The following is a 72,089-nucleotide window of genomic DNA, read 5'->3' as shown; positions in this document are numbered from 1 at the left end:
AGAATATATTAATATCCCAACATCTACTGTTCTTCAGAAAACAGTCCATTTTAGGCACTGAGATGACATTAACACATTAGTTTCAAGCCCTGTGCATGATAAAGTTTCTGGAGAAAACTCTACTTGGGCACCAATTACCTAAGTCTACACCGAAGTCCTCAAGGGGCTCCTCCTCAGGAAATAGTCACACATGACCCCTTATATTAAATCGGAAATGCAGGATGATTTCTTTTTAAATGAGATATGGTTATCTTGCTTATGCTCTGCTTCTCTTCCCATGGTTTGCCTTACCTGCAGTCAACCATGGCCTGACATATTAATGGAAAATTCTACAAATAAGATTTAAATTAGGTGCTGTTGTAAGTTGTAATAAACTCTCATAAACTCTGTTCCACTATCTCCAGCGAGATCTATTTGCACAGTATACTCTGCTGTGCTGACTGGTTCTACGTCTACTTGATACAAGCTAGAGTCATTTGGGAAGAGGGAACCTCAATTGAGACTGGCCCATGAGCAAGTCTGGAGGGCACTTTCTTGACTGATGATTGATGTGGAAGGTGCCAGCTAACTGTAGGCAGTACCAACCCTAGGTTGGTGGGCCTGTGTACTATAAGAAAGCAGGCTGAACAGGCCATGAGGAGCAAGCCAGTAAGCAGCATACCTCCATACCATCTGTTTCAGTTCTGCTTTCAAGTTCCTGTCTTAAGTTACTGCCCTAATTTTCTTCATTGATGGACTGTGACGTGAAAGTGTAAGCCAAAATAAACTCTTTCCACCCCAAGTTGCTTTAGTCATATTTTATCACAGCAATAGAAACCTTGACTAAAGCAACTACCTATTCATAGTCATTTTGTAGCTGTCTTAGATGTCTCAGTATAGCACAAACAATTCCATGTAGTTTGCTATTTTGGGAATCTCGTGGAGATGGGGGGATAAAAGCTTCACAGATAATAGGGAGACCGAAGTACTCATTCTAATATCTAATCAAATACACAAAGTCAACTAACTACTTTCCCCAATACTGCTGATCTTAGCATAAGCAAAATGTATGGTATTCCTTTTACAATGGATAATAGCATTAAAAGTTTTTGTGCTCTGCCACCAACAAAAGGAATTATCCTTTGGTGTGCAGCATTCCATGCCACTATATTTTGATTAGTAAATTGTCTAATATGTAGAGAAATCCTATATTTTGTAACAATTCTGACATTCACACACACACACACACACATATAAAACAACAGTTAGCAGTCCAGTTAGATATCATACTCATAACCCACACAAACCAAGAAGCAAATTTATGTTTACAAGGAGCAAGATGGGGACAATTCATCCACTAGCCATAAAATAACTGCCTCATAACAAAGCTGATAATAATTAAATCAACTATAGAGAACCACTTTTAAATTCTAACTTATTATTATCGGCAGACTAGAAAGGGACTTCTAAGAGCCATTAAACTGATAATGTTAAATAATATATAATGAAAGGATTCATAAACTATAATTAAGAGTCAAATTTGAAAATTAGTAAGTAATTAAGGTCAGTTTTAAAATTCATTTTTATATAAGTAAATAAAATATAACAAAAGAATGTTTTCTATTGAAAGTGAGAAAAAATGAATGAGAAGTTTTAAGTTATGTACTATTTAGCACATATAACTCAATATTATTTCCCTTCCTAAAGGGATGATATATCACACTCACTTTAAAAGGAATGAAACTACTATGCCATGGTCGGCAGTACCTACCATATATGATGGTAATGTTTTTAGTATTCCTGGCTCAGGACGGTGTGTAAAAGGGCCTTCAAGTACTCCTCGCCTAAGCATATGCAGTAACAGCTTTGCGTACAGGTTCCGATTCTTCCTACCCATGAGTCCTGCACCTGTTCCTGAGGGCTCACACAGCTTTCTGATCCAAAGAGCACACCGCTGCCGTTCTGTAAGTACATAAGAACTATGTGAAACCTGATGTCAATGATAAAACATTAAATTATAAAGGTCTATATAAGTACCTACTATAATCTAGAACAGGGGTCAGCCAACTTCTGTAAAAAGCCCAATTGTCAATACTTCAAGCTTTCCGAGACATGTGATTACTGGCATAACTTACTCTAGCTCACCATCTTATCAAGAAAGTATTAATGAACCATATGCAAGCAAATGGTATGGCAACATTATAAATAAAATAAAATAAAAACTTTACAACAACAAAACATAGTTATGAGCTGGAAAAAAGACTGTACACTCCCAGTCTAGAGTTTAATTTATTAGTTAGCTGCAGTTAGGCAACACAAATATGAATACATATTTTCATAAAAATAAGATTCCTGGAATCTGTCTTTGGAAGTTAATAAAAATAAAATGTGTGAATACTATTAAACATATTTTAGATAAAATTTTGCAACAATAAAATAACTTTAGACATACTGGAAAGGCTGTCCCTAACTCCTAACTATATAAACACAGAAAGCTAAAGTGCCATGTCTGGCTACCAAGCGGTACATATTCACTCTAAAATTAAATCCAAACATTTTATCTATTAAAGCCAATAATTCCAAGGGATTTGTAGCTGATTTAAGGTTTTCTTTTACTATCTCTAAAGTAAATGAGTGAATAATTTCATGAAATAATTATCCTTTTTAAAAAAATCTACCTAAAAATGCAGCACATTTAATCCATATATAATGACCCATTGAGTGTATTATCTTGCTGTGACACAGGATTTTTAACTCTCACGAACACTACTCTGATATTTTTATCAGTCTAACTCAATTTGTGGATTACATATATTATACAAATCACTAATCTCTTGGCTTATAAAGGTCATATTCATTTATTGTTTTGCCTACAAAAAAAATCACTAAGTCTGGATTTACCACTTTGTAATCTCACTAACAGGCATGAGAGGTGGCATCTAAAAAATGTGTGTTTTTACTCTGAAAATTATATGATCACCAAACAAACTTTATAAATATCCAGTGTACTTTATACAAACAGAAAATACAGAAGTGGAATTGGTCAGCTTGAGCACATAGTTGAAAATATATTATCTTCATGTCTTCTAGCAAACTGACATCGACATTATATTCAATGCACACACTTTGGTACAACTTGATTAATGAAGAGCTTAAATTATCTACTAAATTATCTACTTAAAATGATAGAAAAATCTCACTGAAGCTTTAGCTGTAAGACTAGATTTCTTAAATGGGATGAGTTCCTACATGTTCATTATGAAGCAGTAAAAGAGGGCCATGAATGTTCCACATAGACAATGTATATAAACCTAAGGTTATATTTAAGCAATTCTAAATACCTCAAATCTATTTTTAAAAGAAGACAAAATATGAGAAGAGTTTGATTTGAGATACATTTATAATGGGAAATTCTCTTTTTTTACTTTTTTAAAACTTTTTATTGAAAAATATTTTATTCATTTTACATACCAATCACAGATCCCCCCTCTCTTCCCTCCTCCTGCTCCCCCCAGTGCTTCTGCCCCACCCTCACCCCCCCATTCCCTCCTCCAAAAAGGTAAGGCCTCCCATGGGGAGTCTGCAGAGCCTGGTACATTCAATTGAGGCAGGTCCAAGCCTCTCCCCCTGCATCATGGCTGTGCAAGGTGTCCCACCATAGTTAATGGGCTCTAAATAGCCAGCTCATGCACCAGGGATGGACCCTAATTCTACTGCCACAGAAGAATCTCAAATGGCCAAACGACATTTAAGGAATTGCTCAACATCCTTAGTCATCATGGAAATGCAAATCAAAGTGACTCTGAGATACCATCTTATACCTGTCAGAATGGCTAAAATCAAAAACCCTGGTGACAGCTTATGTTGGAGAAGATGTGGAACAAGGGGAACACTCCTCCACTGTTGGTGGGAGTGCAAACCTGCACAGCCACTTTGGAAATCAGTATGGCAGTTTCTCAGAAAATTGAGAATCAATCTACCTCAAGACCCAGCGATACCACCCTTGGGCATATACCCAAGGAATACTCAATCATACCACAAGGACACTTGCTCAACTATGTTCATAGCACCATTATTTGTAATAGCCAAAACCTGGAAACAACCTAGATGCCCTTCATCTGAAGAGTGGATAAAGAAAATGGGAAATTCTAATACAAAATTTTCTTAATTGGCAGATCCAAGACAAAAAAAAAGGAAAAAAGTTATGATTATCAAAGTTCTGGAATCAACATAGGTGTCCATCAATGGGAAAATGAATAAAGAAAATATGGTGTGTGTGTGTGTGTGTGTGTGTGTGTGTGTGTAGTGTGATTTTATTCAGACATAAGAACAAAATCATGTCATCTACAAGAAATGAAATGAACTACAGATCATCATGTTAAGCAAAACAAATCTGAATCAGGAAGACAAATATCACACATTTTCTCTACGTGGATATTAAAAAAAAAACATGGAAATAAGAAGGGTCACTATTACAGAAGAGGAAAGGGAAAAGCAAAAGTATAAGGAGAGACAAGAGAGGACAATCAAGGGAATTACCATGATCAAAGTAAATATAATGTTCATAATATGTATGAAAACATCATAACAAACCCCATTAGTTTGTGTGACTAATGTGTAGTAATTTTTAAAAGGTAGTGAATATCAGAAGAGGATGTGATATGCATGTATGATTACATACTATTAGAAGTCATCATGAGTCAGCCATGGATGTGAAGGAATGGGACTTGAAGCCATGAGATCTGAGAAACAACAAAGGAAGAAAGGAAAGGCTAAGGACCGACAAGCAAGAAAAGAGGCAGAAGGAGGCGGTTCACGGGAAGGCCAGAGCAGGCTGCGATGACTGAGCAAAGACTGCATCATCCCTGTGTCACACTCCTATCTCTCCGTGCAGCTCCTCTAGAAGTCTGTAGTTTTAAGTCAGCTCCTCACTTTGAATACAAAGTGCACTCAGACACTTGAGCCCCTAAACTATGCAGCTGCCCTCTGATGCCTTAAAATATCTGTAAATCTCTATGTTGAAACAAAGGTTCTCATTCCGAAAGTAGAAATAATAGGACAGAAATGAGAGGCATGAAAGCAACAAAAACTCATTCACAGTTGATCTTATCAGGTAGTCAATCAGATTAAAGGGTCAGAGGTTAACGATGGATTCATGAACTGGAAGTCACTTCCAAAGGAGGAGGAAAAAGTCAAAGTGAAGAAAGAGAAGCATCTAACTTTGAGATCATGCTTTAAGCTCATGGCATATAACACGGCATCTCAATAAAATCCTGGCAAAGCTTAGAGGACATTGTCACTAAATTTTTATTTATCCTGGAACAGCTCAAAGTAAACAATCCTACACCAATGATACACATTAGAATTAAGGTGTAGATGAACAGTTTTAGTAAATAAGAAACACAGAGCCAAATGCAGAGTTAAAAGCCCAAAAGGTCAGAGCAGTAGCTGAGAGTTGAGACTTAAAACCACCTTCTTACCCTTCCTGCCGCTGCTGTCCTTCCCCTCAGCAAGAGACCTACTTCCTGTGTATCTGTCATTTTATTGACTTTCTGTTCTGCTTTCTCATTGGTTGTAAACCCAACCACATGACCTCCTCGTCACTGTCTGTCTATACACACCTCCAGGTCTTCTATGGTTGGTATTGAGATTAAAGGCATGTGTCTCCACGCTGGCTGTATCCTTGAAATCACAGAGATCTATCTGTCATGTGATCTGGATTAAAGGTGTGTGCCACCATAACCCGGGTTCTGCTATGGCTTGATATTAGCTCTGACCCCCCAGGCAACTTTATTTATTAACATACAAATAAAATCACATTTCAGTACAAATAAAATATCACCATATTAAGGAATTTTTTTAAAAGGGAATTTTAACTTTATTTCCATTTTGACAGTTCACTTGTATGACAGTTAATCTTTATTGAAGATATTCAGAATCGCCATGGAAACCTATTTCTGAGTGTGTTTATGAGGGTGTTTCTAGAAAGATTTAACTGAGAAAGGGAGACCCAAGCTCTATGTGGGCAGCACCATTGCAAGGGCTGGAGGACCGAGACTGAAGTTGAGAAGCAACATTCACTGCTCTCTACTTCCTGACTGCAGATGCAATGTGACCGGAGCTCTCAAGCCCCAGGCACCACGCCTTCCCACCATGATGAACTGAACCCTCAAACTGTGAACCAAAACAAGTTCTTAAGTGGCATCTTCCAGGTACTTTGTCATTACAATAATAAAACAATATATATTAATAGCTAATATAACTGTTTTGATTAAATATTTTTAATTTTAAGGATCTAATTTCAGCTAGATATGGCAGCACATGCCTATAATCCAAGTACTAAAGCAGTATGTTGGAGGCTATCCTGGGCTGCATAGTGAACACCAGTCCAGCCAGGGCTACATAACAAGAATATCTCAAAACCAAGAAAGCATCTAATTTCAAACCCAATCTTACCTGACCTGTGGGGTAATTTTAGAACAAAGGGCTTCATATCTACCACAAAGTGATCAAATTCTGCATCCAGCTTCTCCCATTTTTCTTCTTCACTTTCCATTTCCACAATCCTTTCTGTGAAAGAAAGAGTTAAAATTAAGTATCAAATACCTGTATAAGGAAAGCTATGAAACCATGATAAAATACATTAAAGAAAACTTGTCAATTAAATACCAATCCTCCTTAATTGACTGCTAGACTCAGTGAAATTCCAATCAAAACTCAGACAAGCTAATTCTAAAATTTATATGAGAAGGTAAAATAATCAGAATAGTAGAACAATTTTGAAGAAGCTTGAAGTTGGAAGGCTCACATCATGTTATTTTAAGATGTACTAGAGTCGTCAAGACATTATGGTACTGCCTAGAGAACAAATAGACAGGAAAACAGAACAGAAGCACAACATGGACCAATAGAAATATAGAACCCTGATTTCCAACAAAGACATAGTCAAAGAGAAACGACAATTTTTATAACAAATAATGCTTAACAGTAATGTTATACTATGTATGTAAATTAAGTCCAAATGAATAGTGGACCTAAGGGTAAACTGTAAAAACTGAAAATAAATGAAAAGATCTCCATAACTTTATTAAGAAAAAAAGAATTATCTATGAAATAAAAACCTGATATACAATATTGGACTGTACCCCTCCAAAAAAAAAACTGCAAGCTTTGATCTGCAAAGACTTTATTAAGGGATTGAGATTAGGGGAAATGCTTGCAAATTCTGAATTCATAAATAACTTATATCAACAGCACATGAGTAGCTGAGGAAGTATGTAGCTCCGTGGTACAGTGTTGTGTGCTGTGAGGCCCTGGATCAACCTCCAGCACAGAAAAATAGTATTAATAAAGAAAATATAAATAACTCTCATCACTTAGCCATACGAATAAAAACCATCCAATAAAAATGACAAAAAATTGATCCCTTTGACAGCAATTAATTGTATATTTTAAAACAGAGTAGACGATGAAAACAAATAAATCGTTAAGTATCTGAAATGATGGTTGTACCAACCACCCTGCTGTCACTACACTGTATACATGGTTTTCAATACAGGACTACACCCTCCAAACACGTACAACTCCTACGTGTCAGTTAAAATTATACCTTAAACCATCAATCCCTTCACCAAAGAAGAAATACAAATAATGGCAATTATGCCCATAAAAAGATGCTGAACATTACTAGTCACTAAGGAAATGAAAACCAAAACCATGCTGCAATACCCCAACAACACATGAGAACAGCCAAAGTTAAGCCAAGAAATGCGAAGTGCTGGTGAGGGTGGAGAACACAGCAACTCTCGTGTTGCTGGCCAGAATGTGAAATGACATGGACATTCTGGAAAGGGTTTGGCAGTGTCTTTCAAAGCTAAACATGCATTCACCATATGACCAAGAAGTCCCAAATGAAATGCAAAATCTACATCCACACAAAAAGTGCAAATGTGGTACTTAGAGCAACTTTTTAAAAAATCAACAGTGGAAACAGCTCACAAGCTAACATTGCACTCAGCAACAAAGAATGAATATTGATACACAAAACACCATGACTAAACTACAGTGAAAGAAACCCTTTTCCAAAGCTTATGTGCTAGGTCCACTGATGGAGGTACCAGAAAAGGAAAAAAAAAATTCAGCAGAGAACAGTCAGTGGTTCAGAGACGCCATCAGTCAAGGACATTCTGAATAAAGAGGACATGCACCAGAAACTACCAGGGGTATTTAACTGTTCAGCACATGAACTGTAGAAGAGATTGTGAAGTCTGTACATGTATAAGAATTCACTCAATTATATATCAAAATCTTAAATGTCCTTTAATTCCCCCTAAACTTTTTAAAATATTAATTCCTCATATATACTGAATATATAATTGGAGTAAAACTGACAAAACCAGAAACAAACTATCTTATGTTAAAATATATCCAGGAGGTAGCTAGATGGCTCAGTTGCTAAAGAGCTTACTGCTTAAGCATGGGAACCTGAGTTCGGATCTCCAACACTCACATAAAAAATCCAGGCATGGTCACATGTGTTTGTAACCCTATTGCAGTGGAGGAAGAGACAGGTGGGTCCCAGGTGAAAGACCCTGTCTCAAAGGATAAGGTGGAAGGAAGTGGACATCTGCTCTACACTACACACACACACACACACACACACACACACACACACACACACACACCTCCAACCCTTACCTGTAGCACAAGCATGTAATGCCATTACTCAGAATGCTCAATTCCTACTTGGGTTACAGCATGATCTTGAGGCAAGCTTGGACAATTTATACAGACTTTGCTCCAAATAACAAGTAAAATAGAGGCAGCTGTGGTTTAGTAAGTGGTACAGTACTTGTCAAGCATGTCTGAGGCCTAGGTTCAATCTACCGAACCTCAAAATTTAATTTTATATATGTTAATGTGTGTGTGTGTGTGTGTACATCCAGCTCAAACCCCAAAACTGAAGGAAAAGAAAAAAAGAGAAAGAATATATCCATAATCAATATGTCCATTTAGTCTGTGAACTACCATATACTTACATAATATATAATACCCAATTTGTCACATATTTACAAACTATGGATTGGGGGGAACTCTGTTCTGCCTTAAAAGCTGTCTTGTTCCACAGCTTAACCTTACCCTTGCAAAACGAGTTTCCAGCATTTACAGTTTCTCACCAGCAACTTCTACAACCACCTGTCCTGTCTGAGTAAGTTACCCTACCTTGCATCGATGCCCGTCACCTCCCTCACAGCCATGAGAGGGAGCTATGGCCTCACTTTTGCACATAGGTGCATGTTCTTTCGATCTTTCATTTCCTCCACCCAACACAGCCTAGGAGGGCAAAGACTGGCTAAGATCCTCCATGCTGCTTCCCAACTACTGCTCCTCTCCCAATCACCCTCTGTGGGGCCGCCAATCGCCTGGCTACACAACTTGCTTTCCATTCCCTTTAGGAACACCTCTACCTGACAGTAGCACCGTCTCCTCAGATGCTCACCTGCATCTCTCTCCTTCCTCCCTCCCTCCACCTCCCAGCCCACCTCCTCTTGGAGCTCTTCTTTCCACTTGCCAATACTGCAAACCCCACTGATTCCGTAACCAAGGAGCGACTCAGGAAAGATGGTACAGCGTTGGAGTTAGATGGCTCTTTGAAGAGTTTACTTTTGATCAGTCCACAAAGGAATGCTTAGAACTTAACATACATCTTAAAGCCCCTTAACCAACTGCAACTATTCGCTCAATTTAAGAAAAAAAAAAAAAACTTAGTTCACGATAAATAGATGGATGGTACCAGCCCTATTAAAGTGGTACTCCTCCCGCCTCTCAACCCACCTCTGAAAGGATACATCCTTACCTTGCCTCTATTCCTACATCCCAAGCATCCTCCTATTGTTTATCAATCATCAGTTACATACCTCCCCTCCCCCCCGCCTTTTTTTTTTTTTTTTTTTTTTTTTTTTTTTTTTTTTTTTTTTTTTGGTTTTTCGAGACCTATCCTGGACTAGCTCTGTAGACCAGGCTGGCCTTGAACTCACAGAGATCCGCCTGCCTCTGCCTCCCAAGTTCTGGGATTAAAGGCGTGCGCCACCGCCGCTGCCGCCACCACCACCACCTGGCTTTATTTCAAATTCTCCATCTCCACTGGCTCCTTCCCCTCCTGTCACCACTCATTCTCGCCTTCCATTCACCAGTCTTCTTTTACTTTACTTCTCCAGCTTCACCCCCATGGGAATTACCTATTCCACTCTGTCACCTCCTGAACTCTTTCCGAGTCCCCCTGTGATCGATCCACTAGTTGTTAAATCCAAACAGCTATCTTCTGTCTTCAGGGTACTCACGGCACCTTACCCTCCTTACATCTCGCTACTCCTAGAAATGCCTCTTTGACGTCAATAACTCACTGCCTCCTGCCCTGCTGCCCCCCAGGTCATTTCTTCTCAGTCTCTCAATGGCTCATTTCTCCAGCCACCATTAAGTCCAGATTCTACAATGCTCTTTCCTTGGTCTTCTTTTGATCTGACTTTTCACCTTCTCTCTGGGCAATCACAATCAGTACTGGTAGTTTCCTCATGCCATTTACCTTAAATTGTATTGCTAACTCTACCCTCTCCTTGCAGTTCCAAACTCGTATTTACAACAGCTTCCTGGACCTACTCTGGAACATTACAAAGGTACATATGTCCCAAAGAAAACTCTTTACAATTGTCCCATATGCTTAGTGGTGTTGTCATCTAGTTTATCTTCCTTACTAGACATTTCAGGATTTCCATTGTCTAAGTTCTGCACAAAGGGCCCAGGGACAAACACCCAGAAGTCCCAGCTTCTCCCTTCTCCCTGCACTCTAGCATCTCCTACTACCACAATGACCCCATGACCTGCCCTCCAACGAGCCTTGTCTCTACCTGAGGAAAAAGTGAAGCTTAGCTTAACTACTTCAAAATCTCTCTACTGCCGACTACAGGATACTTTCCAAACCCTACGTTAGCCGGGCCAGTGCATTCCCATTTAGGCCTACGTTACCATCTACTCTTGCCTAACTACACAAACCCACCAATGGCCATTTTAATTTCCCCATTGTCACAATGAACTTCCCGCCATACACTCCAAGCCCTGACCTAATTCTGCTCCCAATGCACAGGTCTTTACAGACCCGAGGACAGATAATATGCAGCTCAGGTGTCACTGCTGAGTACAGCTAGTCCTGCTTACCCTAGGCTAATTGATGTTCTCTTCCTGCTGTGAAACGCTCCATCTGTGTCACTGCATTTACCAGACATTTGTAAATTTACATACTTCCTACATCCGGGAGAGGCTCTTGGAAAGCAGGGGTCTCAACTTACACCTTAGTAAGCACCTCACATATCATCAAGTACATGTTAGGAGCGAGAGAACTGATCACTGAATAAACAGATTAATGTTCAACTTCTGCATGACTAATCGCTTTTTTGACAATGTTTTGGCGGCAGGGAGTACAAGTTTCTGTGTGTGTGTGTGTGTGTGTGTGTGTGTGTGTGTGTGTGTACTCCCATGTGGAGTTTTTGCATATCTTCCTTGATTGCTATCCACATTAACTCTAGGACCTCTCATTAAACCTGGAGCTCATCAATTCAGCTAGGCTATCTGGCCAATGAGAACCAGGGATCTATCTGTCTCTAGGGTTACAGATGCCAACCACCACATTCAGCTTTTATTTGAGTGTTGGGGATCCAAACTCAGGTCCTCATCCTTCAACAGTGGACACTTTATGGACAGAGCCATATCCCCAACCCCAAACTACTGGTTTCTAATGTTTCTACTCTGAACACCAGATAGGTCTTACAGAACAGGTATATCACATGCTCCTAAGCTCCTACTTCCATTTGTCAAAAATGGCCATCCCACTCTCCGTGTTCCAGAGGAAGGAATGTGTTTTCAATTTTAAGACACAGTTCAAACAAACTTCATTCAGGGTTGGGGAGGTAGCGCTGTGGCAGAGAAGTTGTCTGGTATATGGGGGGGGCTCTGGTCTCAATCCTCCACACTGCATAAATAATTAACTAATCATGTAACTTGGTTTAAATTAATTTAATAACTAGTTGATTAGTCGGGGGGGGGGGGGCTATTGGGTTTATTTTGTTTTAAATTCTTACAATACATTTGGTACTTGGTGAAAGTACACTATGATAGCATACTGGATAGTAGATAATAAAGTTGAAAACATCTATTCAAATGGATAAATAAACCAACGAAAATTCCTAGGCCCAAAACTTTAAGCACAGCTCGGCCCTAAATGTACTTCTAGGCTTACACATCATGCCCTGTACTCAAAATTTTGCCTAAGCCTGTCGTTGGCTGTGGCCAAAGCAAAAAGGTTCCTCATAATCACTAATTCTCAATAAATCCTTTGACATTTGTGGAAATGTTAGTGTTTGATATTAGAGAAGACTAAAATTCAGCAGTTAAGTGACTCACCAAAATCATATAATTAAGCAAAGCCCAGATTAAAATTCTGAAATCCCTAGCTCTTACATAATCTGACCACTTGGCCGTTACATGTAAGTCAGAAATATCGCCAACTAATAAAAAAAAAAAAAAAAAGTAATTTGAATAGTAGAAAGGCAATCTGAATGCTCAGGACTTGTAATAATCAAGTCACACTCTAAGGAAAGCAAAAACAGGAGCTGGGTCAGTAAAGTGTTGGCTAAAGAAGCAGGAGGCCCTAGCTCAAATCCCAGGAACCACCAGAGAAGGCAGGTACAAGCGGCAGACGCCTGTAGTTTCAGCACCAGAAAGACAGAGACAGGTGGCTTCCTAGAGCTCACTCTCCAGTCAGCCAAGCCTAATCGGGGAGCCCAGCTCCTAGCAAGAGACTCTCTCTAAAACAAGTTGGACAGCTCCGGAAGACATCTGAGGTCTCGTTGACTCCTAGCTTTCAAACCTGTGTGCACGTACATACCCACGCAAAAATAAAGTCTAAGTGATAATTAGTCAAAGCTAAAACATCTTCTTTCCCTTGCCCCTTATTCATTCTCTAACAACAACAACAAAAAAATTAACGCTTCAATTTTTGAAGGGATTCCTGCTACACAAATTTTATTGTGCAAACAACTTATGTCTAGCTGTCAAAAAAGTCTTTATACTATTCATCAGAACTTCAAATTTAAGGTATTAAAACTGAAAAATAAGGGCGGGGCATGGTGGCACACGCCTTTGATCCCATCACTTAGGAGACAGAGGCAGGCTTATCTACAAGTTTGAGGCCAGCCTGGTCTACACAATGAGTTCCTGGGCAGCCACATCTATGTGTAGAGAGACTATGTCTCAAAAAGTTTTAACTTTTAAATTAAAAAGAAAGAAAGAAAAGAAAAATACATAACGCTCTCTCTTTGGTTTAGAATTAAATCGCTCATAGCATGTCTTTCACTAATACCAATACAATGTGACTACTACATGTACAACCTACTTCTAAAGTATAAAAAGAGGCTGGTGGCTCTTGTATTTATATTCTGTTGGTATATGGTGTCTTTTATTAAACTCACTAGCCTCACCTTTTATAAAATCTGCTTCTTTGTGGACAGCTATAAAATGCGCTAAGACTTGCTCAAAAGTGTTTGGCGGCCATAGAAGTCAGCAAAGCACACGCAAACCCCCAATATTAACAGCCTTAAAAAAGAGACAACGGACAACCGCTAAGCCAAGAACACACTTCCTATACATAACACGCACCTTGCAAACGCAATATATTCCTGAAAGTTGCGTAAAGTGCTTTTTTGTTCCATCAAATGAGATTTTAAACATATTGTAGATGCTTTTTTTTGCTCCATCAAATCATATTTTAAATGTATTGTGGAGAATAATACAGAAGACTTGAAATGCCAATGAATCAAGAGTTACGGGGACCCTTTTTTTTGGCGGGTTATACATCTGGATATCTTCCCAGATGTGGGTATTAAAATGTATCCCGGAGTGTCCTCCAGTGCACCTAACCAGATAGACAGGATTTCCGCTATCCTTTACCGGCCGGCTGGAAAGTGGGGCTTAGCGGCGTGAATGACCTGAGTGCTGCAGGCCATCGGCTGGACCTGAACACTGCACAAATTACCCTGCTCTCCATTTAGTTGGGGTAAGGGAATGGCCACAGTGGAATGGGGCTTACTGGCATTTCGCTTGCCTTGTCTATCTTACTTTCAGTTATCTTTAAAAAGTAAAGACAAGTCACAAAAATACCAGCCTACTGATGTGGGGGGAGAGGGCACACGCCCTGTCCTCCCAGCACTCGGGAGGCAGAGGCAGGTGGATCTCTGTGAATTCGACGCCAGCAAGGTCTACACAGCGGGGCCCCTGTCTCAAACACAAAACAAAAGGCAGCTGTCGTAAGCACTTGTTCACCGGATCTCTACAAACACTGTATGTCTCCCTAAAGGGCCGCGACTCGGTGCTGGGGGACCTTGCAAACCCGAGATCATCGGGACTTTCTGGGAGCCAGGCTGCAGGCGGGTCCTGCTCCTGACTGATGGCGGGGTGGAGGGTGGGGGACGCAGCTGTCCGGCTCTCGGCGGTCACTTCCTCCGCTGCTGTGAGCGGCGCCTGTGTAGCCCACCCAGGCCCGGGGCCGCTCTCCTACCTGCTCCAGGGCACAGATCTCTCCTCACACCCACAAGCCCCTACCTCAGGGCCCGGGGCCACGCCATGCCACCTGACCAAACTTGACTGAGAACTTTCCCCGGCCTTCGCTGGGCTGCTAACCCCGCCGGGGCGCGCGCCACACAGGCCGCAAGCGCGGGTCCCCGGCCTGCGGCGGCGCCCCTCCCCGAGCCAGCCAGCCCGCACGCGCGGGGGCTCCATCCCGCGCAAAATTCCACTCAGAACCTGGGAGCAGGGCGGGACGGGGATTACTGGCGAGGGAAAAAGGAGAGGGAGAGAACCTGGAGCCCCCACCAGCAAGCCGTCCACTCGGCCGCCGCCGCCCCGCCGCCACAGCCAAACGGTTTCAAATCCTTGCGGGCGGATGGGTCGCTGGCGTCCAGCATAACCGGGGGCGGGACTACCGAGCTCGCCTGTCCCGCCCCCTCGAGCCCCGGCTGGCACTCAACGCGGTTGCCATGGCGACGCGCGGGGCTACGTCTGTCACTGCCTCTCACATCCGAGGGGGCGGGAATTCCGCCCTCCGGGGTGCCGTTGTCATGCCAGGGGCGGAGACTTCCCCACTGAGCTATTCCCCCACCCTGAGGGAAATGGTCACCCCCAAGCCGTTCCGTTGCTGTGGTAACTGTCTAGTCCACTGCGCAGGCGCCGAGCTCGTGTTTTTTGCCTATCTGGTCCTTGGTGCTTTACAGGCTTAATCTCCTGTGATCCCTGTAGTGTGGACACTGCTGCTTCCGGGCTTCCAACTCCGTAGTTGGTGAACACTTGAGAGACTGAGGAGAAACCAAGAAAAACTCAAAAGCGACGGAACTGCTGGACAATGTTCACTAAAAAGCCTGTTTGTTGTTTGAACAGCCACCAACCGTTGAGTAAGTCCAAAGCAGGGAGAATTTACCCTTGTTAGCTCACACTCCAGAGGTGAATTATTCAGGACAAGGAGCAATATATTTTCATTCGTTATGTGGAAGTATCATAAGTCTGAAAACACTACCCCTGAAAGATGCTGAACTGAAATTAAAAGGCTTTCTGTCTACCGCTCTACAGAATCGTACCATCAACCTGGGCGGGGCGCGCGGGGGGGGGGGGGGGGAATGGGGGGATGTATTTTTGTGCTTCCCAGGAAGTGTCATGGGCCTCAGGGCAGTCTACACTGCTGTGTGCTGGTGTTCTTTGATCTTTCACGTTTCTGGGACCTCTGAACTATGTGCTGTAAAATACCAACAGAAACAAAATTTAAATTGTAAGAACACTGCCTTAAATTCAGTGTGCCACTGTTTTTTCATCTAAATTCACAACAGAATTCCTTCGGCAGAATCATTGCGATACACATAGTGTGGTGCCAAAGCTAACATAATCACAGCTTGAAACATCTTTTCAATTTTCCATAAGGGAAATAGAAGAGTCCCTTGTTTATAATTAGTATTTTCGGCTTCCAGAAGGAGACTCTTCAAGGTGCACTTTCAAATCCACCTCACTGGAGGTAAACACCAACAGTTCTTCATTGTTTCAGAGGCAAATTGTGCTAAAGAAAAGAAGGAATGAAGAATGCTTTCAAGAATATTTGGTTTCCAAGAGCATATTTGAACACACTAACAACTGAAGTATGACCCACAGATCATTTGCACCGAGAATTAGATTGTAAAACCCACATATGCAGAAATGTGACTAGTCAGAGACCATGGAATGTAAGAGGTGGAGCTTACAAAGGACCAAAGGATACGGACTTCCCAGTAGGAATAAGAAATTCAAGAGTCCAGCATGGTGACTATAGGCAAGAACTGTGTATCGAGCTTTTTGAAGGGCAATTTTTAAGTTATATTCATGTAAGGAAACTTAGCAGTGTACCGAGTTAACCTAGTTCAGTGTTGAGTTCTTTGGCCTTCGCCTTTTCCAGTTTGTCAATGCAAGCCATAGATTTTGACCCAGGAACATCGTCACCCCGGTAGTGGTAGATCTCATTGTATCTGTCATTGTAATTGGTCCTGATAGCTTCCACCGGCTTAGCTAGAGTGTTTGTCTTCTGAGTTAATCTGCATGATGGTAACAGAGGTGCTAGTCTTCCTGTGAACCAGCCATCCCAGCCTGGCCTTCTCTTTGATGATGCAGTAGGGGGTCCCCATCTTGTGACACAAAGCAGGCGGGAAGCCCACCACTCAAATGGGGTCTACACTTCGTGTAATCACCAAGAGCAGAGCTTTCTTATTGTCTACTGAGGTAGTGACTGTATGGACTCCTACTCAAAGGACCGGTGGTCTCTTCGTGGGGACGTCCCCTTTACCAGCAGCTTTCTTCTCAGCACGGGCTGCAGCCTTAGCTTCTTCTGCTTTGTCTATTCCCTGCACTGTTGGGCAAGCTTAAGCAGATGGTGACTGTGTGGTGGTCCAGGGTCTGGGTGAACTGGTTAATCACAGGAGGGACTTTGGGCTGCTTATAAATGATAGTTCTTTGCTGTTGTAGCTGGATGGAACAGGGCCATTTGACAATGTGGGTGATGTAGATGAATTTCTAAACAGTCTTATTAAATAAGAAATACAGAGCCAAATACAGAGGTAATAGCCGGAGAGATCAGAGTGAATAGCCACAACTAGCCTTAGCTTACCACCACGCAGTAACTTCTACAGAGAGAGCTTCTTCTTGTCTAAACTGTGCTTTTATTGCCTTCCTGTTCTGCCTTTTCATTGGCTCTAAACCCAGCCACATCACTTCCTTGTCACTGCCTGTCTATACAGACCTCCAGGTCTCTACTGGAATTAAAGGCGTGTGTCACTATGCTTGGCTGTGTCCTTGACCACACAGAGAGTCTGCCTGCCATGTGATCAGATTAAGGGCGTATGCTACCACCACCTGACTTCTGTTTATGGCTATGACCTCTGATCTCCACGCAAACTTTATTAACATACAAATAAAATATCACATTTCAGCACAAATGAAATATCACCACAAGGTGAGGTCTCTTTTGGTCTGGGTGTCTTGTCCAATGCTGAAGTTCTTGGGCCTTTTTTCATAGAAGTCACAACTTTTTTGGCCTCCTGCTTCTTCATGATGGAGGGACAGTGGCTATCTTCTTCCCCTTGGCCATTTTTACTTTGGGCATCATCTTTGGCTGGAGGAGAGAGTGTATATTATATTCTTGAAAATTCCGTTCAAGGTATATTGCTGTAAAGTTCTCCTTGTAAAATGGAAAAGTACATGAAATAATGTATATGTTAACTTGTTCAAGTTAACCAGTCCAGTCCATGTTGCATGCATATTTCAAAGCATTGTGTGGTACCAATAAATGCATATCATTTTTAGACTATAAAAAAATACACAGGCTGCAGAGATAATCTAGTGGCTAACTGAGTGCTTGCTTGTACATGAGGACGAGAGTTCAGATCCCCTAACAGGTGGGTGTGGTTCCCACCTATAATTCCAGCACTCAGAAGGCAGAAAACACATAGCAAAATGACTATGTATAGATGAGCTCTGGGTTCAAATGAGACAACGTGGAGAGTGACCAAAAAGGATTTCCGACATCAGCCTCAGGCACACGCAAACACACGCACGCACGCACGCACGCACGCACATGCAGTCACTTCACATACACATATTTTCAAAGGGGGCAAGAAGAAAAATGTAATCCAGTAAAGTTCAGAGGAAATGAGGGAAGGAATTTTACTCCCTTAATATCTACCCTCAAATCTCTCCAAAAATAACTCTTGGAAAATATTAATGTAGACCAGAATTATAATAGCACATTTTTCTTCAATGTGAATTTGTCTAGTCATTTGAAGGACCATGAGTAATAAACACACTGAAAAATACATGGCACAAAAACAAATGTTACTGACTCTGAATCACTGCAGTGCAGTAGATTACCAATTATTTCCATTGTTTATCAAAAATAATCAAGACTTAGACATAAACAGAAATGGAGTTTTATTCACTAAGCTAAGAATTTTCAATTGCATGTTTTTTTCAGATTTTGTATCCATGTTATTGTAGGTAAATTAGAAAGTACTGAGATCTTTAAAGAAGAAAATTAGTTATAGTTTTACCATTAAAAATTAACCAGGATTGGGGCTGGGGCAGTGGTAGCACACACCAGCCTGGTCTACAAAACAAGTTCCAGGACGGCCAGGGCTACATATAGAAATCCTGTTTTGAAAAGCCAAAAAAAAAAAACAGTAACCAGGATTCTAAACGGGGCCTTATTATCTGACCATATGGCTATAACATAATTTGCTTAATTTTCTCCTATAGTTACTAATTCTGATTCTCACAACATTTCTGTAATAAAAGGCTTTCTTGAAGTCTCAGTTACCCAGTTACCTCCATATGAGAGATTTATTTCATGTATGTGTAGGTACATGTATGTATATGTTTGTGTGCATGTGTACAGTATATGAAGAGGCCAGAAGTCAATGACGGGTACCCTCCTCACCTGAGTTTTTGAGACAGTCTCTCACTGAATCTGGAGCCTATAGATTTGATGAGATTGTCAGCCAGCCCCAGGGTGCTGTCTACTCCTGCCCACCCCCACCACCCCCAGTACCGGGGTTATAAGCTCCTGCACCTGGCTTTTCTGTGGATAGTGGGGATCGAACTCCAGTCCTTGTGTTTTCAGGGCATGCACTGTATTGACTTAGCCATCTTTCCAGCCTATATAAGAGATTTTCAGTGGACATAAGAAAGCATTAGGGCCTTTCCCCAAATTACTCCAGACTTACTTTGCAAATCTGTAAGGTGCACAGCAATCTAGGAGACAGTCAGAGTCACATTAACAGCTTTTTGGATCTGTGCAATTTGTGTCTTTTAAAAAAATGTATGACTTTTTAATTTGCATTTCTACTCTTTGAAAATGTTAATGCTTCTTATTAGCCCCTTTTAGTCTTCCATGGTAGACTCTCTTTTGCTCTTTGCTCATTTTTGAGGAATTTGACACGAGACAGTGGTGGTTTGAATGAGAATGACCCCATCGGCTCATATATTTGAATGTGTGGTTCCCAGGTGGTGGACTGTAGGAAGAACTAGGAGGTGTGTTCTTGTTGGAGGAGGGAGGTGTGTCACTGGGAGTGGTCTTTGAGGTTTCACAAGCCCACATTGCCAGGCTTAGCCTCTCTCTCTACCTGCTGCCTGTAGATCAGAACTGAAAGCTCTCAGCTACTACCCCAGTGGCATGAGACACACACCCGACCATGATGATGATGAGCTAACCCTCTGAAACTGTAAGCCAGCCCCAAATTAAATACTGTCTTTCAAAAGAGTTGCCTTGGTCATGGTGTCTCTTCACAGCAGTAAAACAATAACTAAGACAGATAGACTGACAAAGATTTTCCACATTTTTAAAAAAGAATTAACTAGCAATGGCTCTGTACACTTTTGTGCAAAGCTGATAGTTTGTACAGTCAAATTTTATTCATGATTTACCTTTTTTTACTTTTTTTATTGTGTGTGTGTGTGTGTGTGTGTGTGTGTGTGTGTGTGTGTGTACATGCCATTGCAGTCAAAGAACAATTTATGGGAGTCACTTGGTCTGAAGGGTCAAACTCAGGTCATTAGGCTTGGTAGCAGGCATCTTTGCCTACTGAGACATCTTGCTTATTCCACCACTTTCTATTATTAAAATATCATTCGACTGAAATCTTGAATGACTTAACTATCTAGATTGGAAGCAATTTATAAATACTAAGAATCATTCCTCTGTTGTCTTATATAAACATATTAGAGATAAATATCAGAACAGACCCATAACCAGTAAATTCCTTAAATTGGATGGGAAGTGATTCAGAACTTTCTATTTAGAGACCACAAAAGTATAAATTACACCACAAATCGATGCAATTTAAAGAGAGCAGAGAGGAAAAGGCTTATTTTCTTTTCTTCATTAATAAAAATTGAAAAGGTCACTGCCTTTAGTATGGTGACTCCGGATTCCTTAAGCCAGAACTAAGCAATATTCATCATTCCATTTCTACTTCAGCCGTCCAGCCCAACTTCTTAGAGAAACTCATGCTAAGGGTTATTAATTGAAAAAACCTGGCTCTAACCCTTCCCTTTCCCACACACACACCAAAAGTCTATATGTCACCCTGGCTAGTATCAGAATAAAGAAACAATCAGTTAGCAGGGTGTTCCAGTCTCCTCTATTCAATGATTTTTTTTTCATGCAAACCACTGTGACACTAAGCTATAAAATCCCAGCTTTTGAGCATGGTTATTTTCAGGAAGCCACTGGGGAAAATCAGAACTTAACTAGAAGTGTAGCCAAAGTACAAAGGCCAACGCTCTGGAGTCTAGGTATCTGGGTCCTGGAGCTCCTTCGTGATGTGTGGCAGAAATCCAAGTTACATAACTTCTTTAGCTTCCTTATAGAACAATTGGCAAAATGGAGATGGTGCATTTGGAAAATTGTCCAGAACATGACACGAGGACATTTCTATTTCTAGTCTTCCCCAAGTCTTTTGTGAACATTTTGAGACACAATATGATGGCTAATCTTGGCTGCTAACTTGACTGTATCTGCAGTCAATGAAAACCCATGCTGCTGGGCATGCCTGTGAAGGCTTTTCTTAATCCCAGCATTTGAAGCAGGAAGGCCCACCCTCAATCTGTAAGAAGGGAACTGCTTTTCACCTGCTTGCCCTCATTCTCACTGGCAAGTTCACCTATCCTGTTGCTGAGGCATTCCTTTGCCTGTATTAAAACCTATTTTTTCGGGAGTCCAGTGTAGACTGAAAACCAGCAGCTCTCCACGAATCCTCTAGGACTCCAGCACCAGAGAGGGACCACTGAGTCATCCAGCCTCATGTAATGAACAACTACCAAATTCTTGGTCTTTACATCATAAGACAGCCATTGTTGAACTACCCAGATACAGCCTGTAAGCTAGTCTAATAAATCCCATTATCTTCATCTTCATCATCAACATCATCATTATTGGAGAGAGATTTGTATATATGCACATATGTGTATATATATTATATATTCAGTTTATCAAATTCTTTAGACAACTAATACACCCAATAAATGCCACTAGGAGGCAGCAATAACACACAGAAAATCTTATTCTTAATTTTCTCTCTTTGTGTGTGTGTATGTGTGTGTGTGTGTGTGTGTGTGTGTGTGTGTGTGTGTGCGTGTGTTCATTTATATGTAGAGGTCAAAGGACAACTTTTGGGAGCTAGCTCTCTCCCTTCACCACATGGAGGTCCCAGGGATCAAACTCCAGTTGTCAGGCTTGGTAGCAAATGCTTTTGCATGCTGAGCCAAGAGATATTATAACTATATGAACTTAGCAAGGTCATATGAGCAAAGGTTAAAGATAATGAATAAACATATATCATGAGAATAAAAATGAAATTAAAAAACTGCACTTTGTGCCAGGACAATAGCCATGGTGACTTAAAGACAAGACTCTACCCACTGATGGCCTGCAGGGTGTAAAACTGAGAATTTACTTGAAGATCTTTCATTTAAAAAAAGAAGGTACCTGAAAATATGGAGCTACAGAGTACCCTGCTCCAAAATGACCTCCCTAGCACTGAGAGGTCAGCTCTAATTGTTAACATGACACGACCTAGAAGCACCTGGAAGAGTCTCCATGACTGATGTCTACATTGGGATGGCCTGTGAATATGCCTGTGGGGATTGTCTTATTTAAGTTAATCAGTGTGGGAAGACCCAGTCCTTTGTAGGTGGCACCATTCCCTAGGCAGGGGGTCCTGAACTGTGGAAGAGTAGAAGTATTAAACTGAGTACAAGCAAACAAGTGAACAAAGCTACATGGGTTCATTTCTCTCTTCTCTTGATTAGGGATGTCACATGTCATATGACCAGCTGTATCATGATCCTGTCACTATGACCTCCTCACATGATGGATGTGTATGGTGATATTTTATTTGTGCTCTAATAAATAAAGCTTGCCTGGAGATTAGAGGAAAAGCTGACCATTATAAGTAAACACAAAAGTCATGCATTAGCACATGCCTTTAATCCTATCAGTTGAGAGGCAGAGATCTGTCTGGATCTAATAGCAAGCCATTTAGCAGAAGTCTGGCAGTGGTAGGTAGCACATGCCCTTAATCCTGATCACATGACAGGCAGATCTCTGTGTGTTCAAGGATCCAGCCAGCATGGAGACACACGCCTTTAATCTCAATACCAACCATAGAGACCTGGAGGTCTGTATAGACAGGCAGTGATGAGGAGGTCATGTGGTTGGGTTTACAACCAATGAGAAGGCAGAAGAGAAAGTCAATAAAAAGACAGACACACAGGAAGTAGGTCTCTTTCTCAAGGGAAGGATGGCAGCAGCAGTGGGTGGTAAGAAGTCGGTCTTGGTCTCAGCTCTTAGCTACTGCTCTCTGACCTCTGGGGCTTTACTCTGCATTTGGTTCTGTGTTTCTTATTTAATAAAACTATTCAGAATTACATCTACAGACTGGTCCAAAAGAAGACCATGATCCAGCTGGTTCATATCACAGCAGGTTAACCCAGTAAAGGAATGTTAAATTCTGAAACTGTGTTGACCAGGATCCACAGCCTGTGGTGGTATCATCTGAGTTCCAACAGGCTTGGGCATCCCCTCACCTGTGGCCATGACATTTGCAACAAGTATGACTTTTCTCTTGGGCAGGCTCAACTTGGTACATGCTACTTTTCTCAGCAGAAAGCCTGTGTTCCTGGCATCTCCAACATCCCAAGAGACTTAAGCCTAGCTTACATCTTCACAGGTTCACACACTGACTCCCGAGGGCATCCCTGCAGGAAATATTATCCTACTACCCATTGCCTGACCATGTTGACTTGTCTCTGGAATCTTGGTGCAAGCTCTGTTTCTTTGTAGCTCTTTCATTCAACATGTGCTATGTGGGTGATACTAAGTTCTGCTACCACCTTGAGAAGTAGATAGGTCCCCTTGGGCCATGGATGCATGGCTCTGTGCACACCAGCAGGAGTACGAGGCCTCTGCTTATTCAAGTCACAGCAGGAGAACCCAATAAAGAAATAGCCCCTGTAGCAAGTAGAAGTGTGAGCAGACCAATGACAGATGGTGGGAGTGCTGGACAGAACTGGAGGGCCACCATCTGTTGCATCCATGGATTTATACTGGGATCTCTCAGCATGATTGTGATGATTGCATTGCTTCCAGCAACACTCATCTTAGGTGAAGGCATGTGGAAGGGAAGGAGAGTCTTGGGTGAGTTTGGCCAACGGATACAACAGAAAAAGAGAAGGGCAAAGGAGTATGGCATACCCAGAGGAGTGACGCCAAAGCCAGATGTTGGGCTGATAATGGGTAAGGAAAGATCTTTTAGCATCGTGTAAACAAAGTATCAAGGATTCCAGTCCAGTTCTGTGGACCTGGAAGTTAGTGCTTATCCCTTTGTTGTCATGGTTCTCAAACTCAAGAAAGCATAAGAATTACCCAGGAATTACATCAATCTAGATTTTGAAGTCATCCTCAGGATTGTGGGACATAGAAGTTTGTTTTTTCATGAGTAGATAGATGATACTGGCTTAGAGGTTTATGAACCCATCTATAAAAATGTCTTATATTGGAACAGGCTGCTCTGCTATTTGCTATGCTTGCTCCTTCGCAGCCAGGAACCAAGGATGTTTTGGGTATTTGGATCTCTTGACTTAAAACTAAAACCATGGTGCCATACAGAGTCACAGTGTAATGACTGAGGCAATTCAGTAACTTTATTTTGCTATTTCAGTTGGAGTCCTTGGACAAGCAGAAATACAAATGTGACATCAATTTTGATTCTGAAATTGACTTCAGCACGGCTTCACATCCCAAGCATCCGTTTTCCAGAAAGCCAAAGAACTGTGCTCTGTCGGAGAAGGGGAGAAGATGAACAAGAGAGATAATCATTTCTTAAATTTCTAAATAGCTCAGCCAAGTCAAATACATCCTACATGGGTGTTGAATAAATATAATTCTAGGAATAAAATCATTTAGTGTGAGATCTCAGTGATGGGAGAGAAAAAAATGAGCAAGGATAAGTCATTCATTTCCAAGAAGAAAAAGATGAAAGTTTATATAACTCTGACAAGATTAAAAGGGGAACACATCATATCCACGCCTTATTTATTCTCTGTGGCATCAAGAGTGCGGTTTCTGTCTGAAGACCATAAGGAAAATCAGACTGAAAACAGTACAGCAATGAAATCCTGATTTTTAAATTAACTCCTCCCAGTAGTTTCTCTACTGATTTGACTAAGTCCATTGCACTTTATCAATTTTATATTGAACATCTCACTATAGTTCTGTCTTTTATTGTATTTTATTTTTGTGTATGTGCACATGAGTGTGGAGACCAGACCTCAACGTTGGGTGTTTACCTCTATCACTGTCCACTACAGGGTCTCTCACTGAGCCTGGAGCTCACTGGTTGGCTGGCTAAACAGTGAGTTCCAGATATCTACTCTTTACCTCCTGGCTCTTCTATTCAGCCCCAGGGTCATAGGCTTGCTACCCAGCCCAGCTGGGTTCTGGGCATCAAACTCAGGCCCTCAAACTCGTGCAACAGCAGGCACTTTACCAACTGGACAAGCTCCCCAGCACAGGTTTTTCTATCTTTGGGGCAATGATAACTTATTCAGTCGAGTTCTAACTATTTGTAATTGTAATATCATGATTGAGCACTTATCCTATGCCATGCATAATATTTCTATTAATTAGGGCTGCATGATGGCTCAGTGGTAAGTGCTTGCTACATAAGTGTGGGAACCTGAGTTCAGATCCCAGCACCCATGTAAAAGGCTAGGCATGGCCACACACAAATGCCTGTAATGCCAGTTTTGTGAGGGCTGGAGACAGATTATCAGGATTTGCTGACCCCCAACCTAGCTCCAGATTGAGTGAGAGACCCTGTCTAAAAGGAATAAGGCAGAGAAGGATAGAATAGAGCCCCTGGCATCTTTCACTAGCCTCCACATCTAAGCACAAGCATATGTACCTTCACACATATAAAACATGCACATGCGTACACACACATACTTTCTCTTTCTCTCTCTCTCCTCTCTCTCTCTCTCTCTCTCTCTCTCTCTCTCTCTCTCTCTCTCTCTCTCTCTCTCTCTCTCATACATAGACACACAAAAATAAAAAACTTCTATCAATTGAACCAACCTTATGAGGTACATCTTATTAATCACTTATGCCTTCCTTCTCTCTCTGGGTGATAAATTCTCAGCTCCTCCACCCCAGTTACATCTATTCTCAACTGTCTTCTCAGCTGTCAATACACGGTTATCAGTATATTTGGAGCATTTATAAACCTAGAGTCAACGGTAACTTCAGCCTCTCTTGGCTTTTCATTCCTAGCAATAACGACTACATAAGTTCTATATCTGAAACCTAGGTTATCATTTAGTTCTCCACGCTGACCAGTGTCCACTTCTGAGTCTCACACACAGACTAGCATCTTTCTCAAAATACTTTGTTCTAATTAAACTTTGCTCTAAAGAATTCTTTTTAAATTACACATTTCTGAAGGCAAGAAAAATAATATTGGATCTGTAGACTAATTGCTATCATCATTACTTCTCTAAAATATGGAATAAAGAAGTAATAAATGACTGTATCATTCAATATTTGACTCTGTTCATTTTCACACTAAACTTGGAATCACAGAATATGGTTTAATTCACCTCAACAGTCAGCAAGGAAAACTACAACCTCGAGGTTTAATGAAAAACACTGGAAAGCAAAATGTGTATGTAAGCCAAGAAACTATAAGCAGCTCTCCGCGTTATCTGATTTTTCCCCATCACGCATCTTTTAAGAAAACCCAGTAGCCAAATCAGTTTAGCTTCTCAGAGTCACTCTATAGCATAAACACCGGTGATAGCAAGAGCCAAGTGGAAGTTCCAAGTCAACAGCAGCCCATGGAAACCTTACCCTTGAAACATTTGGGGATTTCGAGGGTGCCATCAATGCAGTTTGCCTCCTCAGTGTAGCTACATTTCTTCTCCTTATTTTTGCAGAAGAAAGAAACCTTGTCACCATGCTTCATTCCGTCCTTAAATTGATCCTGGATCTTCACTCTCATTCCTTGATACAACACTGTGGCTTTCTTAATAGATATTTTGCAAGATGCTGAAAGGGAAGATGTCTGTAGTCAAGACTCTTTGTTAAAGAGAATAGTGATTACTTACGTTCAGGAAGATGGCTGAGTGGGTGAAGGCACCTGCCACCAAGACTCATGACCTGAGTTTAATCCATAAGACCCACGTAGTGAAAGGAGAAAACTAACTTTAGCAAGTTGTCCTCTGACCTCCACACAGGCACTATGATGTGTGTGAGCCCACATACATACACACACGTGCACAAAATAACAGATACGTAATACCATTTTTTTTAAAGAAAGACTGTAAACTTGTGACTCAGTAGATGAACACAACTGAGATAAACAAGCCAAGATAAGAGGGTTCTAAAAAATGTGTGGTGTACAATGTCAGTTTGATTGATGATAGATGTTCCCTGTCACCGTTTCTGCCCTTCAGTAATGGCATAAGGTCAAAGACATGGCAGCTTCCTGGCTTCCATGGAAGAGAACGGGATGTAAGCCTGAGCCGGTCTACACTCAGATTTCATTTATGGAGCTGATACATCCATCAGTCAGCTGCTACAGGTGAAAGCTGCTGACAGCTCACAAATGGCTCCTGATCAAGAGTTTGTTTCAGGGCCAGCAAGAGGCTCAGTGGATAAAGGCACTTACCACCAAGCTTGATGAGCGGAGCTCAGTGCCCTTGACCACATAGCAGAAGAGAAGAATCAACTCAGAATGTTGTAGACTGACCACATGTGGGTCATGGTACGTGTGCATGCACACAGGAACAGACATACACAATAGAAAAAATGTAAAAAAAAAATTGTTTTCAACCTCTTTGTTTTACATATATGTGTATATGTATTCCTAAATATATAAATACAACCTGCTCAGTCCATATGATGTTACTTGTATGTATATAACTTCAGAGCTGACCACTCGGTATTGGATAGCCGACTGGGGTGGGGGGTGGGGCTCTTCCCTGGGGAAGAAGGACTCTTCCCCTCACTTTCAGCACTCCTTAGTTGCCTGTAGTTCTTAGTCTAGTGTTGAGTCCCTGGGAGATTTCCCACTTCTGTGACTTGCTGTCATCCTTGTTCAGGTCTTGTTCAGGCTGTTGACACCATATCTTAAATAAATATTTTTTTTAAAAAAGAAGGAACTCGGTCAAAATGAAAGGTCCTGTCCCAGATCCACACCATCAGAAACTCTGAGGATGGAGCCCAGAAATCTGTGTAAAAACTAGTCATTCAGGGCTGTAGAGATGGTTCAGTCAGTAAAGTGGTTATTGTAGAAGTGTAAGGACCTGAGTTCAGAACCCCATCAAGTACCTACATGAAAACTAGGGTGAGAGGGGAGGTCTGGAGAAGCAGACAGACAATATGCTGGAGCTCTCTGCCAGCCACCCAGACTCCAGGTTCAGTGAGCAATACTGTCTCAAAAAGTGGGATATGACTGATTGAGGAAGAAACCTAACATTGACCTCTCTCTCTCTCTCTCTCCTCTCTCTCTCTTCTCTCTCTCTCTCTCTCTCTCTCTCTCTCTCTCTCTCTCTCTCTCTCTCTCTCTCACACACACACACACACACACACACACACACACACACATCCCTAGGGGACTCTGATGCACAACAAAGCTTGAAAACCAATGCTTACCTTAGCTTCCCTGGCCTAATATCTTCTGAGATACTGGCTTCATAAATCAATTGCACTTGAAGACCTGTCCAGATTCTGCTTCTAAGAGATTCCAAACTATAACACTAGCTAGTCATCATTTTGGTTTTGTGCCTACTTTCCTTTTCTGTTTAAACAGTCCAGCTTAGGCAGGAGATAGAGGGCTATGTGGTTGTTCTTTGCATAGTCATTGCCTTATGCAAATCATGGCATGGACTGGATTAAGGACAGATGCCCAACTCAAAAAAAAAATGGCATCTCAGGGAAAGAATGCCAACTGGTGATGGATGCTTTACCTGTTGTAGAATCAAGCCAAGTTCAAACAAGAGAGGGGCACTGAGGCAGGAGAGGACACTGGCATGTTGTATCTCAGTTCCTCATTTGCATATTGCTTTTTTTAATATAACAAGCCACCATTTCCTTGAACTAGCTTAAATGTGTGATTGATCTTTGTGACAAAGAGAACCTTGACAAAATAAGAGTCCTTAGGACTTTTATATGTCAATGGCTGTGAAGCAAGTCTGAGTAACAAGTAGGATATAAATAGAACAAGAAAATGGCAGAAAAGAGTGATCCACTGGATGAATTCAGTACTTTGTAGGACCTCACCCACATTTCCATACCTTTACAGCTTGGCAGAGCAGACCAATTTCCCATCTTGGTGCACTCCACTTCTTCTGGGCCATCCAGTGTATATGTATCATGGCAACCAAATGTGGCTTTATCCTTATAATAAAGCACCTGCTTTGCAGGATAATTCACGAACCCATTGTCTGGCCTCGAGGGGAAGGGGCATTTTACTTCTACAAAGTATATTCAATAAGACATGTTAGTAACTAACAGTGTTGTCTGGCGGCTGCAGAATGGCTACATTCTTCCTTCCATTGCACCATGGAATCACTGGATAGTCCTGTGAGGGAAATGCAGTTCCTAGGTGCTCAGTGCTTAATTCTGTCCCAATTCTCTTATACTTATGGAACCCTGAATATTAAAGAAGAAAGAAAGAAAAGGAAAGAGAAGAAAGAAATACGTTTTGAAAGTAAATAACGACGCTCTGCTATCTCTTTGGGTTTTGAGTTTTCATCATTTGTGTTATTTGTCACAAATTTCTATGGTCTAAAAAGTGGGAATGAAAGAAGAGGGAGAAAGTCTTTTTTTTTCTAATCAATAAACCAGATTAAAAAGATGCTGCAATGATTCTTAAATTTAGATAGATTATAAAGTCATAGCCATCAATCAGACTATAGCCCAGTTTTTAAAACCTCTATCCCTTAATCCAGGCATCTTTTCCCCAGCCTCACTGGTGTCCAGCTGTCACCAAACACAAGTCCATTCATGCCTCTGGCTTTACAAGTGATGTGACCCTATAAAGCATGCCTTTCCTTTGTCTTCCACTCATGATACAAAGCCTATGTCAAGGGTCTTGACCTATGGAAATACCACTCGGTCAGTCTTAGACTATTAATTGCACAGTTCACTGCAAGTCAGAAGATGAACTCATTCATCTGTTATCCCTGGTACAAAACACACTGCCCGACACATGGTAGGTGCTCAATAGAAATACAGTGTGGTGGTGCACACCTATAATCTCAGCATTGGGCTGGGGGTGGAGGCAGGAGGATCAGGAGTTTGAGACCAGTCTCAGCTACAGAGTGAGTTTGAGATCAACCTGGGGCTATTGTTGTATAGAACTTTCTGCTGGATTGAAACTTTCCCTTCCTAAAGTGGGAGAGAGATGTTCATAAGATCCAAGAAGCAAAAGGAATGCACACAGCCCCTCTAAAGGTGGTGGAAACAGGAGCGAATGCTGGCCGAGAGAAAACTCTCCTGCTACTGGCACAGCTGTAAGCTGGGCAGAGAGGACCAGGGATGCAGTTATCACCCATGCATGCTGAACTTTCCAGTGATGCAGTTACATTTGAGCTATTCATGGAGTAGTCATGTAACCCCTCACTTTTGCTCCGATAAGTACCCCAATAAACTCCCTAGTTCCCTATGCTAGACATGGGTGGTGTCATTTCTTTGGTCTATCATTGGTGACTGATCTGGGCTGAATAAATATTGTCCATGTCTCTCTAGGAAAAGTGACACAAGAGATACATGAGACTCTTTCTTAAAATGAAACAAAAAAAAATAATTTTAAAAGTTCATCAAGGAAGAGAATTTGGAATATTCAACATTTTCAAACATGTGCTCCTATGCCACTCTAGTTATTTTGACTTAACCACTTACCCTTGCATTCTGGCAATTTAGTCCAGTTTCCATGGGCTGTGCAGGTAATTGTGTCATTTCCAAACATGGCATGTTGTGGCAAGCACTCAAAGACTTCTGTGTCCCCATAGAGCGAGGTGTTCCCAGCTAATGACTTGTGAGCCTTAAGGGTTGCAGACTTAGGAACTGGTGGTGGTGGGCAGGCCATAGCTGCAAAGAGAGATCTCTATGAAAATTATTGAGGTTTGTAATGCACTTTGAAGGGAGGTGGATATTTGAGTTTGAAGTCAGCCTGGTTTACATAGTGAGACATTGTCTCAAATAAATAAATGAATAAATAAACTCTGGACTGGCAAGATGTCTCTGTGTATAAAAACAAATAACTTGATGCTACATTTGATGATTGGAATTTAGTCCACAGGACCCACATAGTGAAAGAGAAAACTGACTTTCACAAATGGTCTCTGAACCTTTACCCATAGGCCAAATAAATAAATAGAACTTAAAAATTAAAACACACTCTTTTCAGAATGAAAGAGAATATAAAAATGAAGCTAAGGAAACATAAACTTTGATAATAGGGTAAAAACAGCCCTTTGTTGATGACGAGTAAGAAAAAGTCAAATCAAATGTGCCAACCAGTCAGATACTGTGCCAAAGAAGAATGAGGAGGAGGAGGAGGAGGAGGAGGAGGAGGAGGAGGAGGAGGAGGAGGAGGAAGAAGAGGAAGAGGAGGCAGAGACTGCAGCAGCAATATTTTTGTTTTGGCATAGTTAATTTGACTTTTGCAGCCAGTATTCTATACATCTTTGACCTAAAGGCTACCTTGAAAGATGTTTCTGGAAATCAGGATGTATGTAAGACATTGCTGAGAGACTATTGTGAAGTACTTGGTGCCATGTTATTTGTGACATCTGAGTTCTGCCCCTAGTACAATTTGCTTGTTTTTATTAAACACCTGCTGCTTTGATGTTTAATGACTGAACACATGGAGGCTGACACATTCAGATGCAAGGACACAAGACAAGGCAGTGGTTTATCATCCTGCCTTAATAAATATAGAGTTTTAACAAATTCAGGGAAAGCTACACCAACATAAAGACACTGCTGAAGAAAATGTTATTTAACATGACCTATCTCAGTCCTCCCATCTCAAAGAGTGCTCCATGGATTAGTAGTCAGGGAATTGCCGGGCAGCCTGAGAAAGGCTGGGATGCCTGAATCAGCATCTACATGTTAGCAAGATGCCTGGTGACTGGTATGCACATTCAAGCATGAGAGTTGTTCATTCAGATTAGATTGAATTTAAAATAGCTTTTCTGCTCTTAACTGGGGGGGGGGAGATGAAATTTCATAACTGGTATAAAGATGCTTAGAAAGGGAAGCTATTTATATGAACCATGGTGACTCTTACTGTTGATAAAGAACTCAATGTATCTTTAAATCATTGTTGTGGTTTGATTTTAATTTGGTTAGGATTTATTTAGAGTCACTTTCCTACTTTCATTTGCCAGGATGGGTGTCACTGAAAAGTTAAAGGATCACATCCTCTGCTATGATGCCTGGGCCTCTTAGTCAAAGATTAGACTTTGAATCTCAAGCTAGGATACCCAAGAAGACTTGTCTCTATAGAAACAGGTCCAGAGCTGCCCCTGACTGCTTAATTGAGCATAACTTGAGTAAGCCATCTGGTCCTTACTCTTAAGATACAAGGTGCTTGGTGGCTTACTGTGAAGGGACCATCCTTATCCCTATCAGTGGACTCATTGCCTTGGAGCAGAGCTCCCTCCTTTAGCCTTCTAGGCTCAAGATCCAGTATCTGGATCCTCAGTTCACAGAGGGGCAGAAATCATTGCATTAGTAAATAAAGAAGTGTGCACTAACGAGGAAGAGATGTTCAGAACCACTGCTGGCAGAAGTTCTCTTTGCCAGGATTGCTGGTGTACCTGAGGACTAGAGAACTTGCTTAGCCCACATGGGTTGGCTCCCCAGCATGACATAAAGAAAAAAAACTAAGCCCTTCTAACCAAACTATAACAGGCCCTGACAGATCAATGCCAGACCTTGCCTTTGCTTTGTAGTTAACAAACGCAGTGGGTGCTGATCCACCAGGTAGCAGATTCATATGAATTCCTAACTAAAATGCTTCTAGCCTGCCACTTAACAGTAGGTTGTTGCCTCTTCTAGAATACAATGATACCAAGCTGAGCATCTCCATGAGACACCAAGCATCCATCTCACTGAACCAGGACTGAGGGTCTCTGGGAACAAGGAATTTCTGGACTGTGGAGCTGGCAGTACTAAAAGCAGGACATTTCTGGACAAACCAACTTGTCCCTTAACTCTCAGGTGGGGCCTAGAGACTCACGAACGCAGACAGGAAGCTCTGGGCTCCATTTTCCTTCCTCGTTGCACTTAGATGAGCTAGTTCCATTCAGATAAAACCTGAAAAGAGGGAAATGTAATGTATTAACCAGTAAAGTATCTCCCGGGCATCACAACCATGCTAGGGATTGAATTCAAGGGCTTATATGTAGAAAATACAAGTTTTACTGTGGTGATATATTGTGAAACCTAATAAGCTTGCCTGAGGATCAGAGGACAGAGCCAGCTACTAGATTAGACATAGAGGTCAGGCAGTTGTGGCACACACCCTTAATCTTATCACTCGGGAGGAGGGATCCATCTGGATCTCTGTGAGTTCAAGGCCACACTGGAAACAGGGCCAGGCTGTGTTGGCACACATCTTTAGTCCCAGTATTGGGAAGCATACATGCCTCTAATCCCAGGAAGTGATGTCTGGGCAGAGAAATGTATATAAGGCGTTAGGAAACAGGAACTCACTCTCTTTAGGCTGAGGATTTCATAGAGGTAAGAACTAGTGGCTGGCTGCTCTGCTTCTCTGATCTTTCAGTTTCCACCCTGATATCTGGCTCTGGGTTTTTTTTTTTTTTTTTTTTTATTAAAAGACCATCTAAAATTCGAATAACATTTTACCACTGAGACACCCAGCCTTAATTAACCCTATTCACTTGTTTTGAGGCAGAGTCTCACTATATTGCCAAGCAAGAACACTCAAGGAACCCCCCACCTCAGTTCCCCACTGGCTGCCACTATAGTCTTGAGCTACTATACTCCTCAATATATTGACCTCTTTCCCATCTTATGGTGCTGTTTATCTAAGGGTCTCTGTTCTTAGGACTCATGGAGTGGTCCAGCCCAAACTTCAGACAAAAAGAGAAAAATCACTGCAGGTTTCTGTAGTTGGTGAGTGTGGAGGTCATACCCCTAAATCCTCATTCCAACCAGTCGGCCAAGTTATTGGTTCCCTACATAAGGCTGAGAACCAGCTCTTTTACAGGATGATGCAATGAAATGAGCTGTAATGTTCATTATCTCAGGACTGCTGGCATGAATATGTTTAAACAATGCATGACATCATTTGCCAATCCAAGTACAGCACTATCATTTCATGAGTATTTATGATCAGCCCCACCACAAACTTGGCATTTCTGTGCAAAGTCCTATGTTTTTCCTTCACAAATGGTATTTCCAAGTCTCCATTCCCAAACAAGGATCTTCAAAAAAAATTGTCAAAGTGTACAGAAGTGTGGTGGTTTGAAAGAAAATGTCCCCGAAAAGGAGTGGCACTATTAGGAGGTTAGGCCTTGTTGGAGTGGATGTGGCCTATCTGTAGGAAGTGTTTCACTATGAGGGCAGGCTTTGAGGTCTCCTGTGCTCAAGATACTGCCCAGTGTCTCAGTTTACTTCCTGTTGCCTCTGAGATGTAGAACTCTCAGCTACCTCTTGAGTATCATGGCTGCCTGCACACTGCCATGTTCCACCATGATGATAATGGACTGAACCTCTGAACTGTAAGCCATCTGATTAAATGTTTTCCCTTTATAAGAGTTGCCGTGGTCATGATATCTCTTTACAGCAATAGAAACCCTAACTAGGACAAGCAGCATGTTCTCAACAGTGTCACATTGGTGTCGTTTCTTATAAAACAGATGAATTGTATGACAAACCACATATGAAGTTGTGGCACTACATTAAATGAGCATGTGGGCTGGAGAGATGGCTACATGGTTAGGAGCAAGGTGCCCTTGCAGACGACCAGAATTGGAAGTCTAGCAGCTATGTTGGACAGCTCACCTGTAATTCCAGACCTCTTCGGATAACCCCAGCATGTAACTCCCTTTTGTGACCTCTGTGGGGACCCACACTCATGTGTGCATATCCACACACAGACACAGAATTATAACTATGTGGTGGTTTGAATGAGAGTGGCCCCCATAGGCTCATACATCTGAATGTTTAGTCATCAGGGAGTGCACTGTTTGAAAGGATTAGGGGAAGTGCCCTTGTTGGATGAAGTGTGTCACTGGGGGTGGACTTGAGGTTTCAAAAACCCAAACCACAGCCTGGCAGTGGTGGCGCATGCCTTTAATTCCAGCACTTGGGAAGCAGAGGCAGGGAGATCTCTGTGAGTTTGAGGCCAGCCTGGTCTACAGAGCAAGTTCCAGGACAGATAGGGCAATGCAGAGAAACCCTGTTTTGAAAAACAAAACAAAAAAATCCCAAACCAGACCTAGTATCTTTCTGTCTCTGTCTCTGTTTCTGTCTCTGTCTGTCTCTGTTTCTGCCTCTCTCTGTCTCCCTGTCTCTCTCTGTATCTCTGTCTGTCTCTCTCTGTCTCTCTGTCTCTGTTTCTCTCTGTCTGTCTGTCTTTCTCCTGCCTGCAGATCTAGATATAAAACTCTCAGCTCCTTCTCCAAAACCATGTCTGCCTGCACGCTACCACACTTCCCACAGTAATGTACTAAACCTCTGAAACTGTAAGCCAGCCCCAATTAAATGCTGTCCTTTATAAGAGTTGCCATAGTCATGGTGTCTCTTCACAGCAATAGGACATTGACTAAGACAAAAATCTTAAAAAAAAAAAAATTAAGTTCTGTATCATTGCATCTGAACCTTCTTCATAGAAATCCCTTCTAAAGACCAACTACCACATTAGTCAATCAGTCTCCCAGCTAAAATCCAAATTGCTTCCTATTATATTTTAATCATATGCTAAGATCTTGCCCAGAGATGAGAAGGGGTTATCAGTCGGATTCACTCGTCTCACTGTGTCTCTTCAGATAAGGCATCAGTGAGGAGCACAGAAGCTGGAGTGCTGATTTCCTCTTGCGTTCCATTTCTTACACCACCCTCAGCATCATCACAGTGTTTGTTAAGAGCAGGACTAACATGTATTTGTTTTCAGCAAGTCCCACCCAGAGGCTAAACATAAAATACAGAGCAATTGTGATGTTTAGCTAAAGAATCCAAAATGTTCTCTGTCTGCCAGCTGCTTCACCTTACTAGAGTTCTTACCCAGGGTTACAGGTAAAGTTGATGGTGTTCGGATATTCAAAAGATGTGTAGCGTACAATTCCATTTTCTAAGATTCCAGCAAAAGGACACACTCTGCCTGCGATTTAAAGAGAAAAACTGGTAAATTTCTGTTGAAGTATAAATATGTAAACTCAATTCCATCCTTGATCCAATAGCTACTACTAACTATTCTAAGAAAGCAATCAAAATGAAACGAATAATACATGTCTTGAAATAGTCTTTATAACAGAATTTGAGCAGTCTAAATGGTCATTGTGGTGGGATTGTTTTAATTAGAGAAATTAAACCACCACTTGAACTATTATGCAGTCAATAAAACACAAGATTATAAAGGTTATGATGACAGTCAATTTTTATAATATGCTGACAAAAATAGAAAAACAAAATTATATATATTCTCTACAGTGATGCAAAAAGCATGTGGAAAATACATTGAAAACGACATTAATGATCAGAATTATTGCTGATTTAAAGTGATTTTTCATTAAAATCATGCTAAAGGGCTAGGAGTGTAGTTTGGTGGCATACATTCTTAGCCTATACAAGTCTCTAGATTTAATTCCTAGTGCCTCCAACAATACCACATAGACTTATAAAAATAAAGAATAAACTTGAATCACTTGCAGGAATGTATATAATTATGATAAAGTTCATATCTATATAATCAAAATAATCAGAGCCCTGATTATTCCACCTATCTATTTTTACTACTGTACAAGATTGCCAGAAATTCAATCTGGTTGATTGCTTAATATTTTACCATAAAAATTAGGCTAAGTGCTGGGCATAGTGGTTCACATCTGTAATCCCAGCACTCAGGAGGCAGAGGCAGCAGGATCAGAAGTTCAAGTTCATCCTCAGCTACCTAGTAAGTTTGAGAATAGATTGGAATACATGACTCCATGTTAAAAAAAAAAAGGCTACCATGATCATAAACCATGTTCTGAGGGATAAATGAAGACAGCCATTTATCATAAAATAATGTGTTCTGAAATTTATGTTAACAATGTGTAACATGTTTATATTTTATTGTAAATATATGTATACAATTATACTCAGCTCAGTAAATACTAAATATGCTTCCATTCTGAGGCAAAGTCCAAAGATATGATCATTTCCCAAATTCTGTTTACCCATGAGTCTCTTTGGCAATAGTTCATCTGTCAATATTTCTTTATTTGTCTTTCAACTTGTGTTATGCTTTCCTCTCCACTAATCAGTCAATCCAGCTCTCTCTGCTCTCTCTCTCTCTCTCTCTCTCTCTCTCTCTCTCTCTCTCTCTCCTCCCTAGGTGTCCTCTTTTCTAAATAGTGGTGTGTGTATGTGTGTGTGTGTGTGTGTGTGTGTGACACCCCCCACCAGCCCTGAGAACACTGAGATTTTCCCACCAAATATCCAGAACCCAAATGAGGGGAGAGAACTGGAGAGAAGTTTCAGACTTACGTGTACATTTCAGGGTGTTGATGGGCCACATTCCCGTGAGAGGACAGGTAAATCGTCTCATCCCTCCCCGGGACACATAGCCTGGTTTGCAGGAGTAGACAATCTGCTCCCCTGGTTCATAGAATGTTTTTAATGGAACAACCACGGCAAATGGTAAGTCATCTGGCTTGGGACAGGCTGAAACAGAACACAAGACAGATGGTTTTTAAAAAAAAATCTCAATTCACATGTTTAAGGTCATCCAGCATACAAGGAAAGCACACTACAAATTATAGGTCTGCCCAGTTCCGTACCAAATACTTCCTATGCAAGATCTCATCGGACCTCAATGACGATTTGAAGGAGGCCTTTCTGTCCTCTACATGTTACAGGTCAGTGTGCTGGCTATCCTGCCAAGGAGCTTTAAGTGAGACTGGACAATAAGTACCAGTGCCATCTCTCCAGCATGCACTCTGACTTGAGAGCCATTGTTATTTGTCTCTGACACAAATCCATGAGTTAGAGATACTATTCTCTTAAAGGCAAGAGGTACTCACTCCGTCCCGCAATAGCAATGTGGCACAGCAAAGTCGAGAACAAGACGAGCACCGGGAAAATCATCGTGGGTAGATCTCGCCAGTGCCACCAAAGCAGCGTCCTCTGCTGAAGGGAGACACACAAATACAGAAGTGCTTAAATATTAAACCACTTTGGGGATGTGCTTTTATTTCTGTAAACAGAAGCTAAAGTGCTGTGCTTTGGAAAGAACTGAGAGAATTCCATTTTTTTAATCATTTACTCCATTCCCCTGAGTCTATTGTGAAATCTTTGGTGGGTGCTTTCTTCAGTATAGCACATTTTTTTTCTTAGTAGCACAAATAGTTCATTAATGCCTCTGTAAGGATCATGATGATTACTGTCTGAGCTTCTTATTCTCCATTTTTTTTCCTTGCTTTGTGTTTTGGTATGTTATAGACAGATCACCAGAAGACTGAAGCTCCTATTTCACTCTGTGTCCTTGATACATGAAGTTATGACAATCCTCTTCTCTCTGTTCCTGGGGCCAGAGGGACTGGCCCAGCTTCTAAGAGCACTAACTGTGCTTGCAGAGGACCCAGGTTCTGTTCCCAGCACTCACTCTTACCAGGTGGCTCACAACCGTGTGTAACTCCAGTTCTGGGGAATCTTATGTCATCTTATGGCCTTCGAAGATAGGTACCTATACACACAAGGTGCACATAAACTCATACAGGCACACATATAACACACTTGAATAAAGATTTAAAGAAGTAAAATGATATTCCACTTGGTACACAGAGGAACCTACAGAATATCTTCAAGGACTCATCTTCCACTTTAATGGACCTCAAACTTAATTCAACATCTGTCACAAAAATGACTAGTTTCTTCCTAATTCACCTTTTAGCTGCTATTCATAGTAAGATCTTCCTGATCACTCAAACTGTGACAGTAGAGAGATGTCCTTGACCCTCTATCTTCTTTTTTTTTTTTTTTTTTTTGGTTTTTCGAGACAGGGTTTCTCTGTGTAGCTTTGTGCCTTTCCTGGAACTCACTCGGTAGCCCAGGCTGGCCTTGAACTCACAGAGATCCTCCTGCCTCTGCCTCCCGAGTGCTGGGATTAAAGGCGTGCGCCACCACCGCCTGGCGACCCTCTATCTTCTATCATGTCAAATCAGCATTCATTCATCCACATCATATATCTGTCTAGGCATGTTTCTTTGTAAAGGCTGGAAGTTGATACAAAATCACAAGTTAGAACTCAGTTGAGGAGGAGAAGAGAAATAGATTATCACTGAATGATGCTGCTTGGGAGAGCTCTGAGAAATCACACATTCATAGCTCTCTGATACATTGTTCACCCCAAGAGACACAGGTACACATATGGACAATGACTGGGCTGTATATAACAGTAGAATCATGACCCACAATCTCTGTGGCAGCCAGTCTAAGAAGCCATCCAATGTACACCTCTGTAGCAATTGGTTCTACTAGAGAAACCCATAACCCAGGTGTTCTCAACCTGTGGTTCATGACCCCTTTGGGGGTCAAATGACCCTTTCACAGGAGTCACCTAAGACCATCAGAAAACACAGTTGTTTACATTACTATTCATAACAGCAGCAAAATTACAGTTATGAAGTGGCAATGGAAATAATTTTATGGCTGGGTGGGGGTCACCACAACATGATGAACCATATTAAAGGGTGGCAGCATTAGGAAGGCTGAGAACCACTGCCCTAACCAATTATGTCGGATGTCCACATCATCCAGTTGGCCTGCCTCTATCCATGCTATGCCAACAACCAATCAAGGCTTCTTCCCTCTTTTATATTATAAAGCCTTCCCACTCCTCGGTCTCATCTTGAGTCTCTGCCAAATACTGTTACCCCAAATACTAATGTTACCAGCTGATTGTTCTGCTTCATCAAGCTCAGAAAAAATAACAACTGCCGTTCATTAGCCAGGTGGTCTTGTTCTATATCCATACACTCAAAGGTCCCCATAGATCACTTGAGAAATGCTCCCATCGGACAGTGATTCTCAAACCAAGCTCCTACGGAACACTGTGTTCTAATGACAAGGAGAATGCCATAGATTAGCAGTGGCCCTCCCTCCCCGTGTTGTCCTAAAGAGAGGGGTTCTTGCTGGCAGCATAACTTCCAGGTTCTGCTTTATTATGGAAAATCCCTATGATGGGTGAAACAAGAGAAAACTAATGAAGCCAAGAAGGGCCAAGTTGTTCTACATAATGAAGATGGAGAATGAGGAAAAGCCAATAATGGGATGAGCATGGAGGGGGATGAGAAGAGTTTGAGGCTGGCATGCAAATCTTGCTGACAAAGTTGTAAACCAAGTGATCACCTTTCAGAGGTGCAGTGATAGGAGAATGGGCTTAAGGGTGTCAGTTAATAGATGAATTTTCTTGCATGAGAGAATATTCTAGAAGGATAGAAATATCTCTCCATTTTATTTTAGGTAGCTATACTTGAGTATATGCAATTCTCAAGCCCATTGAACTAAACATTTAAGACCTGTGCGTTTACATGATTACAAACCAGTGCAATTCTTCCTTTCTAAAAAGAAAAGAAAAGAAATACAGAGAGAGAGTCTAGAGAGAGGGGTCAGAGGTTAAGAGCACTGGCTACTCTTCCAAAGAATGTGAGTTGAATTCCCAGCACCCTCCTGGTGGCCCATAACTAACTCCAGTTCCAGGGATCTGATGCCCTCTTCTGGCCTCCATAGGTACTGCAAACATATGGTACACAGACATACATGCAGGGAAACACCTATATACATAAAATTAATTTTTTAAATTAACTTTAAAACTGCATAGAGAGTTTTTGCCTAACAGGAAGATGCCAAATAACAATTTGTATATGCTTGTATAATAAGAATATTGGAATCTGAAAAATATGATTTTGAAATAATCATAAAAATATTCAATTCTGCCAAGAAACATTGATAGATGGTGGAACTAAGGGATATAAGTAGAATGAGGAATGAAACATTAACAGAGTTATAAAAGTGTCTCTCAGAAAGTAACTCATGCAAAGGGGGTAAAAGAGGCATTTGTCTGGGAAGAACCTAGCAGACACCATCTTAACCAAGTAATCAAAATTAAAGTGGCCATTAGTGGGACTAATTGGCCTGGTGTTCTCCCCATCTTCTCTTGGGTGCAATGAGAAGATAGCATCTCCTCTGCACTCTCCCTGCTAACCTAGAAAGCCCTGAGCTGCATCACAAGAAAGCCTGGTGCACAGCCATGTGGATGGACACTGTGCCTGATGACTGTCGGGTAAATCCTTCAAACAGGCACAGACTATGAAGGGCAGAGAGAAGACAGGAGATGGGGGAGTGTAAGGCAAGCATACAGTGTGACCCTTTTGCTGTAAAAGCCTGAGGGGACATTTGATGGTGTTTGAATGGCAATCTCTGGGTTCGGAGAAGCCTTTTGTCCTATCCCTGCGACTTTCCCATATGGTTGAAATGAAAGTTATTTTAAAGCACTTACGATTTTTTATTATTAAGGCTTTATTTTTAAGACTTCAAAAAGAACCACCTTTTGTGGTTCCCCTGAAAGTCTGATGGATTCTGGGCAAGGCTCAGTCAGGGTCTTTAGTTGTTCACCCAACAGTGAGCCCACCAGACTCCAGTGGAGTCCCAAACCCATGGTCACACGGCCTTGGTGAAAATCAGTGGGTCATAAAGAAAATAAACACACGTGAGTATGGGGAAAGGACGTATGGGGGAGGTGGTGACAGGAAGGGAGGGAGATGAGAGGGTGCCGACTGCGAGTAATCAGAACGCATGATGTACTTTTATGAAATTGTCCAAGAATAAGCTTAATCAATACAAACAATCTTCAATGAATCCTGTTTGAGATATTATGGGGTTCTTTGCTTGCTTGCTTGCTTGCTTGCTTGCTTGCTTGCTTGCTTGCTTGTTGATTTGAGTTCTGAGGATGGAACTCTGGGCTTTGTGTATGCTAAGCATCCACCTACCACTGAGCCACATGCTAAGATAACTAATTTTATTCTTTCAGGTTATTTATTTTATTCTCTATGAGTGCTTTACCCACACATATGTATGTGCATCACATGCATGTCTGGTGCTTGTAGAGGTCAGTAGAGGGCATCAGATCTCCAAAAACTTGAGTTATGGATGGTTATGGACCACCGGGTGGGTGCTGGGAACTAAACTTTGGTTTTCTGCATGAGCAGCAAGTGCACTTAACCACTGAGCTATCTCTCCAATCCCACAAAATACTATTCTTAATCCATATTGTGATATGAGGCTTCAAATGTTATTTGTATCAAAATGTTTTGTATCAAAACATGCAGTGAGTGGGATTTCCCCAGTGGTTTGTCCTGCCTCAGTTTCTCTCAAGATGCTCTGTTCCTGTGTGCCAGCTACTGAACTGAGAGAAATGTTGATGTGGGAATAGTGTATTTGAGAGTGACAGGTACTTTCTCAGGGAGCTAAGGTCTCAGAAATTCAAGCCATCAAAACCTTTCCACGCTGGTAGCTTTGGGGTTCTTGCCTTATGAGTTGGATGAATAAAAGTCACAGACCACAAAAGGTAAGTTATAGAGAGAAAAGTTCATTACAGATTCATAGGTAGATGCTTAAGAAGAAAAGAGGATGAGGGAAGAGAGAACAGGGGACATCTACAGCGGGATTGGTCCCAGGAAACAGGGTACCAATCAGCCCTGCTGTCTTGGCCTCCTTCCTAAGGCTTCAGTGAAAGATCTATATAAACTAGACCCCCTTTCTGGTGTCTCCTTCCTCTGGCTACCATGGAACCAGAGACACTTGGGCTGACACACTAATGTCATCTCTGGACTTTCAACTCCTGAAAGTCCCGAGGACATTCCCAGCTTTTGGATAAGCCACTGGTCACTTTTCTCCAGGGCCCTAAACCACCTAGCCAGTTCCAACCTCCTATTCTTATCAACACGAAATAACAGTAACAAGGAAACGAAGAAACAATTAGATCAAACTTAGACTAGCAGGAGTCGCATGTGCTATTGGTTATTTTTAATTCCTGGCTGGTAAAAAATATCGCCTCTTTCTACAATTAAATGTTAAGATCATCTGTGCAATTAATAAATGGTGGTGATTCTTAGTCCTGGATGTTTTTAATCACTTGAATATGGCTGAGAACTACAAACTGTTCTCAGAGCTCTTCCAAAAATACTTGTGGGGTAATGAAAAGCCACTGAAGGGAGAGAGATGGGGTGGTACCATGCAATGGTTTCCATTACCCAGTTTGGGATGCTTGCGTTGTTCTGTGTTAAGTTCAGCGCCATATTGATTGTGTTCCTCTCCATATATTTCGGCTCAAATTCCAAACACTAGCCCATGCTAGCTGAGCATCTGGCAGGTAATGGATAGTAATGACATTTTAAAGGCATACTGAGATTTAACACTGAAATTTAATTTAGCAAAGTAGATGGAGAAACTGTTAAGAAAAAAATTCAAGTTGTTTTGGCAAATGAGGAGTTTGTTTTGCATTGTTGGGGTTTACACTCAGTAGTAGATGTTAGCAACTCTTGGGTTTAATTTTTGTGTTGTTGTATTTGAGACAGGGTCTCACTATGAAGCCTTGGCTGTCCTAGAATTTGCTATCAAGACCAGACTGGCCTCAAACTCATAGAGATCCACTTGCCCCCTGAGTGCTGGGATTAAAGGCATGGCCACCACATCCGGCGGATTTTTAATTTTATTTATTATGCATATGTGTTTGTGTGTGTATGCTGGAGGGGGCTGTGCATGTGCCATGGTGTATATATGGAGGCTAGAGGTGAACTTGGTGAGTCAGTTTCCCTTTCTATCTTTACAGAAGCCCTGGATATCCAACTCAGGTCACCAGTCTCATTTAGCAAATGCCTTTCCCTGCTGAGCCCTTGAATTTAGTGTTATATATTTCATGTTACAGTTTACCAGTTGTAAATAGGCATACACAGATATACAGATACACTTCTGTTGAAGAGTACATAGCAACATCTTTTGAGAAGCACAGGAAACCTTGTATTTGAAATCCTGAATGATTTTGATTCCTTTCCTGTCCTCATTTGTACATCAAGCTATAGAGCCCTGGGACTCAGAGTCCAAAGTCTCACTGAACCATTGCTTCATATGTTCAAAAACCTCTTATTTACTTAACAAGCAGAGACTTTGACCACATCATTAGATATTTAGCAACAGCTTGGACTTAAAACAAAACTATTCTCAATGTTGTCTCTGATCCCAGTCACTATCCAGCAACAAGGTCTCAGCGGAAAATGCAAGTACCTTTGCTCCTACAATAATAAAACCAAGACCAGGGAATTTGCAAAGGGATAAGGAAGCATGTTCCAGGGCCTCATGGGAAAAATTATAGATGTCTGGAAAAGTGTAGCCAGAGGCTTGAGAGAGAACTCAGTCAATAAAACAGTTGCCTTGCAAGCATAAGGCCCTGAGTTCAGTACCCGGAATTCACGTAAAAAGGTCCAGGACGAATGTGGTGCTTGTATGAGGCGGAGACAAGAGGATCTCTGGGGCCTCATCAGTAAGAGGATCTCATCAGTAAGTTCTGGGTCAGCAACAGACTGTGTATCAAAAACAAGGTTCAGGAGCCTAAGAAACCACACTAGTGTTCTCCAAACACATGTGCACATATGCACCTGCACATATATGAACACACACATGTGGCTGCAATAGTTTCCTGTGTTCACTGTGATCCTCTATAAATAAATAAAATTTGCCTGGAAAAATCTAATGCAGCTGTGTTCTCCCGTCTCTATGTATCTAGGGCAACCACTCTTAACCTTAGTTGTATGTTAGTCTCGCAATTCTTTTTTAAAAATATCAAGAGCAGCCGGGCAGTGGTGGCGCACGCCGTTAATCCCAGCACTTGGGAGGCAGAGGCAGGTGGATCTCTGTGAGTTCGAGGACAGCCTTGTCTACAGAGCAACTTCCAGGGCATCCAGAGCTACACATAGAAGCCTTGTCTCAAAACAAAACACACACACACTATATATATATAAAACCGAGACTTGGGGGCTTAGTCTAGAACCATTGAGATTAATAATAGGCCCTTTTTAAAAATGATCCATTTCCAGCAGGGGTCATGAGCCACAGTCCCAGCATGTCAGTGTTTACCTATGTCATGTTCAAGTCAGTGATGGACATAGCTCTGGAAGCTGCCAAAACTAATGAGCACAGTGTGGTGTACACCTTCATCTGCAAACAGCATGGTGTACCCCAACAGCTGCAAACAGCATAGTGTACCCCAACAGCTGCAAACAGCGTGGTGTACCCCAACATCTGCAAGTAGGTGAAGTACCCCAATACCTCCAAACAGCTGAATGTTACTAATGCAGAATATTTCAGGTGTTTAATAGTAGAGAACGAGAATGAGGCTGGCTGGGGGTGGAGAGGGAGCTAGATCAAAGGCTCTTGTTCAAGAGTTTGAACTCATCTTGAAGTTAGTGTGAGGGGTAGGTACAAGGTCAAGTTTATATTTTGGAAAGAAAATCAACAGCTGTGCACAGGACTCATGGGAGGAACAGAATAATGTAGGGAGAGAAGGAACTCAAAAAAAAAAAAAAAGACTGCAACATGTCACTAAGTAAATCCATCACTATGTAAAGTCATCAGCCATGACTCTCTAGCAGGGGTGTCCAACCTTCTGACACTTGCATTGACATTGCCATTTACAAAGTTCACGGTGGAGAACCACACACTCAAGTTACACACACCACACACACACACACACACACACACACACACACACACAATCACAAAAGGAAAAGCTTACGATTTTTCCATTAGTCTATATTCCTAAGTATCTCTGCAGTGGGGAATTTTCTGTTTTAACACTTGGCAGTTGGGGAATTTCCACCCCAACATCATCTGCAAAAAGGGATGTTTTTGCTTTTTCCTTTCCTGCATATTTTATCTTTATATCCATAGACCTGAGGTGCTCCCAGCCTCACTCAGAGGAGCTTCTTTTTGCAAGAGACAGAAGTCAATGGAGAGATGCTTATTTTGTCTGAATGCTAAAAATAAGATCCTGAGTCCTCAACCAGAAAGGGGACACCTATATCAACTCCCCTCCATATCAAAGCTCAGGGAACAGTCAGGAAGAGGAGGAGGCAGAAAGAAACCTCAGAGGATGGGGAGGAGTTCTGTGAAATGCCATCCTCTGGACAGGACTCTTGTGCAGCAGTTTCTCCAAGATGGAAACATTGCATCCCCTAGGGAAGCTCATAAAGAAAGGAAGAAAACTGCTCAATAGTTTCAGAAGTCCGGAAACTGGCCAGATTCACTAGGCCCCTCCTTCCATAAGATTATAAACAGAAAAGACTATTGAGAGAAGACTCTCAGACAAGGCTAATTGCCTGGAAGAAGAAGAGACCGTCCAGACCGCCTAGAAGAAACAAGGACGAACTGAGCCACCTGGAAAGGATACTCCGACTTGTTGAGCTACCTGCAGTTTGTGCACTGTGTATCAGGTTTCTAGCTTTTGTAAACTCTCTTTAAGTCATTTCTGTTCCTGTAAATAACTCCTCACTTATATTTCTGCATAACCCCTGATTAGTTCACCAAGTTGGACTGTGGTGGTATCCATACTTTGGTCTATCATGAGCTCTCTATCTGGGGTAAGTAGACACATGTGCTGTGCCTCCCCAGAAAAAAAGTCTGGTCACACAATACGTGGCTACTGCAATCACAAACTCACAGCAGCTTTGGTTACTAATACAAGACTTGCAGATGATCAAGCCATCCAAAATCCCAACATAAAGGGAGAGGTGCTTCCAAGGCCCCACTCGTTTCCGAGGGGCCTATTGGCAGGTAGTAACTACTGGGGAAGGGAGAATCATTCTTATTTGAGGGTGTGACCACTGGTAGATTTCCTGTGGATGACCCCACACCCATGCAAATATGGACAGTACTAATTGTATTTAGTGGGTTATAAAAAACAAACAACAAAAAACAATATGAACTTGGGAGTGGGACAGGTTATTGGGGCAATATGGTGTCAACTCAAAAAGCAAAAACAACAACAAACAAACAAAACTGTTGTGAAATATTTGATTACACTGTGTGAAGATGTGTCACTGTGACTGGTTTAGTGAAAAGCTAAGCAGTCAATAGTGAGGTGGGAAGGGTAAGGTGGGACTTCCGAGGAGAGAGAGAAACTTGAGATGAATCTAGTCATGCAAGAGAGATGTCAGCTAGACACTGAAGAAGTCAGTGATACAGAGGAGAGGCAACCAAGCCACATTATAAGAGCTAGTTGGGGGAAAGCCTAAGCTAAGGCTGAGGTTTCATAATTAATAATAAGTTCCCATGCCATTATTTGGGGGCTAGCAGCCAACAAAAAAAGTACTACTACATATAACACTCAACATGGGGCCAAGTATATCCATATAAGGCCTGAGAAAGCTGAAGAAAAAAAAAAACAAACACAGAGTCTGATGCAGCTTCTTGATAACCTCAGTCTCTCGGGTAGGCTCAGTGCAGCTCTTTTAAGAGGCCCTGCTATGCGGCAGAGCACTTAAATGACAGGCTACAAGCTATAAACTAGACAGAAACACCTGCCACAGTTCAAACATAGCAGCTTCCCAGAGATGGTTTGGTGTGGCTGGAATGGTTAGGCAGACCTGAAGGGGGTGGAGCCAACTTCCAGCACCACGCGCTAAGCTGGCCCTATGGCAGAGTGCCTAGAAGTTTCAGATTTGGTTAACATGGTCAGAGAAGGCTACAGACACACAAAAAGTCAGGTCCAGGCTGAGAAAGCCTCTAAATAGATACAGTATGCTTAAAACTATGCTCAGATGCTGAAGAAAGAAAAAAAAATGGGTATAGAGGGCCACAAAAAATAATTTAAAAATAATAGAATCTTTAAAGAAAGAGTAAAGTAATATAAAAAGAATAAGCCACTTAAGGATGGAAAATAGACAGGGCATCTGGATCCTATATGGTATTTTGTTCACTTTGAATTTTTTGAATGCTAATGAGTGAAGAACAAATGCTGCTGAGAGACATTGGATTATGGAAAAAACTGCTAAATTAAACCAGCCTATATCTTTTAAGGATGTCTTAACCGTAGAATGGAAGTAAAAAAAAATGTTGTTAGGGGAGAGGTTTGTTTCCACAGGAAACAAAAAGCTATGTAGTTCTTAAAAAATAATAAAGATCATATTTGACTGGAGGAGACCTCCTAAAAATCTTGGCTGCAGACATGAAGAAAGAACCAGAAAAAAAGCTGCAAGACAGGTGACATGTATGCTGAGTCCTCTACTATGGGAACAGCTGGCCCTGAGACTGGATGAGACGTGATAAATCTTGTTAGCTACAGACTCCTCATGACTTATTATTACATGCCATCCTTTCATATGACATGGATGGAGATTTATATTACAGTTTGGTTATACAGTCCAAACAGACTTATGGAAGTTGGTAGATGCCTTTTACCTGCTCAAACGTACAACAGAAAATCATTTTTAGCTGACTTGTACACACCATATATTCCATTCTTGTGTTAATGCAGATATATATACATATATACATATATATATACATATACATATATATATATATATATTACCTTTCAAAGTTTGTGTATTTTCAGAACAAAAGAACCAGACACCAATAAAGAAGATAAGTAGTCCAGGTGATCCAGCCTCTCAAAATGCCTCTCTTACTGTTTTCTCAAAAATCTACATCTAGGAACAACGTCAAAGCCGCTAGCTGAGATGGTATAGCTTCACAGACTACTCCAGCCAGGACTTCAGATGAGCTCTACACTTTTCCATCACACGGACTAAATAAAAAAAATAATACAGCTAGCTCTGCCAGGGCTTGACCATTATCCCAATTTTCTCAGGGTCCCCAAAGATGCCATCACCCCCAGACAACATGATGTAATTTTAAGAGCATGACACCCATATTCCCAAGAGGTGGGTTGGGTGGTTTTTAGTTCTTTGGTGGGTTATGGATGTTTGTTATATTTGGGAGAGTTGGTTGCAAATTGTTAATGATCATGGTCAAGGAAAAAACTAAACAAAGGAGGTTAGATTCAGGGATCTCTTTCTGAAAAGAAAATAGGACAAATATAGAAATGATAGAATAAAGGGTAGGTTATTGAATCTACTTTTAAACTAAAAAGTAACTATTAATCTCAAATATTTTACATTGGTATGGATTTTGTATATTGCTACAATTTAAGATTATTTTTGTTATAACATACTCTCTATATATTTCTACTCTTATTTAAGGTATTCTGTATAATTGATACAAATTTAAGGTTATTTTTGTTTTAACATACTCTATATATTTCTACTCTTGTTTAAGATATTGTACCTATGAAGCTCATTTTAAAATGAAATGTAAAGTTCTAGTCCTTGGAAGCTATTATTATAAACTATTTAGGATAATTAAGAAATGTAGGCTAGTTGTTAGTTATCTATAACAATCAAACTTATAGTCATGTTTGGTCTGTTTTCAAGGTCAAACAGATATATTTTAGATAGACAGGTGGTCTTCAAACACTTCAGGGACTACTAGCATTTAAGATGTTTTAATAACATAAGGCTTTTCATGACAGTGAGATACATCTACTCCTGCTAACACCAATCTACTTCAGCAAAGATGATGGACATTGAAGATTCTCTCTATGGAGTTTGCTTTAATTTGTGGCAAAGTTAGCCACTGGCCAAGAAACTTTCCTTGTCTTGACTGCTGACGGTATGCTGTTCAATTTGGACAAGCAGGACACAAAAGAAGGCGGCTGCTGAACTTTGCCAAGACAAGGTAGGACAGTCCTTCAAAATACCTGCTTCACAGAAAAGTCTGTCAGATATTCTAGGCCTGTGGATGGATGCCCCAACATTGCAGAGGAACCTTGGGTGACTGTCCGGACAGCCAGATGTCTCTGTCATTTCTATAGTTTGGGAAGTTGTTTGCTCTGTACTTTCTGCTTACTCAGGGAATATTTTGTCCTTCTTGGGTCTCTAACAGGGTTGAAGACTAAAGAGTTATGCCATTTTCTTTGTTACCAAATTCAAAAAAGAAACTTACAAAAGAGATGTAAAGAAACTTACAAAAGAGACATAAAAGTTTAAGTTTTATCTAAGAAAATGTTTTAGGGTCTGAAAAGATATTTTTAGGATGGTAATACAAGTTATGATAGAAAGTGGTTTAGATATAAAACTTTGGACTCACCAATACAGGATAGATAATAGAGTACTTTCTCCAAATTTGCCAAATTGTAAATGTAATTATTACCTGATAACTGTTCTTATTATATATAGTTTTACTATGTTAGAGTTAAAACTCTTTCCTTTTTATTTAGACATAAAGGAGGAAATGTTGTGAGACATTTGATTACACTGTGTGAAGATGTATCACTGTGATTGATTTAATGAAAAACTAGTCAGCAGAGGTTAGGCAGGACTTCCAGGGAGAGAAAGGAACTCGGTATGAATCTAGGCATGCCAGAGAGACACCAGCTAGACACTGAAGAAATCAGGAATACAGTACATAGGAAAGGTAACTGAGCTACTTGACTGTAGCAGGAATCTTAAAAGTTCTTATTAATAAAATCAAACCCGAGGCCGGTTATTGGGGTGAATACTGGAAGGTCAGAGAGACAGAACAAGCCACAGCTATCTCACCTCACCAGTTCCTCAGCTGGTCCTGTTTCCTCAGACTGGAAGCCTCTGAGTCCTCATCCAGAATGAATCTCAGCTGAACTGTGTTGCTCCAAAGCCCGAAAGCTTAACCAGCCAAAATGCTTCTAGTTTCTGGTCCTCACGCCTTATATATCTTTCTACTTTCTACCACCACTCCCTGGGATTAAAGGCTGGCTTTCTGGGATTAAAGGCGTGTGTCACCATGCTTGGCTATTTCCAATGTGGCCTTGAACTCACAGAGATCCAGAGGGATTTCTATCTCTGGAATGCTAGGATTAAAGGTGTGAGTGCCACCATTTTCTAGCCTTTGTATCTAGTGGCTGTCTGTTCTCTGACCCCAGATAAGTTTATTAAGGTACACAATATTTTGGGGAACACAATACCACCACATCTCCTCTTTTTTTGTCTAAAATTAAAAAAACTTATAACTAATACAAGAAAAACTATCCAATAAGCATATACAATATATACAGCCAAAATTACATTAATGATGTCTAGTCCATTAACATTTGACAGATTCAGATAAAAAACTCCATTATATATATTAACAATGTCCAGTCCAGTAACATCTGATAAACTCAGACCAAAAAATTTTCATTACTTATCTTATTTAAAACAAGTAGTTCCTTTTTAAAAGTAGATTCCATAATCTCCCTTTTTATCTTATCATATCCATATTTTTTCTTCTTTCTTTTCATAATAGATTCAGTAGTCTACCTTTTGTCATTTTTATATCTTCCCCTTTTTCTTCAGTGTAGATTCAGTGATCTACCTATCTATCCTATTTTTTCTTTAGTTAGACATTACCATAGAACTTGTAGTCATATTAGATATGCTTTAAAAATCGAGCAGAGATGTTTTAGACAGGTCATCTTCAAACCCTTCAGAGATCTACAGAATATGGCATTTAAAATGTTTTAATAACTTAAAAAATTTTTCTTTTTTGAGACATGTCGGCTCCTGGCAGTACTAATCTACTTCAGAGAAAATATGGACATTAAAAAACTGCATATGGAGTCAACTTTCATTGTGGCAAAAGTTAGCCACTTGACAACAAAGTATCCTCGAATCAACAGGACAAAATGGACAGACAGAACACAAAACAAGGGACTACTGATTCTTGCCAAAACAAGTGTGGTTATGGCTTTATCAAAAGGCATCTTCTGAGGCCAGGACAATATGGCCCCATCCCTGAAGTGGCCTTCGCATCCGGAAAAGGTACAGTGCCCTTTTCTTCGAAGGCAGCTTAACAGGCAGAGGGCCGATGGATTCTGTTGTACAATGGAACAGCAGCTGAAAGCTCACGCCTCTCGAAAGTAGACTGGCATTTAATAGAGGGATGTGGAGAAGAAGGGGATGCTGAGATGAAGCCATATATACACAGCCAAGAAGAATGGACAGCTGAATTTAAAAACTGCCAACAATTTCCAGAATTTAAAATCCTGAATCATGACAGGACACTAGTGGAATTCAGGTGTTTCTGGTACGTGAACTGCTCTCACCCAATGTGAGGTTGAACTGTTGACCTTGTGTACATCCTACATCACAAATGAGTCTGTCAGATACACTAAGCCTATAGACTGAAGATGATGCCCCAACACTGCGGAGAAACCTCAGGTGACTGCCCAGGCAGCTGGCTGTTTCTGTCAACTCACAAATTTTTTGGAAGTTGCTTGCATGCACTTCCTGTTTTTATTTTTGTTAGCTAATATTATTCCCTTCTTGGGTCTCTGAGGGAGTTGAAGATTAGTTAGTTATGGTTGAAGATTAGTTAGTTATAGTTGAAAATTAATTAGGATAGAAAGTACATTAGATACATCTTGGAATTACCAAAATAGGATAGATAATGGAATTATTTTCTCTGATTTGTCAAATACCTGTTTAGGTATTTATTACTTGTATATATTGTATATAGTTATTGTACTTTTGTATATAGTTTTTCTTTTGTTAGTTATAACCTTTTGCTTTTTTTCTTTTTATTAAAATAGAAAAGGGGAAATGTGGTGGTAATCTAATTGTACTGAAATATTATTTTGATTGTATGTTAATAAATAAAGTTGTCCGGGGGTCAGAGCTATTAGAGCCATAGCAAGAGTGTGGCAGTGGTGGCACACGCCTTTAATCCCATAGATCTCTGTGTGTTCAGGGATATAGCCAGCATTGGAGACATATGCCTTTAAGACCTAGGGGGCTGTACATTCAGACAGTGACGAGGCAGTCATGTGTTTGGGTTTACAACCAATGAGAAGGCAGAACAACATACTATAAAAAAAACGAACAGACAGGAAGTAGGTCTCTTTTGGGAAGCTGGGACACCGCAGGAGGAAGGGTGAGATTTTAGCTCTGAGCTCTGACCTCTCGGCTTTCTCCTTTACATTGTTTCTGTGTTTCTTATTTAATAAGACAGTTAGTTACATCTACACTTGACAGAACATAGATTAATAGAAACCAGTTAATTTAAGTTATAAGAACTAGTTGGAGGAAAGTCCAAGCTAAGGTTAAGCTTTGATAATTAATAATAAGTACCTGTGTCATTATTTGGGAGCTGGTGGCTGACAAGAAAGTACTCCTACACAAAACAATTCTTGCCTTAAAGGGAATAAGATATAGTTTATTCTGGAAACATTTTGAGTGACCATGGCCTAGGAACATAGATTGAGGTTACCCCAAACTTCATGTTCCAATGTGGAAGCAGTTCCATGAATTTTTATAGTTTTACAGAATTAGAAAAGCCATACATCAAGGCATGTTTAAAACACACTGATGGGTACATCATAGAGGTACTTACAAAATGGAGGAAGCTTTTCTATAGCCTTCAGATGGTTTTGATGACATTCTTAGTTTGGCAGTTGGTAGAAGCTAGTGGTGTGCTAAGTTAATAGATTTCTAAAGGTTTTTTTTTTAATCTTTAGACACAGGATGTTAGTTAGACACAGTGGTGGGCAACGAATGGCTGTTTGGGTAGTAAAACCACCCCAGAGAAGGTAATTGGCTTCCAACCCTGAAAAATCCAACCTCTGCCCGTCACTGCCATTCCAGTCAGTCAATCAGCCTTGGCAATGCAGCTTCTTTGCAGGAATTGTCACTGACAATGCAAAGTGTTAGATGGGGAGTGGAGGGTAAATATGATCATATTTCATGCATGACATTCTCAAGAATAAAGAAAAAAATTTTGAGACAGGGTCTCATTATATAACCCTGGCTGGCTTGGAACTCACTGTGTAGACTATGCTGGTCTTGAACTCACAGAGATCCACCCACCTTTGCCTCCTGAGTACTGAGGTTAAAAGCATGTGGCACATTAGGCAATATTCATTCCCTATGCTCCCTTTCATCAGTGGTTTCCAGAATGCATATAGAGTCCTCAAGGAACAACTGGCTCACAGTCAGTGCTTGCTAAAATGTAGCCCTCATCTGCAGTCTTATTAATATAAATGCCTCCCATGCCTTATACAAAAATACCTGAAATGCTTACACAGATCACACACTCAAAAAGATCTAAAGGAGGCTCAGGGAACTGGTATTTGTTGCTAGACAGCACAAAAGAGCAAAAGATGAAAAGAAAGAACTACGCTTCATTCTCTGTTGCTGAGAGATGGTGGGAACTAGCTCCCACAGTTGGATATGGAAGATTTTTAAATATATTACCAGTGTGTGTATAAGTGCAGGCACACAGCGTATATGTCAAGGTCAAAGGACAAATCTCAGGACATCCGGGGATGAAACCCAGGTCACTAGGCTTGCAGAACAAGAACCTTTACCTTCTGAGCCATCTCGCCAGCCTTGATGGGTATCTTGACTCCCTTTTATTTTATTATCATATTCTGGGACAGAAGTTAGCTAGTCACGTTTTATCTGCAGTCATGAAGCAGTGAACAGGAAGTGGGAACAAGCTATACATCCTCAAGCCCCGCCTCGAGTAACCTACTTCCACCAGTAAGACCGCACCTCCTAAAATGCTCCACAACTTTCCCAAAGAGCACCATCAGCTGGCTACCAGCTATTCTAACACATGAGCCTAGAGGGGATGTGCAAGCCACAGTGGACCCCAAACAGTACTATAGGAGAGAATTCAAGCCAAAATGGATTATTGTAAACTGGCTACTTTGAGAAGCTATAGGTATAGTATTACCTTTAGTAAGGGAATTAGTGTCTTTTTTTTTTCTCAGAGCTGAATGGAACCCAGGGCCCTACCCTTGTTAGGGAAGTGCTCTACCACTGACCTAAATCCCCACCAGTAAGAGAATTTTTTTTTTAAGGTTTATTATGTATGCATTGTTCTGCCTCCATGTATGCCTGTGTGCCAGAAGAGGGCACCAGATCTCATTATAAATGGTTGTGAGCCACCACGTGGTTGCTGGGAACTGAACTCAGGACCTCTTGGAAGAGCAGCCAGTGCTCTTAACCTCTGAGTAGACTCTCCACACTTGTGCCTACATCACTAGAGACACCTAAACACTGGAGAAGGCATGGTCAAAATCTGCCGACCAACCCTGATACTTGGTTCACAAGGGCTTCTAACACATCTGTCTCTCCTGGGCCTCTCTCCCACACTCTCCATTCTCTGTCTCAGAAAAGGGATGGTACTGAAGCCTGGAGTTTTAACCTTTTCTTTTGAGATTTATTTACTAGCAATAGATTGATCTCTCTGAGTTTTCTTCATGTGCTCATAAGAAGAACATGTTAATAAATTTCTATTTCTCCTCCATTGTTCTATCCAAAAAGTTCCACCTAAGAATGATAAAGGGTAGAGAGAAAATTCTTTTTCTTCCCCTACATGACTAAGGCAAATCCTGTGGTCACGTCTCTTGAGGTCCCAGCTTCCTCTGTGTTCTAAGCCTGAGTTAAAAGATCAGGATTACACCCATAAGGTTCCTTGATCTCTTCAAACTCTGATGATTATGATGATGATAATGATGGTTTAGTTTTTTTTTTTTTTCAAGACAGGGTTTCTCTGTATAGCCTTGGCTGTCCTAGAACTCACTCTGTAGATCAGGCTGACCTCAAACTCACAGAGATTCACCTGCATCTGCCTCCGAGTGCTGGGATTAAAGGTGTGCACCACCACCACTGCCCAGCTCAATCTTAGATTTTTTTAAGTAAGTCAAAATAGTTCATTATTTAGTGCATGACTTCAGCACAGAGTGCAGACAGAAAAGTCTCATGTACTGGGTGAGTAAGGGAAGGGAAATTTCCTATACCTCACACTCTCCTTTCTTCCACACAAAGATACTAATACTTGAGATTTTTTTTTTGACAAGTATAGAAATCTTACACCCTCATTTTATATGTTTAAAACTGATCCGAGTGTCACTGGAGGGCACAGAGTCCCTTTTACAGGTTCTCGATCTCATAGATAGATTTTTTTTAAGACACAGAAGAGAATCAAACAATGATATATTGGAGTTAGGGACAGGAAAGAACAGATAGGATACAGATAGCAATCTCAGCAGCCCCTGTGGCGGGAGACAGAAGGAGGAAGGAGAAGGTTAGGCCGAGTTGTCCATTAGCAGGGTGGGTGCACACAGTACAGTCTCATTACGGGGATAGTTATTCCTCCCACCTCTTCATCTTGTCCTCAGACACGGCACTTTTCTTTCCATCTTTTGATTCTAAGCTGGTCTTTATGGTTGGAAGACAAGAGTTCCTTCTTAACACTAGAGGAGTCTCATCATGAGGGGGATCCCTGCCCAGACAGGGATGGCACCTGCTGTCATGTACATAAAGGGTACTACTGACCTAAGACCATTCCATTTGTAAAGGATATCATTAACCACTGGCCATGTCATAGTGCCTGACTATGACATGGCCAATGTGTCTCCAATGGCTGTGGAGGCCCCTTTCTGTGGTGATAGTTTGTATATGCTCTAGCAAATAAAACTTGTCTGAAGCTCAGAGGTCAGAGCCAGCCACAGAGTTAGCCATGGAGGCCAGACAGTGGTGGCACACACCTTTATTCCTAGCACTAAAAGAAGCAGAGGCAGACAGATTTCTGTGAATTCAAGGCCACCCTGGGCTACAGGAGATTAATCCAGTCTAAAAGAGAAACAGAGCCAAAGTGGTGATGGATCACACCTTTCATCCCAGCATTAGGGAGGTTGAAGCAGGAAGTGATGTGGCTGGGTGAAGAAAGGAATATAAGGCAGGAGGAGAGAGGATCTCGGGGCATTCAGTCTGAGGATTTGTAGAGACAGGATCTCGCCCCGCTTTCGGCTAAGGATTTCACAGAGGTAAGAACTAGTGGCTAGCTGCTCGGCTTCTCTGATCTTTAAGCTTTCACCCTGATGTCTGACTCTGGGTTTTTATTAATAAGATCAATTAGAATTGGTCCTACACCTTTCATTCTCTTTACCCTTTCCTAAAATCCCCTCTCAGGAGCAATAAGCAAAGGAGAAAAGAAAAATTGTGAAGTAGCCATACTTTAAATTTTAGCTACATGATACTGGTAACTAATAATAACATCATCCTTATCAAGGACCATGAAAATCCCATCTATAGGAGGGTGATTAGTTTTGTGGTTTGGGCAAACACAGATTCAAGCAACCTTCACGGTGTGTTCTGAGGTCTCAAAATGGCTGCCATGTTTATAGCTTTAAGTCACAATGGGCTTGGAATTTACAGCTTTCAGTATGCAGGAACTACAGCCATTGCTCACAAAAGCCAACCATTCTTGTAAGACAGGGTTGTGTGCATTCTCAGTCTCTGGATATTTCAAGGAAGAGGTCCAGGACCTCTTGGCAACAGTTTAGGCTGGAGAGTTGGTCCAGTCAGTAAAATTCTTGTTATACAGGTATGAGGAGCTGCATTTCATCTCCACAACCCACAATAATAATAGTAATAATAATAATAATATAATAATAATAATAACAATAATAATCTGGGTTTGGCAGTACAGCACTGGAAGGCAGAGACAGGAGGATTTCTCGGGCTTGCTGACCAGTTACTCTAACCTTGTAGGTAAGTCCTAAGCAACCTGTTTTTTTTTTTTTTTTTTTTTGGTTTTTCGAGACAGGGTTTCTCTGTGTAGCTTTGCGCCTTTCCTGGAACTCACTTGGTAGTCCAGGCTGGCCTCGAACTCACAGAGATCCACCTGCCTCTGCCTCCCAAGTGCTGGGATTAAAGGCGTGCGCCACCACTGCCCGGCGCAACCTGTTTTTTAAAAATGAGGTAGATGGCACCTGAGGAATGACACCTGAGGTTGTCCTCTGGCCTACACACACACACACACACACACACACACACACACTCATACACACACACACAAATGTACACATGAGATCAATTTGTAGAAATGGAATCAGTAGATGAAGAGTGTGTACATTTTGATCTATCTTCTCACATTGCCTTCTCTTGGAATTTGGCAGAGATTCTGCGATTGCCTTTAGTTGAGCCTATGACAACTTCACACCCATCACTGAAGTCTAAGAAAAACACAGGCTAGTTAACACGTGGTGGCTTGTGCATGGTTCCCTCAGTGAACACCAGATGGCAGAACAGCCCCTGACATGCATGCTGTGAAGACTTTCTGGGGAACTCAAGACTCACAGCCTCACTGGGTTAGATCCAGTTGGTGAAGCCAGCCAAGGACTTGAACGTCAACACTCTTCCTTGGTCGCTGCTTCGAGTCAATCGTCAATAGCAAAGGGCAGTGCCAGTTCCCTCATTTACCGGAAGAGGTGCCGAAAAGATTCCCTGGTCTTGTTCCATGCATCTTCCCTGTTAGCATTTCTTCAACTGAGTGGAGAATGTGTGAAGAGTGCAGAGAACACAAGTTAGCTGTAACAGCCCCGTGGAGTTGCTTCTATGTGTGAAAGCAGCTTATTTGGCTCATGTTGCTGCAACAAGGAAATGCATGAACATATGCATGTCACATAAGAATATTTCTTCAAGCAAATAGAAATGAATAATTAAAGCCGATGTATTTACTATGGCAAGGCTTCGATTTGGCAGAAAACCAGCAAACCAATTTCACAGCAGAAAGATGGTGATTTTTCCCCCAAGAGAGTGTGCCACTTGAAGAGAAGAGATACAATTAGAGTTATACCTGTCTTGCAACTTATGAATAGACTTTTACCCACACCCTACCTATCACTAATGGAAAATGGACTCGGGGACATGTAAATAGTCACTTGTAAAGTCTGTGTCAGTTGGCAGTGGAGGGGGGCAGTTTTTAAACAATGCACCATTTGCTTAGAAGGTAGATAGGTAAGAAGTTAATGAAGTGCCTGAATCAAAAGTCACTAGCGGGCTTGGAGAGATGGCTCAGTGGTTAAGAGCACTGGCTGCTCTTCTAGATGTCCTGAGTTCAATTCCCAGCACCCACATAGTGGCTTGCAACCAGTGTAATGAGATCTGGAGTCATATTCTGACCTGCAGGAACACATGCAGGCAGAACACTGTATACATAATCAATAAAAAAAAAAAGAAAGAAAGAAAAAGTCACTAGCTATAGAGTGTATCTATTACCTTTCCTGAGCAAGTGACAGGTATTGTATAATGTGCCCAAGATGAGAGGCAAGTCATTCTAGGGGCAAAACCATCTACCTGCTTTAGTTCTTTGGGACAGGAACACTCTAGAAACTGAACAGAAAAGGGCCCTGCCACAAAGCAATGAATTAAGGTTTATGACGACCTAATAAGTGCTAGGTTGTCCTCAATTACAACAAAGTTATCAGGATACAGTGGCCCACACCTTTAATCTTAGCACTGGGGAGGCAGAAGCAGGCAGTTCCCAGTGAGTTGAAGGCCAGCCTGGTCTACATAGAGAGTTACAGTCTAGCCAGGACTATAATAGTGAGACTCTGTCTCATAAAAAAGAAAGGAAGGAAAAATAAAAAGGAAGTTTTACCCATGTTTCAGAGAAGGAAAGTGTGGTTGACCACAAATCAGCACAACTACTGAGTGGACAAGCAGACATTTGGATCTTAATCTATCCTGTGTCCTGGATCAGTGGTTCTTAGAAGCCACACACTTCCCCCCACACACACACACACACACACGACACACCAAAGTGAACATCAGTGACACAATTATCATAGCCTAGACATGCAAATTCATGGAAATCAACCCATTCCTACTGAAGCACAAACTTTTGGAGTAAGCTTAAGCAATCTGTGTGTGTGGGGGGGGGGGCGCGCATGCTCTTGCACATGTAGACATGAATACACTTGCATGTGCCTTTGGAAGCCAGAGAACAACCTCAGGTGTCATTTCTCAAGCATTGTACCCTTGTGTTTTGAGACAGGGTCTCTCTGACCTGTGACTTGTCCATTAGGTTAGACTGGCTCGCCAACAAGCCACTGTTATCCACCTGTCCCTTCTCTCCAGCACTGGAATTAGAAGCACACACCACTCGTTGTGCCCATCATTTTTTTAAACATGAGTTCTGGGGACTAAACTCAGATCCTCATGCTTGCAAGGCCAGTACCTGAGGCATCTCCCCAGCCTTTGCAGTGTAGAATTTGTTATTGCTGTTTTCACACTGAGGAGGCCGGCATGGAGGATAACCATGCCATTTGGCTCTTACTCCTGATACCAGTAAGAGCCAATTTATACTTTAGTCTATCTTACTCCAACAGCCAACTTCCATGAACTCCCCGGGTCGTTATACACTATCAGCGATAGTGACCAACTGAGCATGTGTCTATCCTGAGGGTCCTTGCCAACTGTAATAAGCTGGACTATGTAGTTTTGAAGTCTAAATCTAGGTGAATGGTGACAGTGAGATTAAAGTGACAAACGCAGCTAGACTGGAAGGAGACAGCAAACACTAGTAAAAAGGTAATAACGTTGTTAAACATTTAGGATTGCATCGCTTTGTAATTAAAACAAACAATAGAAGTTAACTAGAAAAGATTGAAGGTCCCTGCTATCTTCTGTAAGAATAAAGATGAACAATTCTTGGATCTATCGTGGCTTCCATGGGTATGATCATGGTGACTGTGAAATTTGTTGAAAATAGACTGAGCATTCTATAGTGTGTGCAATGTTTCCAGGAAAAACTATATAAGGAATGGTTAAAACAAAGAATTACAACATTTTTTTCTTTCTTGAAACAGCATCTCAGTCAAGCCCAGGCAGCCCTCAGACTCACAGAAACCCACCTGCTTCATCATTCTCAATGCTGGGATTATAGGAGTGAGCTGCCACACCCGAGTCGAAACTTCGTTAAATAAAGCGCAGGCATCGCTCTTCCTGCAGGCTTCTGCCTCTGTTAAGTGAATAGGTGATTCAGAAAGAATAGTGACAGTGTGACACTTAATGGGATAACCAAAACAGGTACTCAGTGACCAGAGAGCAGCTGAGTGTAAACACACTGGACAAAGGGAAGTTTAGATCCTCGGTGGAGAGAGGCAGGACAATGATGCCACGGGATGCTGTCATGCAACTTGAGAATGACACCAGTTTACAATTATAAATTGTTTGCTTTTGGCATTTCACATCTAATATTTTTGGTTATTTTAGGTAACTAAATTCAGGGAAAACGAACCACAAGTAAGGAAGGAGTACTGTGTTCTTTGTCTTATCTGTTTGTTTATTTTGAGATTTTACTGTATCTAAAATCTTTATAAAGAAAGCCTGTTGGTTAATAAAGTAGCGGGGGAAACATAAAAATAGTTTCAGGGCAGAAAGAAAGAAGGGAAGGAGTTAGGAGGAGAAAGTAAAGGTAACAAGAAAAAGATGGGAAAAGGCTCCATGGGTAAAGCACTTGCCATGTACGCACAGGACCCGAGTCTAGACCCACGTAGAGCTGGGTGCAGAGGTGAATCTGTAACCACAGACCTGCTACAGAGAGATGGGAGGCAGAGACAGAGAAATGCAGAGACCTCGCGGTCCAGCATTCTGGTGTTTGCAGCAGTGAACAACAGGAGACCCTGTCTCTAACACAGTGGAAGGCAAGGATTTCCATGTGTGCAACATGGTAAAGACACACACACACACACACACACACACACACACACACACACACACACGATTAAGAAAGAAATTGCTAAGATAAGCACTGGGTTGGCTTTTGGCTGTAGGTACAGTTCTTCAGTTCTTCTGTTATATCCCTTGGGACTATTACTGCCTCAGGTCAAGTTGGCCTTGGATTCTTCGGACTCTTGAACAATTGGTGTAGTTTCAATGTTTGTTGAAAATTCATGTTGAAATTTCATACCCAGTGCAATAGTATTGAGAGCTGGGGGCCTTCTGGGGTGATTAAGCCATGAGGGCCTCTACCTTCCAGCATAGGATTAGTGTTCTTACAGAAGGGATTGAGAGAGGGAGTTAGGCCCTATTTTGTCTTTCTATAACATTTACCCTGACACCAACTGAAGATGCAGCCATCTTGAAAGAGAGTAATTCCTCACCAGGCACAGACTCAGACTCTGTTGGTCACCGGGCTTCTCTAATGAGAGCTATTGGGGTCCAGCCCCTTGATAGCTTTCTCCCAGAGTTCCAGAAGGGACGCTGCTAGCGGCAGATTAATTAATCTGAGGGATTCTCGAATATCTATGCACATGGAACTCTTTAGTCCACTCTCTTCATTCTTCTGAGTCAGTTCCCTCTCTTCACAGCTTCTTCTCTGCTCTCTTATTTAGCTCCTTTCTTGCCTGATTTCTACCTACATTTTTCTCCTATTTCCTCTAAGTGCTATCTTAATTCCTTCATCTAGTCCTATCCCATCTAGTTTCTCATAGCTAGATGCACCCGGTAATTGTTAAAGGGAGATCTAGAATTAGAGATAAAAATTGGAAAAGGAGAAAGTTAAGCTTAATTATCCCATTCACTTGACCTGGGCAATTGACAGTGTGAATCTTTACCTCCTCTGACAGATGGTCTATTCTTAAAAAGTCTAGGAAGTTTCTCAGATAAGATACTTTTGTCTGGAGATGGTTCTGGCCAGATGGTGCTAATGATGATAAAATGATGATAATTACAGAGAGGCTTGAAATTGGGGGTCTGGCTGTGTTGCTGCATTAGCACAGTTGGGGAAGGTTGTCCAAATATTCCAATAGCATAGGGGAAATTGTGCCCAGTGAATGATCAACACATTGTTCTAGAAATGGAGAAGCTACAAGAGAATGCAAGAAATTAATGAAAACAGCTTAATATTCAAGAGCCAATATCACCAAGACTCCTTGAACCTTGGCTTTAACTCTGGGGGTGGGGGTGCCTTGGCTTCTTCCAGGTATTAGCTTTTGCCATAGTCAGCTGAATTCCTACTTCATATTTCTGTGGCTCCCAGCACGTCTCAGCCTCTATGACTGAAAGAAATGTGTTTCCGTTGTTTCTAATTATCCATGTTAGAGTGCTTTCATCGCAGCACCGGAAACAGTCTAGGACATACCGTTTCTTTTGGTTCAGTCATGCTGTTAGGAGGATGTCCTGCTACCTGCAGGCTTGGTTTACCCCTTCCAGACTCGAAGGTTGGAAATGAAGTTCTGAGGTCCTGACTCAGGTCCAGCTTCATGAAAAAAGCCTGGAGTTTAGATTTAAGTCACCAAGGCTCCTGCATTAGCAGGATGCACCCTTTTCTCTGATACAGTCTACTATAGAAGGGAGTTCAAACACCGTCTGTGCCATTGTTGCTACTCTGGATTCAGTTACTCCTCAGAGGCTCTTGCTTTTTGCTCTTTATAATATTCCAAATGGGACTTCAACTTCTTAAAATGAATTCAAGGTTTTATGAAAGTATATATTATATGCTGAACATACACCCATAGCCCCTCATCCTTCTTCCTCTCCCATTAGTCCTTTCTGTCTCCATAGACAGTTTACTTCTTCTCTCAAGCCATACATGCAAGCATGATTTTATGTATCTATATAAAATCTAGGACCCACAAATGAGAGAAAGCATATGGTATTTATCTTTCTGAGACTGACTTAACTCACTTAATTGGATCATCTCCACCAGCTTCATCCATTTTCTCAAAAATGACATGTCTTTATTCCTTTTTCATGGCCAACAAATATTCCATTGTGTAGATATACCTGCATCACATCTTCTAAATCCATTCCCGTTGGTAGGCTTCGTAATCTAGCTGTTGTGAGTAGTGTAGACACTGATGTTCAAGTATCACCATGCTGTGTTGACTTGGAGGCTTTTAGGTAAATACCCTGGGGTGGTACATTTGGGTCGTAGGGAAGATCTATTGCTAGTTGTTTGAGGAAGCGCCATACTGAGTTGCATAGTGGCTGGATTAGTTTATGTTCCCACCAGCAGCATCTAGGAGTTCTCTCTTCACAGCCTCAGCAGCATTTGTTGTTATTTATTTTCTTAATGGCCATCATTCTGATCAGAGGAAGATATAATCTCAGTGCCATTTTGATTTGTGTTTTTTTGATGACCGTTGACTAACCTGGATTTTTTTTCCCCTGGATTACACCAGGCTTTCATAATTACAGACAAAAGATGAGTTAGCCAGCTTTCAGAGTCTTAGCCATCTAAGAGATACATAGACAGTCCAAGAAACTGACAACAGAGACCAAGGCAGCAGGCCCAGAAGAGGGTTCTATGCCACAAGCATCCCCAAGCCATGGGTTGCTAACAGATCCCATTTATTCAGCACTCATGTTGGGTCTTGCCTGAGTAGTCAGTGAAAGCTCAGGTTGGGAAGAAAAGACTGATCCTTCCAGAAACAGACAAGGCTCATTATTGGTCTTTTGGCTTGGACTGGAGCATCAGGATAGTAATTTGGAGGTGACTGATCCTAAACGCACCAAGACTGGCTACCGAGCAGATACAGTGGCAGCAAATTCAAGGGAGCCCCTTCAGTGACTCTTACTAGCATTGAGGGTTCCAGACATTCTAGTGCCACACAAACAAGTCCTAGCCCCCAGATGCAGACCACAAAGCTGCAGTTTCCATGTGGATTGGCTTGAAGGGAGATCGGAGAGAAAAGAAGTGGAAGAGACAGCCTACTACAAAAAAAGTTTGTTTTTTGTTTTTTCCTACAAAACGTATTTTCTCTCAAAAGTAGTTAGTTGGCTTTCATTTTTAAATTTTATTTACGCAATTTTTGAAATTCTCTATCAAAGGTAGTTAACCCAGCAAAGACTCATATTTCCTGTGCCTTCTCCACCCACTTGGTACTGATCAACCAACTGCATCAGGTTGTGAAGCTGAGCTCCCACCAATCGGATGAGCCACAGTCAATCACCTATGTCAGGCATAAAAGACAGAAGCCAACTTGGCCAAAGTGTGCTTGCCAGCCAGGCCAGGGTCTTGGGGTAGCCTTTTAACACAAAGAATTGCCTGGCCAAGCTCTTTCAGCTTTGGTGGTGTGTTCCTCTGTCTGACAGGGAGATTGACGTGACTGTGTGTCTCCAGCACCTCCCTAGAGCACTGCTCAGCTCCGGACCCAGCAACCGTCCTTCTCCCTCAGGACCACTAGCAACCCCTGTCTTCAAGGGCTGCTCTCGGGCTGCAGGTGTGGTGCTAAGTGCTTCATGCTTCGTCTTAGGCAGCTATGGATAGTTACAATGTAAGCACTCTCATTCTCTTCTCTCTGGTGCAGAGACTGAGGTCACAGAAGTTGGCTATCTTGCCCAAGGTCAAGCAGCTGAAGATGGAGCTGGGATTCAGTTTTCTGGCACCTGGACTCCAGAATTTACTCTCTCGATCCCCTACTCTTGCTATTCAAAGTGCGGTCTCCTGGACAGGAACATTGGCAATGGGTATGTGGATCCTCCATCATCTGGTAGTTTCCAAAAGATGCAGAATGACCAGGTTTGCACATAGAATCACAGAGTAGAGAGTGGTTATCTGAGGCTGGGGAGTGTGGGGGAAGGGTATAGGAAGCAATTGGTCAATGGGTACAGTTACAGTTAGACAGGACAAATGGGCTCCGACGTTCTAGTGCACAGTAGGTGACTACAGTTAACATGACCATATTGAATATTTTAGCATAGTAGAAAAGAAAAAAAATTAATGCTCTTACTATAAGAAAATGGTCAATAGATGAGGTGGTCTGTATGCAAAATACCTGCATCATTTGATTATTCTCCCTCCCCCTCCCTCCCTCCCTCCCTCCCTCCTCCCTCCCTCCATGTGTGTGTGTGTGTGTGTGTGTGTGTGTGTGTGTGTGTGTGTGTGTGTGTGTACACAATCTCAGGTGTTGATTCCTGCCTTCCAAGACAAGACACTTTTGAGATTCTGTGTTTGTTTGCTTCTGAATACACGAGGCTGGCTGGCCTGCTAGCTTCTGGGAATTCTCCTGTCTCTACTCACCGCCTCCCCTTAGGAGCACATGGGTTCTGGGGATCCAAACTCAGAGCCCTACACTCACTTGGCAAATATTGAACCCTGTCGGCCTGCATCAAAACATCAGTCACATTGTGCCCCATAGATATGAATGATTGGCCTGTATCCCAAGCAAAAGCAAGTTTAAAGGAAGGAATGCCACATCTCCAGTTCCTCTGCCCCGCCCAGCACTGGAGGGGCACTTGATTCCTGTGTTTATTAAGCCAAGAGCAAGATCAGAGTGCCTCACATACGCTTCCCACTGCTCTTGCCTTCTCCCTCATCTACTCACCATCCATAATCACACCCTGGCGGCAAAGTGCTAGAGTGGTTGGGAACCAGGGAGTCCCAGAAGGAGGGGTGGGGTGGTTATATACCCAGCCTCTGGGTGAGGCCAATGCGCAGCTGGGGCCCATTACTTCTGCAAACCTGGAAATGACTTGTATCGCTTCTTCCCCAGGCTCACAACGTTTCCTGCTGTTAATGGGTCTGAGTGCTCCGCATTGTGATGTTTTCCCTCAGTGTTCCAATCATGATCAAAACGTAACTGCCTACCACTGACCTCTGGTTCTCCGGCACATTGACCAGTCCTTTCAGAAATGATATGGCACTTATCTGGCTGAGAATGAATATTCGGCTCCAGAATCAAAGAGCTCTGGTATTGGTGGAGGGTCCTAGGGGTCAGCTACTATCTTATCTCATGGCTCCTAAACCCAAGGTGCCATCTCTGGGTCTCCAAGGGCTCTCTTATAGTGTGTCCCTTCAGGCCTTTCTAGGTTCAGAGAATGGGACTCTGCTGGGGTTAGTCTTTTAATAAACTTTCTATCAAAATTAACTTTCGTCATTCAGCCTGTGTCTGGACATCTCCCATGTCAGAGATCCCACTCCCTAGCCAGGGACCCAGCTTGAATAATAGGAAGATTTTTATAGTCCTGTGAGCTCTAGTGAGGCTGACCCTTGCCTCTCAGAAACATACACTGATCATCTGATTCACATGCTCTATAATGGCTACAATTTGGGACTTAAATGCCTCCAAAGGGCTTGTGATACCATTGGGAGGTGGCAGAACCCATAAAAGGCAGGGTGTGATGAGAGGAAACTAGACCACCAGGGTCATGCCCTTGTAGGAGATATGGGGATCTCAGCCTACCCTCTCTCACTCTGTTTCCTGGACACCATAAGGTGAACAGCTTTTGCTCTTCCATAGACTCCAGGCCATGATGTTCTGTCTCCCAGGCCCAAAACCAACAAAATAAATGCTTTATGTATATGATACATAAAAAGGAAATGTATCATTAGGAATTGGGTCACTCTGCTCTGGTGACAGGACCTAATGTCCAAGCCAGAGATTCCAGAAAGCCAGCTATACAAGTCAGTCAACCCTCAAAGCTGAGAACTGGGGTGACTGATGGTATAAAACAAAGCCAAGGACTGGTGGGGGGGTGGCTCGGTGGGCAAAGCACTTGCCAGGCAAGCATGAGGACCTGAGTGTGGATCCGCAGAACCCACACAAAGTCAGACATGGTAATGCCAGTCTGTAACCTCAGCACTCCTATGGGGAGATGGGAGATGGAGACAGGAGAATCCCCAGAAATCTGTGAGCCTGCTGGCCTGGCATATATATCAGGGAACAAGTAAGGTGAACAGTGAAGACTGGAACCTGTGGATGTCTCTGCCATCTACACATGCACCAGAGCATGCATGCACCTGCACTCACACGTGAACACACACACACACACACACACACACACACACACACACACACAGATTAAAGAAAAAAAATAAAGGTTATAAGAGAAGTGGGATGCCCCATCTCAAGCAGGGTGAGAGAAAAATTAGGGACAGATTCCCCCCAGCTCTGCCTTCTGTTCTGCTCAAGCCTTCAGTGGACTGGATGATGCTCCTTGACACTAAGGGCATATCTTTCTCCGAGCCCTCTGATTTGAATGCCGAGCTCATCCAGAAACATTCCATGGACAACCCCTGGAACAGTATTTACTCTGAGAAACCAGTCAAATTCACATACGGGATTAACTATCCAAGAACCAAGGACAGGTGGCAGTGGGTTTCCAGTAGTCAGGAAGAGGTGTGAACAGGACGGATGTGCAGCTGAGAGCTGGGTCAGGTTCCCGGGGAGCTCTCTCTGTTCAGGAACATGTGCCATAGCTCTCCTGTATGGAGTTCACTTATGGAGGTTGCCTCTGCATTGAAAGTACTGTTGCATCTGACTTGATCATGTGATGCCCGGCTACACTGATGTCCAGAAATTAAAAAGGATATCTCATAGAAATGGAAGCATAGAATATTTCTTCTTTGTGACCGGGTTATGTCACTAATATCTTTACAGTTTACCTGTTTGCAGCATGCATCAGTGCTTCATTCTGTTTTATGACTGATTAATACTCCTTTTGTATAGATACGCCAAAGCTTACTTATTGATTCATCTGTTGAAAGACACTGGAGCTGTTTCCGTCATTTGACTCTCGTGGCTTGTGTCGCTATGAATATTCATGTATAAGCTTTTGTGTAGCCATATATTTTCATTTTTCTGAGAATTGCCCCAGCTGTAGATTTTTAAGGGACAACTGTGATAATCATTATGTGCCAATCTTCCATGGTTCCCCAACAAGGCGAAACCTCAGTACCCAGGTTGTGAGCAGCTCAGTCATACAGTCTTGATTTGTGCTCCTTGTAGTGGGTAGCTGTTCCAGCTTTGACTTGGAAGTAGTACCCCTAGTGAGGCTTCTGGTAACTGTCACACCTACCTATGACTTGCCCCTGGGGCAGGCCCAAGACAGGAGCCCTTAAGACCTGAAATCCAGATGTGCCAGCTGTCTTTTTTCCTTGTGATCCTGGATGCTGGATGGTAGACCGAGTACAGTTCTCCAGAGAACACCACTGGACTGCACTCCACCTCTCCCGGATCCTGTAACCAACCCTTCTACTGGCTGTAAGTTACCCCCGAATAAACCTCCTTTTTAACTATATGGAGTTGCCTTAACAAATCCCCACAATAGCTTCTCATTGTGTGTCTTAGTTTCCCTACTTCGTCCCAAGAAACCAGTTCCAAACAGAACTCCCAAAATGCATCTCTCTGGTTCTTAGTTCAGGCAATCCAAAATAAGATATGATTAGGAAATGGAAACCTGTGTGTTCTAGTTTCATTCTGTTGCTGTGATTTAAAAAAAAAAAAAAAAAAAAAAAAAAAAAAACCACTCTGGCCAAAAGCAACATAAAGGAGGGAAGGGCTTGTTTCAGTTCCCAGGTTACAGTCCATGACCAAGGGAGGCGACAGCAGGAACCTGAAGCTGAGATCATGGAGGACGACCATAAGGAAAGGGTGTGTTCTGGACAGCAGGGCAGCTGCACATATGAACACATGGTGCTTGTGATTGCATGCACAAACCCTGTCCACAGCCAGACCAAATCCCACATGGAGGGCAGAGCTAGGCATCCCTGGCTGGGGAGCAATTGGCAATTATAAGCTGCTGGGAAAGGAAGGGGTCATTTTGTCTAAGAATGTAGCCCTTGGTAAATCAGCTGCAATTTGGTAGAAGACCACTCTCCAAGAGTATTTGGTCAGCACAAATTGGTCTTGAAGGGCTTTTGTTGTTGTTGTTGTTGTTTTATTTTTGTTTTTTGACACAAAATTGGGTAGGTAGTGAAGGGGGTGGGTCTGGGAAGAGTTGGGGGTGGTGGTGAATATGATCAAAACGTTTATGAAACTCTCAAAGAACTAATACAAAAGAAAGAACCCATGGAGGAGCACTGCTCACTGGCTCACTTCTGGACCCATGCTTGGCTACTTTCTTATACAGCCTTGGAGCACCTGCATAGGGGATGGTACCACCCACAGTGGTCTGGTTCCTCCTACAATTAACAACCCACCGGTCCCCCACAGACATTCCCACTGGCCAGTCTGATCTGGCCAGTCCTTCAATTGAGATTCACTTCTCAGGGAACTCTGGCTTGAGTCAAGTTGACAGTTAAAACTAGCTAGAATGCTGTGAGTGTCTACACCTGCCCACATACTTGCTCTCGGGGCTCAGAGAGAAAGAAGCAGTCTCTCAGTTTCCATAAAGGCAGCAGGCAGGGCCTTTGGATGGCATGTGATGTCATCAGGAGAGCCGCAGAGAGATGGCTGCTGTCAGGGAGGTTGGTGATGTGCTTGAGGTTGTCCAGTAAGCGGATAGACACACACACACACACACACACACACACACACACACACACACACTCACAACCAACGGACAGACAAGCCAATCCGAAGCCAAGTTTGTCTGTTTCCAGCAGCTGTGCTCTCCACCCTCCTCCCGCCTGTCAGCCCTACAGTGCTCCTCCCAGCAAGACAACAATTCCCTAATGGCAGAGAGCGAAAGTGTCTCCTTGGCTCTCCATCCTGCTGCCAAGAAAGCCAGTGCTGCTGTTTCTAACACTCCTGTGAATTTCCCATTCTTGGCTGCCTCTCCTTGCTTTCCCTCGATAGAATTCAGCTTCCAACCGCTTTTCAGCAATCACTGATTGAATCTGCATCTATGTTTATTTTTTTAAACATTCGAACTCTTATACAGTCCCAGAGGGCAAGGATCATCCCAGTTGAAGAGCAAGGCATGCTTTATTGGTTGAAATTCAGCATACATGCCCTGGTGGCAAATGCTTTCAAACAAAACAACAAAAACTTCCACCTGCTGTCTGTGGCCTGCTCCTGGGATTCAGGGTAATAAAACTGCATACCTTTCAAACTGTCAGAAATCAATTTCTTCACTAAAAACTGCTGAGATGCATGGTAACAGAAAAAAAGTCGTCTATACTAGCCGAGGATACAATGAAGACACCAGTATTTGGACTGGGACAGAAAACCAGAGTTGGAGTCCAGGTTCCGTCTTTTTCTCTGGCTGTGTGAATCTGACTAAAGCACATAACTTCTCTGAAGCACAGGATGAGGTTTCGGTGGAAATCAAATCAGATTTTACTTAATGGAAGTTTTCAATAAATGTTTGGGGCCCACGAGGTGGCTCCATGGGTAAGGGTGCTTGCTGTAGAAGTCTGATGATCTAAGGTAAATTCTGGAACCCATATAAAGATGGAGGGAGAGGACTGACTCCATACAGCTGTCCTTTTAGCTCCACATGATTGTTTTGGCATGTGCCCCCTATCACACACACACACACACACACACACACACACACACACACACACACTAAATTTTAAGAAATGTTAGGTTTGTTATTACTGTTTCTGCAAGAAGACTAATATATGCTTCTATTTTCTTGTGGAGTAGCTGATATCTGAAAGGCAGAAAAAACTGTTACAGTATCTTTGCAAAGACAAAAAGATAAAAACCAAGCAGAAGCCAAAGCATTGGCTCCCCGATTCCATTACATGAGTAGAAAGGCTAAAGCGAGCTCCCTAAAACCACATGTAAATTTAAGAGCCTGGGTGCTTTATCGTGGTGCTGGGTTCCACCGTGGGCAACAGCAACTTCGGCTGAGAACCTTGTCAAAATGCAGATTCTCAAGTCCCGCCCTGGCACATCGAATCTGGAAGTCTACAGGCTGAGTGAACGCTGTAATCTGTACTTGACAGCTGATTTAGGTGGCTGAGGTGTGAGGATGGCTGCCGCTTTAATACGCAGCCTTGAGGCTGGCTGGAGGTGTCGCTTAGCTAGGAAAGTGCTGACTTAGCATGCAAGAAGCTCTGGGTTTGATCCCTAGTACCTTGCAACTTGGTCATGGTTGCAAATGCCGGTAACCCCAGCCCTTAGCAGGTAGAGGCAGGAGAACCAGAAGTTCAGGGTCATCCTTGATTACATAGACCAGCATGGGGTGCAAGAGACCCTGCCTCAAAACAAACAAACATAAATAAACGAATAAATAAAAAGTAAGCAAGAAAGTGTGCAGCCTCAGTTGGTCCTTAACACAAAGGTGATGGGTTTTATGGCTTCCGAATTACTGTCCAGAAGACAGAGGAGGCTCAGAAGAGAAGCAGACATTCTTCAAGGTCTCAGGAATTTGCTTCACTAATCCACGCCTCCCTTCTCGGCTGCCCACTGTCTTCTAGAAGGACTACGTGTCTACAGCAGTCCTGCCAGCAGCTGACTCAGTAAGCTGGCACACACTCCAGCCTAGCCAGCTGAATGACCACAAGGTATCAGGAAGATGTGTCACTAAGCAAACAAACCCAGCGGAGAGATGCACTGTGCCACAATGAGTCCCTGAAGCCCAAAGTTCCAGTTGTGTGTGTGTGTGTGTGTGTGTGTGTGTGTGTGTGTGTGTGTATGTGTGTGTGTGTGTGTGTGTGTGAG

The 72,089-nt window shown here is 42.0% G+C and overlaps 2 protein-coding genes and 1 long non-coding RNA gene across 17 annotated transcripts in view; 1 reads left to right on the top strand and 2 right to left on the bottom strand.

Moving 5' to 3' along the window:
* Cep112 (centrosomal protein 112) overlaps positions 1–15,211 on the bottom strand; it is a 432,181-nt gene extending 416,970 nt beyond the window's left edge. For 4 of the 10 annotated variants that reach the window (XM_042283013.2, XM_076543627.1, XM_076543623.1 and 1 more), the window contains exons 1-3: positions 14,886–15,018; positions 6,436–6,549; positions 1,751–1,941 (exon numbers count right to left, since the gene is read on the bottom strand). In XM_042283013.2, coding sequence (XP_042138947.1) covers positions 1,751–1,941; positions 6,436–6,535 — 291 coding nt within the window. In that variant the 5' untranslated portion in view covers positions 6,536–6,549; positions 14,886–15,018. Of the gene's footprint in view, positions 1–1,750; positions 1,942–6,435; positions 6,550–14,885 lie in introns of all 10 variants that reach the window. The other 6 variants (XM_076543626.1, XM_076543624.1, XM_076543622.1 and 3 more) reach the window with 3 other exon arrangements.
* A 9,058-nt stretch (positions 15,212–24,269) lies between these two features.
* On the bottom strand, positions 24,270–66,246 carry Apoh (apolipoprotein H). Of its 5 annotated transcripts, XM_076543616.1 has the most exons (10): positions 66,078–66,129; positions 60,660–60,766; positions 37,909–38,014; positions 37,373–37,549; positions 35,909–36,005; positions 32,898–32,974; positions 30,551–30,739; positions 28,942–29,121; positions 26,495–26,692; positions 24,270–24,425 (listed from the first exon to the last, which is right to left on the bottom strand). In XM_076543616.1, the coding sequence occupies exons 1-10, from the start codon at positions 66,082–66,084 to the stop codon at positions 24,370–24,372; spliced, it is 1,194 nt and encodes a 397-aa protein (XP_076399731.1). In that variant the 5' UTR covers positions 66,085–66,129; the 3' UTR covers positions 24,270–24,369. The 5 variants fall into 5 exon arrangements, with proteins under 5 accessions (XP_076399731.1, XP_076399733.1, XP_076399732.1 ...); XM_076543618.1 differs by lacking the exon at positions 28,942–29,121 and having other exon boundaries at positions 37,909–38,011; positions 66,078–66,246; XM_076543617.1 differs by lacking the exon at positions 28,942–29,121.
* On the top strand, positions 56,362–66,620 carry LOC121831495 (uncharacterized). 2 transcript variants are annotated; one of them, XR_013041936.1, is made up of 4 exons: positions 56,363–56,786; positions 60,615–64,973; positions 65,061–65,220; positions 66,246–66,620. It is a non-coding gene; the product is annotated as an uncharacterized LOC121831495 (long non-coding RNA). The 2 variants fall into 2 exon arrangements; XR_013041935.1 differs by having other exon boundaries at positions 56,362–56,786; positions 60,615–65,220.
* Positions 66,621–72,089: the final 5,469 nt, after the last annotated feature.

This window comes from Peromyscus maniculatus, chromosome 8, assembly GCF_049852395.1.
Source record: "Peromyscus maniculatus bairdii isolate BWxNUB_F1_BW_parent chromosome 8, HU_Pman_BW_mat_3.1, whole genome shotgun sequence".
NCBI classification, from domain to species: Eukaryota; Metazoa; Chordata; class Mammalia; order Rodentia; family Cricetidae; genus Peromyscus; species Peromyscus maniculatus.
The sequence above is the reverse complement of the archived record's forward strand: the minus strand, read 5'-3'. Positions and strand labels throughout refer to the sequence as shown.

What these genes read in the sequence shown, in the direction of transcription:
- Apoh (XM_076543616.1), bottom strand. An exon ending in TAAATTGCCAGAATGCAAGG is followed by an intron (nt 29,122 to 30,550) that starts GTAAGTGGTTAA and finishes TATACTTTGTAG; the next exon opens with AAGTAAAATGCCCCTTCCCC. An exon ending in TGCTCTGCCAAGCTGTAAAG is followed by an intron (nt 26,693 to 28,941) that starts GTATGGAAATGT and finishes CTTCCCTTTCAG; the next exon opens with CATCTTGCAAAATATCTATT.